Genomic DNA, 56,566 nt, shown 5'->3' with positions numbered 1-56,566 from the left:
TCAGCTAAACAGCTGCTTTTACAATCAAACGGAAGAGTGATCTTAAAAATCTAATTTTTTTTTATAATCAGAATAAATAAATTTGAATTCCTAAAATATCTTTAATTAATCAATATAATACCATATCAAACAATCATACTTAAATTAAAACTCTCTTATAAATATAAACTCAAATAAAAACTTTAATATAATTATTGATAATTTATTATATATTTTTTACAATATTTTTTTAATTCAATTTAAGTTTAAAAATATCATAACATAAATATATATAAATTATTATTTTAAAAAATAAGTTATATATCTTGTACATTTTAATAATTATAAAATTTACAGCAATTTAATTTAATATATTGCCAAACACATATTGCTAACTTTTATATTTTACAACATTTTTATTAGCATAAGTCATTGAAAACTTAATTGAATTTTTTTTTTTTTTCAATACAGCTGCAGCTGATTCTTTGTTTGACACAATTACAACTGATTTATTTAAAATCTAAATAATACCAAACTAAGTCTTTACTGGCTTTGGTTATAAGTGCTTCTGGGAGCTGGAAACTCTTCCATAAAATTATTCAGGTACTTCCAAAAGCAACTTTTGACTTTCAAAAATTACTTTTAACTTTTCAAAAGTTATGCCAAACAAGACCTAACAAATAAGTCACGTTTGTTATTTTGGCATTCATGGAGCATGGTTTTGGTACTTGAAATGTCATGTGATTCAAGAACAATAGAAATAAGTTGTTTGGGGGAAAAAAGGTACAAGAGATAAAAACTTAGTTATAACCATGGTTTGAAAAATTGAATCATCCACATTAGCAATTATACCATTATATATATTGTACCATTGGCAAGGTTTTACCAAATAATTCTTTCTAATATAAATCTCTAACAAATTCTATTTTATTGAGTTTTTATGCTATAGGTTAAAGTCTTTCTAAAATTAAAGTCTCTAGAAGAGCAAATATATGTATTTTAAATTAGATCTAAAATATCATCAAAGTGCATATATTACAAATGAATACTAATAAATATACAATTTATTATTCATGTGAAAAACATATATTTGAATATACTGACTATATCGAAATTATGCTATAAGCATATAAATTTAACAATTGGCAATTTGATGATCTGTTAAAGAAAATAGTTCATTATTTATATAGCATGCTTGAAGCATGAATAATATTTAAAAGGAAGTTGATTTTGTAAATACAAATAGGGATGCACATGTAATAATTTATGGAATATTTTGAAATGCCCCAGAAATGACGTATATAAAGAAATATTCTAAAAGATATTCTTCCAAAGAGAATGGTTGGGAATTTTAAAATTATTAAGATGGTTATTAACAATTTGTTTAAAGTAACTACATAAAATTATTATAAATAATTATGATCTCTACACTATATTATATATTTATTTTGCAAATTATTAGCAAATTGAGAAATATACAATTTAAAATGAATTATATAAATTTGTTGGAAATTTCAAGTGTTATACCAAAAGGCAAATATTAATGGTTGAATATATTTGTTGTATGTTAAACCTAATTTATGGCATAAAAGCGGAGCATGCACATCGACAAATCACATAATGTACTTTTTTTTCTTCAGCAAGATTTTGTCTAATTGGATTTTCCTAACAAGATTTTAACGAGGTAGTATGGTAGATATTTTATCATGGATAAGAATCATCAATGCCACATAGTCTACTATATGAGTAAATTGTACTTTTTTCTTTCAATGAGGTTTTTCCTACTTGGTTTTCCTAGCAAAGTTTTAACAAGGCAATATACCATCCAAACATACTAGATGTGTTATGTCAAGAGAATTCATTAATTGTACTTTTATTCATTGTCAAGGTTTTATCTTATTAGATATTTTTGATAAGATTTTAACAAGATAATTTAGTATTAACATGCACCAAAAGTGTTGCTAAGTGGACAAATATATTATCTGTACTCTTTTTCCTTCGTGAAGGTTATTGTCTTACTAGATTTTCCTAAGATTTTAACAAGGCAGATTAGCATATATATTATCATATGCATGGATATTATACTCTTTCTCCTTTACTATGGTTTTATCCCATTGGATTTTCCTAGCAAGGTTTTAATAAGATATATTCCATGTAATGTTGAACATCCAAAAGCGATGTCACCATTTATGACATTGTGTAACTCCACTTTATTATCATTAACTAATAAATTATGTAACCTTCATAACATCTCTATAGCATTAAGGATTAGTTTGGTAATGATTCTAAGAGTCCTAGAATCAGATATGAAAGAGTCTTAGATATTTGATAAAACTATAATATGGCTTATTATTTTAGAAGTTTGGTAGTTACATAATAGATTCTAGAATCAGATTCTAAGGTGATTTTGAAAATCTGATTATTTTATAATTAATATAGATAAATTTAAATTCTTCAAATACCCTTAATTAATAAATATAATACCATATGATATTTATCTATTATCCTATTAAACAATTATACTCAAATTAAAACTTTCTAAATAAAAACTCAAATAAAAATTTCAAAAAAAAGTATAAAAATTGTTGATCATTTATTATATATTATTTAATTTTAGTGTAGAAAATATCATAATATAATTACATGTAAATTATTGTATTTTTTGTTTAAAAAATAATAATGATAATGACTTATTACACCATGTTTATTTTAGTAATTACAAAATTTACAATAATTCAATCTAATAAATTGCAAATGCTTATTTGTAATTTTTACATCTTATAGGACTTTTATTAATATAAGATAACAATCATTTACCTAATTTTTTCTTCAATACATTAAAGTTTATTCTTTTTCAGCACAACTACAGTTGATTCTTTTAAAATCTAGTCATTACCAAACTAAGCCTAATTATAATATTTATGAGTCATTGTATTTTTGTAGCCTATAACCTTTTGTAAGCCTATCTATAGTGGCTTTGTAATGAGAATATTATATAGTCATAATAAGATGAAATTCTCCCTCATATTTCTCTATCTTTTGTGTTTGATAGTTTATATATTTTGCTCTTATATCGTTGTTGAGATTTAGTTAGTCTATAATACATTCAATATTTTAACAAGTTTGATAATTAATTTGATAATAAATTGATTAAATAAGTTATTCTTAAAATTTCAATAAAAGTTTTCATAATTTTTTATGAGTTTTAATCAATATTCGGTACTTTATGATATATTCGTATTTTGAATTTTCGATATTTACATTAATGCTAAAATTTTAAACTTTAGTTATAACTTGTATCAGTAATCTCATATTTGTACAATGACTACGTAACTAAACAATGTATAGTTATGTACAATATCATAATAAAACATGTAAATTATACAAAATAATTATTAATTTTTTAATTATAAATGATTCTCAAGTACTCCATCATCCATATACAATAATAATATATGTATATATAAATTTTATTTGATATTATTTCGTAGAAATGTTAAATCTGGCTTTAGAAGCAGGCTTTGAGAGAGTGCTTAATTGAAAGACTAATAATAGATCAATAATGTCGACATCTCGTTCAATATGAGTAAAATAAAATGGGATTATTTATCTGATAAGCCTCTTTCAAAGATAAAGTTGGAAAATAACTTTCATTTTCAAAATTTATAATTTTAACATTTTTTTACCTAAAATATCCATCGAAACAGAGAGTAAAATTTGAAAAAATCATTTTTTTTTTCAAAGGGATTTGAAATATGAGACAAAGAGAATAGTGTCTCAAATTTCAAAAAGTTAATTTCATCCACTTTTTCCAATATTTGACTTAAGTATAATTTTATATTTTTAATTTTTAAAAATATCATTAATCTCTTTTCAAATTTTAAAATGTCATCATTTTTCTTCCCTATTATTTAGTTCACACTTCTCAGAATAATATCATCCATACGCCCTACAAAAGCATTAGTTATAATTTTAAAATCTAAATAATTAAATTAGAATTAATACAAACCTTAATGTTTAGATCAATATACAATTAATTTGGAAAAAAAAAACCTCAAAATTGTTTTAAGCATAGCATACTCTCATATTTTTCAAAGAAGTTAAAAAAGTTTAAAGTTTTTGGAAAAATCCAAAGACCAAGGACAATTTTGAAGGAAAAACTCGGAATTTTTTTTTTTAAGAGATGTAAAAATTTCAAACCCCTTTGGAAAAATGAAGTAGAGAGTATGCTTTCATATTTTCCAAAGAAGTTCAAAAATTTTAGTTTATATTTTGATATTCTTGACTTTCAAAATTTTATAATTTATACCTTTAATTTTTTAACTATCAAATTAGATCCTTAATTTTTCAATTTGTTGAAATTTGGATCTTTTGACTTTCAACTAGCAGAATTTAACAATCTTATCACATAATTATTTTTTTTTTAAACTGTATCAAATTTTAAATTGAAAAATATTAAAGTGTAAAATTTTAATATTAATTTCAAAAATCTACATTTTTAATATCTTATAGTTTGAAATGTAATATAACTTAATATAAGTTATGTGATCTACACCAATCATTTTTGAAAAAATGAAAGAATACTAAAAATGCAAAATTTTAAAAATAGTCTTAATATTTTATACTTTAATACCTTATAATTCAAAAATTGATACAATTTAATATTAATCACAAAAAATGATCATTATATAATTTATAATTTTAATATTAAGGATTGAAATTATAAAGCTCTAAAAGTTGGATACCAAAAATCCCATGACAAAGAATATTTTTATCAAAATAGGGTTAAACCGAAAAGTTTTGAAAACCAAAGTTATTATCCAACTTTATCTTTCATCGTGGAAGAATAATATTACATCAAATTTCTCAAATAAAATAGTGCATGAATTAACTAAATATTATTATAAGTTGGAATATAAATTAAAGTAGTTGTTTTTTTTTTTTGGTGAATTAAATTAGAGTAGTTTTTGGAAAAAGGCAGGACCGTCTCAACCATTTTTGAGGCGCTAGGCAAAAAAAAAAAAAAAAAAAAATTCTTGAGCCCTAATTTTTTTTTTTAATATTAGTTTTTAAAAAATATTTTTTTTATATAAAATTTAATTTTTTATTATTTTGATATGCAAAGTTACTAATTAAATTTTTTGATTCAAAATTTGATAATAAATCTTTTTCAATTGATAAAATTTCTAAATTATTTAATTTTTTTGAGACATTATTGAGCACAAATAAAAGTAGTATTTTATAAGTTATACATGCATTAGAAAAAGAATTTAATTTTGTTATATGGTTTAGTATCTAAAGTGCCGTTTTTAATTCTGAATTTATTATTTTTTTCAAAACTTTTTATTCTGAAAATAAATGTAAACCATCAATATGACATAGCATGTCATGTTTTTAAAAGTTTTCAAGATTTAAATATTTTTCTTTTAGAAAATCATCACCAATCAATTTTGATTTTTCTACGTCGTATAAAAAATTAAAATTATTTTCATATATCGTAAACTGTTCAAACATATTTTGAAGTTAAGAAATGACACAAGCAATTATATAGTTGAAATGGCACACCATGAGTTCAAATAAAATAATATATATATATATATATACATACATATATTAGGAGAATGATTGAAAATTCATTAAAATAAATAAAAACCTATGAACTTACCTTATATTTTTGGGCCCTCAAGGTTAGAATTGCATATTATGTAAATTGAATATTAAAAATTAAACAAATATGAAATATGAGAGAATGAGAAGAGAAGAAAAGAAGTGAGCAAGAGAAAAAACTACATAAACAAGAAGAGTATTTAATATATATTATTATCTTCTTTTAAGATTACAATCTAATTAATTATAAGAATAAAATACAAAAATTTTCAATTAGACTTGAATAATATTATTTTTCAAAGATAATTAGCAATAAATGATCAATTAAAAATAATTTAAAATTTTAACAAAATCAACTTTTTATGTTTTCAAAATAAATTAATAATCATCTTTTATTTAATAAATATCTGTATATATATATTAATTTATTTTTTATTTAATAAATATAGATGTGTGTGTATATATTTATAATTTATAGGAAAAATATTTTTTGGGGACCCCAATAAAATGGGGGCCTAGGCATATGCCTTAAGCCGGGCCTGGAAAAAGGTAAGGTGACAATGTGTATAGAATATGCAAAAACATGTTGAGAGACGTTTTGAAAATCCTTATTACCTATGTTCCCCATCTACTTTGTCCTATGAGGCTGTCCTCCATAGCCCTTTTCTCTTGCTCTATTTGCCTTCTTGTCCATATAAACTGGATATACAGCTTTATTTCGTCCAACGACGCCATAATTGACGAACCTAGCTAGCTAAATCCGATTGACTTACAATATTATATATAATATATATATATATATATATATATATATATATATATATATATGTTTTCTCTTTTTTAATTAGTAAGAATGAAATCCAAATCTTCAAATTATTATTTGTTCTTTACAGGGATAGGGTCCATGTATGTACGGCGGTATGTGTTCCACGAACAAACTAGTTGCACACTTGTGGGTCCCATCTTTTTCTATTATTCTACAAAAATTTAAATTTCCATCAAAATTAATTCGGCACCAGAGTTTCACGGTTCCTTCTAATTCCTTTGTATACAGCTATTGCTAGGTCATGGTTCATGAAAGTTTCAAAGTGAAATAATGGAATACAAATATATATATTAATGTTTCTTTGTTTTTTGTGAACAAGTATATATATTATTGTTAGGGTTTTTTTTTTTTTTCCTTAATATATAATAATATCATATAATATAAACCAAATTAATTATAGCATTTCAGTTATCCTGAAGTATCCGGATTTGATATTACTTATTAGTTTGTTTAGTGTTTCCCTTTATCAGTATATAGTAGATTATATTTGTTAAAAAAATATGAACCAAAAAAATACTTAGTGTATGCATTTTTCAATAGATCATTAGTAATTAAGGAACATTTTTACTTAAATTATTAAGGTTCAGTGGAGAGTTTGATCATGCTTATATTTAAATGTAAAAAAAATAAAATACTACATTTTCTAAAGAACACAGATTTATATTTTTTAAAATAAAAAACTGATAAATCTTCTTATAAATAAAGACCAAACGAAAAGAAAATCGATGTTCCAATTAATAGAGCTTGCTATTTTTATATTATTATTATTTTTTTTTTGTTGGAATACTTTTATAGATTACAAAAGGCTTTTTGTATATATATATATATATATATATATATATATATTCATGAATAACTGACAACTAACTCAGCATCGAACTAATTAAATTATTGGTTATAATTGTCAACAAAGTAGGGACCCAATGTGTCTGTATGGATTAGACTGAACGTACAATAAATGATTAACAGTTTAGATGGACCTCACAAGTCACAACTACAATTATTGTGAATACTATCCATATATTTAACCTTTTTAAATTTAGCCTTTTGCCACTCGTAGTAAGACTAGGAACCAAAATCCAAGATGGAAGATAACCCGTAATTCAGAAAACTGCCTTGCAATTTAATAATATGCTATATATATAGCTAGATTTTTTATTGGTTGAGCTCCACTTTTTTTTTTTTTTCTTTTTGATAAATGGTTGAGCTCCATTATACACACAATTACGGATTGCATAATCCAACCAATGTGCGTGGAGTAAACGTACATAGATAACTTTACCATATGAAAACACCTTTTTTATTTACAAAAAAAAATTACAATGATTGAGGGTAAAATGACTTTTAGAGTTTTAAAAGCACAGGATAAAAATATTTTTTATATTGTTTGTTAAAAACAAAAAATTAAATGTGTTTTTTTTAGTAATTTTGTTTTAGAAAATTCATTTTTTTCAAGAATCGCCCACTAATTAATTACTCATGAATTATTTTCTCTAATTTTTATGGAGCCATTTCCAAATAAGCCCTGTATATATTAGTTTTATACAACAATAGTTATAACTATAACATAAAATAAAACATGTGTGCCCAATAAATATTTTACTCTTCATATAAGTCGTAATTTTGAGATTGGACTTAACAAAGTATAGACGATGAGTTTTCTCTTCTTTCCTTCTCAACCTTGTTACTTACAAGAATACCCTACCAGATAATAATAAATTAATAAATAAATAAGTTTCTTATAGGAATAAGGGTTTACACACTCTTACCATGTATTTTCCAACTTGAAACATGCTTTTGACGTGGAACTTTTATTGATTGCCAACCAAAATTTTTTATCATTATTATTTTTAACTTTTCAGCCTCTTAATATTTTATCTAGCATACAACCACGCCGTATCTAGTGTTTTAAAAGGTATGCCTAGGCCTCACTTTAGCATGTTTAGCCTCCGGATTTGTTAAAAACGCCTAGTCTTGGGGTAAAGTTTGAAAGAAACTATCAACGTAATGTTGATTGCCTAATATGTTCTTGGCAATAAGGTATGAGCCTTTTTCGTAAATATATATTTTTTTAAGATTTAAGTTTTTTTATTTTAAAAAAAAAAAAGAAGAGTAAAAAATAAATTAAAAAAAAGATTTAAAAAAGAATTTATAAAAAAATAGAAAGAATAGGAAAAGAAAAAAGAAAAATAGAGTTAAAAAAATGAAAAAAAAAAGGGCAAAATACTGTTTATATTTTCAAAAGGGAAAAAATTTAATAAATTATAAACATGAACCGTTCATTTTCAAAAGAGAATGAATTGGAATATCATAAAGAATTAAACAAAAGTTAGTTGGACTATGATTAAATCTAAATTCTATATTATAGGAATTATTCAATAATTGTAGACTTGTAGTATATAAGATTTGAGATTAATTTTTTGTTGAAAATTTAAAAAGCACAAAATTTCTATAAATCTATTATTTATAAATGTTTGCTAATTATTTTTCGGAGACTTGGAATATATGAAATTTTCATAAATTTTATTATAAATAAATGTTTAATAATTTATTTTACTTGCATATATTATGGGACGGACATTAGCATGTTTTTATCGTACGGATGTTCGTAAAAACGATGATTTTTTAAGAAATTATAATTTTTGTGTATTAATATTGATGATGTTTTTTTTTTGAAAATTATCATTTTTGTGGACGTTCCCATAAAAAATGTGCAAATATCTGCACCATAGATAAACTATATATATATATATATATATGTATTCTAACTTTCAAATGCAAATTATTTTATTTATTAATGGTTTTATGTATTAAAATACTAATAAAAATAGTAAAATGCTTTACTATCCCTAAACTTTGCTTATCCATCCCAGATTCAACTTAAGACTTGACTTGTCTTCATCGCCTTGCCATGCTTTGGCTTTTAGAACCTTGCTAGCATCTCATTCACTTTCTCTATTTTCCTTATGGGAGAACCAAATACCACTATCTCTACGCATAAAACGATAGGACTTGATGGAAAGTAGGCAAAATTACCATTTCAAGAAAACCCACATGACATGCAATGTCAAAATTCCTCGATCCAATAGTGAAAATTTGCAAAAAATGTATTTCTCCCACATGTCAAAATTCAACGAAACGACAATGAAAAATTAAGCACGTGCTCGCAAACACACTAAGAACATAGCATGATCATGATGTTTAATAGCTTTCTTTCCTATGCTGTACTTAAAAATTATATCTATCCTATTGGGATTGGATAGAGCAAACGAAACCTCCTATCAAAATCAACATGTGATGATTTACATAATAATCTGTCACGTGTTGAATTTTTTTTTTTTTTTTTTGAAGTCTTTATATATAATGAACAAAGAACAAGGTGCTCTTTTCTTCCATTATTTATGCCTAACTAAAATTGACATTCAAAATGGCAAAAAATAGTTGGCATGACCTGTACTTATGTTCTAAACATTAATCACAACCCATGCTATCACTCTTTTCTTGACAAAATGAGTATTGTTTTCCCACTTTGTTCCAAATTAGGCAAAGCTAGTGACAAGTCCTTTAAAAATATTGATCGATTGAGAAATGTATTTATATATATATGTATATATAGATATCTTATCAATACTTAATTCATTTATAAAGTTTGATTGATCCTAAGCTAATATAAGCTTAATTTTATATAGACTGCCTTTGGTTTATCTGTTTGGTAAGTTTTTTTAATTCTTTAAAAAGACATTATAAACCAATCAAAATATATATTTTATGTTAACGGGATGCGTTTTTAAATGTATAATCTCTTTTTTTTTTTTTTGGTTAAAAATGTATAATCTCAATTTTATTCATTCAAAAACAACTTAAGTGAAGAAACTACTATTTTCTCATATAGTAATTTTAAAATTGAATCGCTTTGCTATAATTTTTATGGAATTAATCAATTGCCAATTTCTATATTAGAGTATCTACAGTGAAACCAGTTTTATAGTAAGACCAACAATATTGATTTGTAACGTGGTCTATAAATAGGTAATATTAAAAACCATAAATTGAGTAACATGATTGTCACCGGTCTAACCATAAGATTGATTTCACTAATGTTTTAAAAGGCTCATCCAGTGGGGGCTCAGGACACTTCTTGAGGCAAGGTATAAAAAAAAAAAAAAATTGCCTTAATGCTTAAAATTTGGATATTACTCCTGTAAAAGACATGTTTCAGAAGATAGGATATATGCGCTGTATACAAAAAATATGCTTTTTTATGCCTCGAACAATAAGACAAACGCCTCAAAAAATAATTATATCTATTCTTTTTATTTTTTATTTTATAAAATAACTTACATTACCTTATAAGTTATTATTTATAAATTAAAACGGTACCGTATATTTATTTATAATTTATTAATTTTATATTTATATAAATTTATTTGATTTATTTTTTAGTTTAAACAAATTTATATTTTTTATTTTAAAATTTATATCAATTTATATATTTTTATATATATTTAATTTTCGAAAAGTTTATGCCAGGACCGCTTTAAAATTTATGTCTCGCCTTCTAATAATAAGGAAAACGCCCTATCACACTGGCTCCACTGTATAAATTTCCTTAGAGCTGTATAGATCGTACTAATATAACGCAAAGTCAAGACCATATATCTAGTTGGGAGTTTTCAAACACGTGAGAAAATACATTTTTAGCGATCGGAGAGAAAGCTCATGTCATGTGGTCCCTACGATTTTGAGTTGAAGTGACGGGCACAGTTGAGAGAGTGAATGGGAATCTCATTTTACCCAAAAAGAACAACACCCATTTCATGCACACTTCAAATGGCACGTGGAATAATCAATTTAGAACTTTGTCACTCACACTTTCTCTTTCCTAAAAAGCTGTTCATGAGGGTATTTACTTTCTTTAAAAGCTGTTTGGGAATTTAGGTGATATCTTTGGAGGTTTTGAGAAGCCAAGAAAAAAAATAAATAAATAAATAAAAAATAAAAGCTTCCTGAACGAGAAAAATTACTATAGTCTTTTTAACTGAAGACTGAATTGGTGTTCATCTAAATTTTAATTTTTGGTTGGATGTAGCAGTTGAGACTGAATTTATTGAATTATGGACAGCTTATTTGATTGATCATCAATAATTAAGTGCCAAGCAAAATCAATTATTTTATCAATTAAGATTTTAGTCTATATTTCTGTCAAATCAATAATATTATATTATTTTATTTAAAAATATATATCAAAGAGATAGACAAAAACAAGAAGAGAATAATCTTTTCTATTATTAGTTGAACAAAAATAAATATATAAATTAAAAATGAGATAGAAAATTCTAATCAACATATGATAACATATAATATTACCGTCTAGCTAGGTGACCTTTGCTTCTATATTTAATGATATGAAAGACACTATAATAAGGCATTCTAATTATTGCAATTCTCTTTCTTTCTACAACAAAAGAAATATGTATTTATATATATATATATATATATAGATATATATATGTATATAGTTTAGATGATAGTGATCTATGTTGTTTGATCCTCAAGTATGAATTTTTTTTGGTGGAAATTCCCAAGTTTGAATTCGATCCATCATGTGATGAAACATTTTATCTCCAATTTTATATAATAAAAAAAAATAAAAAAAAAATAAAACTGAAGATGTTATGAGCTTAATTAAAACTTATATTTAAATTATTGAATAATTTGTTCCCCTGTTTTTATTGTATAGGTTTCTTCTATATGCTTTTCCTTAACTTATCCAACATTTCTTGAAAATATGTTGGAGAAATGTACGAACTTAATACAAAAGGATTATCATGCATGTGTTCATAAATAAGCGAGGATTAAGGCTTAACCCATAAATTTCAACATATGCCTTCACGTGTCTATGTAAAGATGCCGGGCAATACTTATCCATTGTGTTTATTTTACATATGCATACAAAAATATATAATTATACAATTACATAATAAGAAAAAAATATAATTTTACACGAAAAAAATAACTCTAATTTCTTTTTTCTCTCCCCAATTCTATGCTATTATATCATACAATAATATTTCAATAAGTCATACAAGATTTCTCAAAAATTTTTATAGGTAACAACTAAAAATTTGATTCATCATTTTATCTAAGAATATAAAAATTTACTTTCTCATTGTTTTCAAATATAGAAGTTTCATTAATATCCACACTATACATTGGATCCATCAGAGTTATAATGTTAAACATTCTTTTAATAAAAAATAATTATTTTGTAAATCAAATATGCTCAACAATGATAAAAAAAAAAAAAAAAAACACATAATGAACTACCACTATAACAAAATTATAAGAAAAAGCACAAAACGTGGAGATGTAGAAAAATATGTTTAGTTTGACTTGTCAAAAATTTCCAAGCTGAGACCGGGTGGCCCCAATTATCGTTAACCAAATCTAAAAACCATCGTTATTAAGAACTTTATAGTAAATAGACCGTTAAAAGCATATCATAATCATAACAATCATTTAATTATTGGAAAATAAAATAAAATATAAAAAATAAAAACCCACTTTAGTAAGTCATACGATATTTATATAAATAAAATACGCGCAAATCCAAAATATCGTGATTCGTTACATTTTTTTTAATAAAACGAGAAAATCGAAATTCTCCACTGTCCAGCTATTGAATTTATCATTTTATTTATTTGTTTTACATTGTATTTACACTTTGATCCAGCTGAGAGTACGTAACTACCTGGACCCCACGAAGACGTATCCAGAGCATACGACGTGTACGTCTCCTTTATGTTCTTCACCGTTGATGACGAATAAAAAGTTTAGTTGACTGAGATCTATAGCGTGATGGAAAAAAAAAAAAAAAAAAAAAGAAATTGAGAAAGAAACATTGAAACGCAGGACACTCCGAGAAAACCTCATATGGAAGTGACTTGGTTCCCGATTCCCGATGTCTCTGTCTAATAGGGAAAAAAAAAAGAAAAAAGGAAAAAATAGTGGGAGAGTGAGTGGGTACAGTGCGCACCAACCTCCACTGTCCAAGGAGATCACACACAAAAACACACACACAAACACGCTCTCTATCTCTATCTCTATCAATCTCTTTCACTTTCTCTCTCTTCTGTGGGCTTTCTATTTCTAAAACTAAAATGCGCTTCTTTTCTCTCTCAAGCTACTTAAAAGCTCAACTTTCTCTTTCTCAATCTTTCTCGAGGTTTCCTGTTTATATTTTTTTAACAACCATTTGAATCTAATCTAAACCCAAAAAGAAAAGAACTACAGGAAGTAGGAGTATGATTTGAGTTGAGTTTTGTTTGACTAACTAACGAATGTGAGAACTGAGGAAGGTTTTGTTTTGGAATTCTTTTTTTATTTTTTTTTTATTTATTGGATCGGATCGCAAGGCGGGGCGGGTGGAGAAGATAGATGGATCCGTCTACGTTGATCAATGAGGGTTCGCTTTCCAATGGTAATGCGGCGTCGTATAACCTGTCAGAGATCTGGCAGTTCCCGATGAACAGTGGCGGTGGTGAATCGGGAATTGTATTGGGGCTTCGGAGAGGTCAGTTTGCTCAGACTTTGGCTCAGTTTGGGGATATGAATCGTGATGTTTCGGGAAATGATCCAATGAGTTTGGACCAGAGAGAGAATCATGGCGGTGGCGGTGGCGGTGGTGCGAGGAAGCGTCGTGATGCGGAGGAAGAGTCGGCTAAAGGTGTCTCAACAAGCAATGGCAATGGCAATGGAGTGGTATTTGTTATCCAAAAATTCAATTCCAATACTTGTGATCTCAATCCTAATTTGAGCTTCGTTTTCAGCTTATTTTTGCATAATTTGATTTTCTTTTTCATATTTTGATATCTTGCCGCCAATTTTTATTGCTTGCTTTTCTATCATTCTATTTGAATTCGAAACTAGAATTCTCTAAATGATCTAGATTGGTCTGTGAGAATGCAACTATTGCAATTGCGTGATTATTTGTTGAACGAGCAATTTGAGCTTTATAAGAATTGCTTTTTTTTGTTTTGGCAGAGTAATGGTGACGGAAAGAAGCTTAAAATTTCAGGAGGTAGAGATGAAAACCGAGAATCTAAAACCGAGGGGGAAGCCAATTCAGGCAAGCCTGGGGAACAGAATAGCCGGCCACATGATCCGTCAAAACAGGACTATATTCATGTTCGAGCAAGAAGGGGTCAAGCTACTGATAGCCACAGTCTTGCTGAAAGAGTAATTTTACCAATTAAAATAATCTTTTTAAGACTTTGTTACAAATTTTTATATTTGGAAATCCATTTCATCTACTATTTATAATGGTCCCCAAAAACCCAAAAACAAGAAGAAAAAAAAAAAGGAATAGTAATATAAAACTTGTATAAATGAGAGTTGAAATGAGAGCTGCTGATTGGAATTTGGAACTATATGTTGGACAGGCTAGAAGAGAAAAGATAAGTGAGAGGATGAAAATTCTACAAGATCTAGTCCCTGGTTGTAACAAGGTATGGTTTTTTTTGGATTTCTTCCAAGTACCTTTCATTGTCAGATGACATACAATATAAGGAGCAATTGGATAGCGAAAACTGATTATTGAGGTGTGTTCTCTGGTTCAGGTTATCGGAAAAGCGTTGGTTCTTGATGAAATAATTAACTACATCCAGTCGTTACAGCGTCAGGTTGAGGTATAGTTGTATTTTTCCTATCATGGATGCTTTTCATTTTTACTACAATTTTTCTTCCCTTTGATTAAACCGGAACTGGATATTGCTGGACATTGCAGTTTCTATCGATGAAGCTCGAAGCAGTTAATTCAAGAAACCCTGGCATTGAAGTCTTTACCTCAAAAGATGTAAGTTCTAGCAATATGCATCATAGTCTTTGGAATCTTTTTGTTCCGGGAATTGCTACTTTTCATTTGCCAAATAAAATTTCTCTTATGCTTAGTTACTTGAGAATGACTTTGATGTTTATATTTGAACTCCAAACCCTTAACCCTTTTTATGAACAGCCAGTGTCATCAACCTAAACCTTTTAGAGGTCATCAATGTTATAAATCGGAAAATTGGTTATGCTATTGCTAGAAAACGTTGTAGTCCTTGTTTGCTATTTTAACCGGGAAAAACCGAATAAATATGCTTGGAAATAAGATTTGTCATATAGAACATTGGTTATTTAGAGCTCTGATGTAATTTCTGTCGTATAGCTCTTGATTTTTGTTTTTTTTCCACTGCCCCCACTTACGGAGTGAAAAGAAAGAACAGTACCTTTTAGTTGTATATAAAGTGATAGACAAATAAAGCTTTGAATGGAGATAAATGCTTCTGAATTTTCTTCTGCTTTTAAATCACTGAAATTCTATCGGTCTATTGCTCATGACATATGTGGTTCTATTTTTAACTTGATTTGGTGACATGAAAGCTTGGAATAAGTCTTAGATTAAAGAGTAATTGGAGGTGATTGTTCCTTTTTTTTTTTTTTTTTTTAAATTTTTATTTTTAACCCTCCCCCTCCATATTTCATGAGTTTGCCATTCTTTTTCATGACAGATGAATTTGGCATTACAGTTTGGTCAACAAACGTTTGATACTTCTGGAATGGCATTTGGTCCACAAAGGGAATTCAGCCGTGGTTCCTCACCAGAGTGGTTGCATATGCAAGTTGGTGGTGGTTTTGAAAGAACAACATAGTCTACTAGAAAATCCCTCTTTCAAACTGATAATAAAAAAGCATCAAAGAGGCTGTGCTTCGTCCTCCTTAAAATTGCAGGCAAAAAACGTATACCCCATATATGCTAAATCAAAAGAAGACCTTTATGTTCATTTTCTACGTCAGGCATGGAGTTGATTGTCTATAAAAGACTGTTTTAAGCTAGTAAATTTAGAACTTCTCCAGTTGTTTGTTGTCGGAAAATGAATTCGTTCACTCCGTATATTTTTGGTAGGAGGCTTTGGTTCACCTTCTGAATACCGCCAATTTGGCCTCCTTGAATAAGTATTCTTCTTGTAAAAGAATGTTTACTTGTTCTAAATTTTCTTATATGCTCATAATTTTCTGTAATCTTTGTTTTACATTGGATTTGTTAAAAAGCTGAAGCAACATTATATAAAATAAAGCCACCTTTAGTTCTAGCTGAGTGTTAAATTTTCCCTCTTTAGAACCTTGTGTTTCCTTGCAAAACTAAATATGTATCGGTTAAATAAAGAATATTTATTTTATAGGAAACTAAAGTAGCAATTCAGACCCTAGTAAAATAATTCAGGGACTAAGTTCTGTCGCAAAATGATAGGCCTATGCCTACTCATATATGCTTTGCTTTGTGGCTGTGGCATTCCATTTGGTCCTGTAACTTTTCTTAATATATTGAAGTTTGAGAAGCAATAAACCCATTGCACCGACTGCCTAGGATTTGGACCAAGCCTTGTGTTTACATTTTAGTTCCTCCAACTGGGTGTATATATATGTATATATACATAAGAACTTAGAGTGAGCATTCTCTGAGTAATTCTAAGGGAGAGAGCTTTAAGCAGGAATTAGATTATGTTATCGGTTGTGTTGTTCCAAAGGAGCTTCCGCTCTGATTAAAAATACTCCCACTTGATTGGAAATAGGAAAGGCTTGCCCAGATAACTCGAAGGAGAAGGATCACCGAGAATACAGTGCCTCCAAGGGTGCAAACCACCTGTAATAAAAATTACTACCATTAAAACCCACAATTTACTAAGACTACTATTGATGTGTAAGATTGACATACATAGTTGGGTCTGCTTCTTATAAGTTCAAGCTGACTGACAGTAAATTAAACAACCATGATATCGATCTGACAGACTGCTTCCTTAATGCAGATGTGCCCAGTAATTCAAACCAGAATGACTGATAAAGCTTGCTAGAATCATATTTGTAATAAAATGAGTGGACATCTATAAAAGTTTTAAAAAGTAATCTATAATTGATCTGATTTGACATCACATGTTTAGGAAAGAGGCAGATATATTCGCCTTTTCAAAATATTCTTTTCAATTGTAATTATGTGTTTAATCTTCAATTGCTTTAATGTCCAATAAATAATGAACCTTATTGCAAAACCAAAAAGATTAAGAAGTTTATAAAAGCTGTGATATTCTTAAAATGAGGAAAAGCTATTGTCAAGCCCATATGCACGACTAACTTTCCAAAAAGCCGAGCCAAACACTAAATTGCATCTATGACATGAAAGATTAGCATTAGAAAAGCAATACCTCAAGAAATGCTTTAATAATTGAAAGTGAAGCCAATAGTAGAATTCCATCAACAGCAAAAGACACCTGAGATCCCCATTTATAAAGGGTATAAAAGAAAAAGAAAAAAGAAAAAGAAAAGCGAAAATGAAAGAATTAGCAGTCGTTTGAGATATACGCAGACACTCACGTTTAGTCAAGACGAATTTGAGTTTCCTAGAAAAGCAAAAGTTTAGCGACATAACTAATGCAGATATACCGCATTAAGAATCCCCACAGAGGAGAACAGATTCTTTAGCATAATAAAAAAAATTATGCAAACAATAGACCAGGATAGCCACAATTCAAAACCTTTTGTAGCGATCTTAATAGAGTTTACATTGTAAACTGATAAGATAAACAAATGATTAAATCAGGCAGTGCAACAAAAAGTTCCTTTCAAGGACATTACCTTCTTTAATACACAAGGTCTATAAAGCAAAAAGGAACCTACAGGTTAGCGCGCACTCTTAGTCGTAAATTCAACACACTCAAGGCTCTGGTATGCTTAAGCTTAGAACTAAAGAAGGACATCTAAAATTTAAGTCGAAAAGACTCCATAACAACAACTTGATCAGTTGATATGTCAACCACAAGCATTATACTTCCTCTGATGGGCATTCTTACCAGGTGCACACTCATGTAAAAACGCTATCCATCATTCCATTACTTAGGGGCCTTCCTTCTACTAGCAATGATGCTCTTTTCACCAATAATATGGTCGACCACTTTTTCTTTCTCATCTAATAAACTGAAACATCTAACTTCTACAGTTTATCAAAAATCTGGTTATACCAGATTTATTTGGAAATATGACCATGCCAGGTCGTTTGTGAAGCCTTAGATTTTACTTCATATAAATCTATTCATGGACAAAGGTCTTATTCAACTATTCCAACGCAAATACCTATTTCAACTAGCCGAGTATTGACAAAGTTTATCAAGCTGCAACCAATGGGAACAGCTTTAATGCTTGGTTCAACCACCTAAGATTTTACTCGTATATTTTCTCCTTATCTAATCTCAATTTTCAACATTTCAACAGGAAGGCAATGGAATTTTACATATTAGACTAACTAAAATGGAATTTTGAACTTGAACTTTTTGACATTATTTTCATGAATTGGACCAAAAAAAAATAAATAATAATAATAAATAAATATCAGTGAGGGCATTCATATAACGATTTTGTACTTGGTACTAGAAATGCAAGAAGAACATTCATAATTCAAAAAATTACCAGCTGGGTCGGGATTGCCGCGGGTAAAACAGAGCGTGTAGCCTTCTTGGCACGCTTGGAGATCTTCTTGAACATGCTTTGCAGAAACCTTAACAACAAATCAATACTGCTTTCCGCATCATCATCTTCTTCATCGGTCTCATCGTCCTCTGCCAAACCATCACCGTCAAAGAAGAAAGCTTCGTCATCGATGATCTCCTGGGCTCCTTCACTGGTTGAATTACTCGGCTGAGAACGTTAAAACATTTTCCAATCAGTGAATGATTTTTTTGTTTGAAAAAAGCATTTGGGTATAAGATAAAGAAAAACAGACCTTGCTACGATGGCAAATGCCGATTTTGTGGGAACGGTAAGGGAATGAGAGCTTCGCAGAAAATGGGTTTGAGCATGATGTGTGGAGGAGGACGTTGAGCTTGGTGGTGGAAACAATGGCGGACTCTGTTGCTGACAGTGTCGCTGTTCCTGCCATTAATGAACCTTATCCGGTAAATGAAAATTGTTAATCTTTCTAAATACACCCTTGCAAACAATTTTCTGTCCAAGATTTGGTAGGACCTTGGGCTTATCTTCTTCTGGGTGTTTTGATTGGGCTAACTTAGTTCATCTACAAATCAAAACTTTTGCCTTTTCAGAAATGGTTTTTAAATCAAATATTTTTTATTGTTTTCGATTAGAAATGCTTTTAAAAGAACTAAAAATTGATAAAATATTTTTTAGAAATAATTTTTAAATTTTAAAAGTTATTTTTAATTTCTTGAAAGTTATATGAAACAAGGCATAAAATGCCAAACAAGATATAGAGTTCTTCAATGTTTGGAATAATTATTTTTTTAATTTTTAATTCCAACTTATTCAGAAATGCTTTACTAGAAGTGATTTTTGGTTTTAGTTTGAATTTTTTGTGAAGGTCATAAGCTTTTTCTTAAAAAAAAAAAAAACAAATTAAAATGCTTTTATAAACTGCCTATCTATTTTTTCCTCTTAAAAAAATTATATATTATTGAAAGTTAAGTTGAATAATCCATATTTTGCAAAGTCAAAAATTTCTCATTTACCCCAAAAACAAAAAGGTCAAAATTTATCTCTACATTATGGTTTTTTGTTGGAAAAATATTTTTATAGTTTTGAATAATTTAAAAATATTAAATTCAATAGTATTGAATATGTTTTATTGTAAAATGTTGAATTTATTATTTTAAGTTGTATATTACAATATATTTAGATTAAATATTAAAAAATATAAAATTGATCATGTGAGAAAATTTTCAATTGAGTTAAGATTTATAACGTGGTTAATTTCAATACATTTGATTTAAATACACTTTGATTATTATAATTTTAAAAAAATGTGAACAATCTCAATTTAGATTTTTAAAAATCATTTTCTTCTCCTTTAATTTTTTATTTATATAACATTAGATATATATATATATATATACATGTATTTTCATGGAAGTAATAAATGTAATTTTCAAAATTTTAAATATTAAATTGTAATTAGGGTAAATTTTAGAGGATCAAAAGAAACATACCATTTGTAAGCAGAAATTTTGGTCGTGTATAGAAACAAACTGAATCCAATTTAATGAGAACGCGTGATGACTTTTACTGTGTACCTCAAGAAGTGCAAATAATTGACTTATTGGGCCCAAAATTCAAAAATAATTTTTGTTAAAAAAAAAAAAAAAAAAAACTGAGGGAAGAGGCCTAAGACGCTGAAAAATACGAGAAAAAGAAATCAAACTTGAGAAATATAATAATCATTAATTATTATTTAAAAAAAAAAACAGTAGCCAAAAAAAGAAAAAAGAAAAATAGTGATAAGCGAGAAATAGGTTAAACAGAAACGTCATTAACCGCCAGCAAAAACCACCTTCAACAAACTAAGACCTGTCAGAAATTTTTTTCAAAACGCCGTTTCTTATAAAAATCCTGCGGGTTATAGTTTTAATTACAATACTGCCATTTCCCGAAGCTTAGCCAACCAGCGAGTGAGGCCATTTAGGAACAATTCCATTTTGACCTTCCCGACCTGGGTCCCACTTACAAAAAGCTAAAGCCGCCAGATTGTATTCTATTCGCAGAGATTTTGGGGATAAATTCTATTAAATTATTTAATTATTTAATTATTTATTTTTTTGGGTTTGAAATTTATTCGCAGAAATGCTCGTTATTAAAAAAGGACAAAAATTTTTAAACACCAAACAAAAATTAAAAGAACGGAAATTAAATTAGAAGCAATTACCTCGCGGTTTTCAAACAAAGGAAAGAATTCAAAAATAATTGTGTCTAAAAAAAAGCAGGAAATTTTAAGTATCTGTCTAAAAAAGAAAAAGAAACCCCCCCCCCCAAAAAAAAAAAAGGAAAAAAAATTTACAGAGGAAGTTTCATTAAAAATAAATAAAAAAAGAAAAAGAAAAAGGGGAAATGTTGGAAGAAGAAGGAAAGGAGAGGGAGGGGTGTTGAACGCGCACACTTTCCTCTCTTCTGTTTCATCGTTTCGTACCACAAAGGGAGAGGAAACAAGAAACTGGGAGGGGCATATTCGTAAATAAAAGAGAAAAAAAAGAGGAAGACGAAGAAGAATTAGAATTCGATCGGAGAATATTTGTTTCGGTTTCGGATCGGGGCCGTGTTGTGTGAAGGAGGAATAAGAAAGAAGAAGAAGAAGAAGATGGTTGGGTGGGATAGGATTAGGCCGTCTCGACCAACGAGGTTGGGTCGTGGTTCGGATTCGAACCCTCGGCACGAACGCATTCCTTCGTCTCGGACTGTTCGACTCGGCCGAGTTCAGCCTCAGGCTCCTGGTCACCGTACCATTTACTGCAATGATCGCGATGCTAATCTTCCTGTTAGATTCAAGGTTGGTTTCTCTTTTTATCTCCTTTTGTTTCTTTGATTTTGCTTTTTGTTTGCACTTTTTTTTTTTTTTTGGGGGGTTTGTTAGAGAGGTTAGGATGAAATTGAACTTCAATTTGGAAAATTCTTTATTTATTTATTTTTTTAGTGTATGACATCGAAGAATTTTAGGAGCTTCACTGAACTGAGTTTTTCCCACGTTCATTTCTTTGTATTTTGATTTTATTTTAATTTATTTTCAATATTCTGAATCATAGAAGTTGTTGCTTTTTAAGATTTATGCTTCATGGAATTTTCTTTACGTTTATGTTTTTTTTTTGGCAACCAATAAAAGTTTTATTTTTAGTAATGCTGAAATTAACTTGGAATTCATGAGAACGTTAACAGCTAAGCAATTCAGTGTGAGGAGAGTATGTTAAGCTCATTTCTTTGGATGGTTAATTTTAGTTGTCTTCCTTTTGCTGAAATTGTGCATAGAATTTGAGGAATTATAGATTCAGCCATTGGCATGATTGTGGAGAAGAAACTGAATTCTTCTTCTGGTCCATTGGTAATTTTACATTTTTCGACCATTTTGGGGCTTATTACTTTATTGGTCTTCCTCTTTGTATTAGTTTTTATTCTCTCCGCTGTAATAACCCTTTAAACCGCTGTAAGAAGAGAGGATAGATTTAAAAAGCTTTGTAGCTGAAGAAGAAGAAGAGAGCATAGATTTAAAAAGCTTTGTAGCTGAATTATCACAAGTTTATCCTAGAATGCAAAATTATTATGCCAAGTAGTTTGGAAACATTAGTAAATTGAGCTTTATTTAATATCATTTTTCTTTTGTTAATGTGCGCTAATTGTTTCAGGGGAATTCTATATCAACTACGAAGTATAACTTCTTTACTTTTTTGCCAAAAGGACTCTTTGAACAGGTAATTTGCTAAAAGGTCTACCTTCATTGCAGAGTAAATTGGCCATATATCTATGTACATCTTAAATTGTGGTAATTACTAACCAAATAATTTAATAGAACTTGAATCCACACTAACTTCCAGGCTCGATCTTTTTATGGGAATTCTTTGTCTGGGGATTTAGGGTTTGGAAAAAAAATTTCCCCTCTTTTTGTAGGGGTTGGGTAAATGGGTTTGAAGCTAGACCAGAGAGGTAAGAGACTGATAATTAAGGCTTGTACACTATCTGTTTTTTCCATGTTGTATTTAAAGGTTTTCTTTGACCAATATCAAGTTTGCATGCATCAAGTTCAAGCTTACTAATAGAGGATAGGAATTGACCTTACGATATGATTGGAGTGTGTTAGGATTTGTCTATTGCTACCTTGACCCATGATATTTGAATTGAATGTGTTCCTGATAAACGCTATGTTTACGCTGACAGTTCAGACGGGTAGCTAATCTGTACTTTCTTACCATCTCAATTTTGTCAACAACACCTATCAGGTATGCATATTTGAACTAAGTAAACCATATTCAATTAGGGAGATATTTAATATTTAATTTTCAATTAACCAGAATCGATGTCCATTTTTTTTGGCCTGACAGATTATTATTTTTAGCTGTCTGGAATTTGTATTAAGTGTTGTTTCAGTCTTGGCCTCCCACATTTCCTCATGTTCAAATTTCATTTGAAATTTGGAGTAGTATTGAATGGGATAAAAGGCACAAAGTCCTATTAAACTTATAAGATATTACAAATAACATCCTAAACGATTAGAAAGTGTATAAAAAAGGACAAATGATTCAGTTAAGAGTGATAATTATAAATAAGAAAGTTGACAAGTACCTCAAAATACTACTTAAAATTGCATGGAACCTGAGTTTTTTAATTTTTTTTAGTTATAAATATAGAATAGATAAATTTAGTTATAAGAAAACATTTGAATATTCTAGATCAATACCACTAAAGTGTTGATTCGGTCTTGGCTCCCACATTTCCTCATGTTCAAATTTCATTTGAAATCTTGGGTAGTATTAAATGGGATAAATAATTCCTCTAAAACTTATAAGATATTACAAGTAACAGCCTAAACTATTAGAAAGTGTATAAAGAAGGACAAATGATTAAGTTAAGAGTGATAATTATAAATTAGAAAATCGAAAAATACCTCAAAATACTACTTAAAATTGCATGGATACTGGTTCTTTTATTTATAAATTTAGAGTAGATAACATTTGAATATTCTAGATCGAGATGACTAAACCTTTTTTTTTTCCCCTTTATTTTGTAGTAATTTATTTAAATTTCCTTAGTTTATAAGTAATCAATCTATTTTCCTTAGTTTATAAGTAATCAATCTATTTCTTTAACTTCTTGGAAAATTCAATATCATCTAACAAATTTTTGTCAACTGTTATTCATTCCCTTATTGTTCATTTTACTAAGATGATTTTCAAGTTTAATACAACTTATGTTAAATAATTCCTTTCTATTTCATGTTTAATTGAAAACCTTCATGTAAGTTATGATAATGGGGATAGCAGACACATCTAAAGAATATTTTTCGTCATAAATAATGATTTAATATTCTATTAATCGAAAGGTTTGAGATTTCAAATTTTTTTTTTTTTTTTAATAACATTTATAAAGCATTTGGTTATTTTAATTACTTGTGTTGAAACTTGACAATACTAATGGTGGTTATTCAAATTTGTGCTAATCATGTTTGCTTTTGTTAAAATGCATGCATAATGGTGCAGTCCTGTGAGTCCAATTACGAATGTGCTCCCTTTGAGTTTGGTGCTTCTTGTTTCTCTAATTAAAGAAGCATTTGAGGACTGGGTGAGTTCTCAGTTCCTTTTCATTGTATTAAACCGTTTTGAATTTGATATGATACTTTTCTTTAGTTTTTATTTTATTATTTATTTATTTATTTTTCTGGAAGCAGTTCTTGTTGATTTGTAATTTGCTTAGTATCGACGCTTGAAGTTTCATTTATTGGAGAAATTTTCTCCTTAAGTATGAGATAGTGGTACATGCTTACCTCCTTATTTTCTTTTTAACAGAAGCGGTTTCAGAATGATATGGCAATAAATAATAATCCTGTGGAGGTGTTACAAGATCAAAGGTGGGAAAGTATTCCTTGGAAGAAGTTGCAGGTTGGGGACATTGTCAGGGTGAGTATGAGACTTCGGTTTATCATACGAGATGTATTTAATGGTTAGATTGGATTTTATGTTTATGCCTAACAAGGTAACCATTTCTAGGCACACTTGGACTAAGGTGTTGATTATAACCACTATGAACAATATGTTGTATCTTCCTGCTTTTGGAGCAAAATTTAGTTGCAGTTGTAGATTATGGAAGTTTTACAATGCCTATGCAGAATAGCTGTTATGTTAATATCAGAAATATTATTACCTGGATGATGCAATTGTTTATGTGTCATGAATATTTATTTAATTGCAACTTTTGCAGTATATCCTACTTGATTTGTTTTTCCTTTTAAAACTACTTTTTTTTCTTTGGAATTTTTTGCATGATGTTAACTCTCAGAATCATGCTGCTTTATTTGTTGTTCTTATTCCCAAACATGAATGTTGTACATGGCATTGGTTGCAGATCAAGCAGGATGGGTTCTTCCCTGCGGATTTACTTTTTCTTGCCAGTACAAATCCGGATGGTGTTTGCTACATTGAGGTGTATTTTTTGTCTTTTTAAATATTTTTAAGAGTGAAGTCTTGTCTATGTGATGTGTACCTTGGATTAATCGACCTCATCTTCTTTGATTCTTGGCTGTAGACCGCAAATTTGGATGGGGAAACTAATTTGAAGATCAGAAAGGCATCTGAAAAGACTTGGGATTATTTGACTCCTGAGAAAGCGTCTGAATTTAAAGGTTTAAACCTTTTCTTGATCAACTTGTTTGTTTGATTTATATATGTCATTTTTAAATGCTTGGGGCTCAGTTTTGGGGCTTTGGTAAACACTTATTAACTCTTAACTGCAATTAAATAATAGAATTTGGTGGTTAATTCTAAGAATAGTAATGCATGCATAATATGCTTTTGGTTTTATTTCTGACAAGTATTCTTTTTCTCATTGCAGGTGAAGTGCAATGTGAGCAGCCAAACAATTCATTATACACTTTCACAGGCAATCTCATTATTCAAAAGCAAACAGTACCTCTTACTCCAAACCAGATCCTGCTGCGAGTAAGATGTTATCTTTTTATCTTTCTATTGTCTCTTTTATTTGTGTTGCCTTCCCCTCAATATTACACTTGTTCGGACTTGGAAGCTTAATTTAGAATGTAATTTTTGAAATCTTAGCATAGACTTCTACCTTATTGGTCACCAATAATCTTGTAGTATTTGGCCAATATCGAGTTAGAACATCTGTGGTCTCCTATAATGCTTGGTCTTTGCATTTATTTTCAGGGATGCAGTCTCAGGAACACTGAGTACGTTGTCGGGGCTGTTATTTTTACAGGGCAAGAAACGAAGGTTTGTAACTTCAAAGTGCAGTCAATTATACTGTATTTTCCTTTCTTACTTCCCATGCGTTTTAAGATGTGTTGCACATATTAATTATTAATTGTGATGAATTTGCTTTATTTGGTGGAAATTTCAGTCTTGTGAGCCCCCCAAAAAACCTTTTACTGAAAAAGTATATTAGTGTTGCAGCGGAATCTATTGCCTATTATAATTCTTCATGTGTCTCTTGGCATTTTCATTATATAGATAGATGATGTGGTATGAGAAGCTAGTCATGTTGTCATGTTGTTTTTGTGCTGTCGCCCCCTTTCTATCTCACATCAATGTATCTTTTTGAGTTGATTATTTGTTGATACATTGTTTGAATTGAAGGTTATGATGAATACCATGAATGTTCCCTCCAAAAGAAGTACATTAGAGAGGAAACTCGACAAACTCATACTCACACTTTTTGCTACTCTTTTTGCTATGTGTCTAATTGGAGCCATAGGCAGGTTTGACAATTTGCCAGAGCTTTGTATCATTTCTATTTTAATGAAAAATTTTACTTATTTACCTACTTGTGATTTGCTTAATTTCAGTGGTGTGTTCATTGATCGCAAGTATTACTACTTAGGTCTTCAGGAAGATGTGGAAAATCAGTTCGACCCTAATAAACCTTTTGTGGTAACGTATTGCTGTTAAAGTAGGAAATACTTACAGAATTATATTTTTATTATTATGTTTTTATTTTTTTATTTTTTAATTTTTCCATAATTTATGTAATTATTTCCTGCTGATTGTGATTATTGGTTATACAGGTTACCATTCTGACCATGTTTACTCTTATTACTCTATACTCAACAATCATCCCTATTTCTCTTTATGTTTCAATTGAGGTGAGCTCTGTAGCTTTTATGTCTGCTTGCTGTGTCTCTTTTCCCTTAAGAAACATAAATTTATTGAAGTAAATATTGAATGATACAAAGTTCTAGATGCTTAAAATATTTTTTTTAAGAAATCGGAAACTACAAACTTGGCTGCAACTCAGTAAGTGCTTGTTGACCCAAAAAAGGCTCTTTTAAGTCAAAATGGGGAAGCCAGGATTTTATGCTTCTCCAAGAAAGCTCTACTTTAAGCTTATTGGGAAGCTTAAAAGAGCATTAAATGAAATAGTAAATGCACTTTTTAAACTGACAACCAAACACTCATTAGCTTTTCAATAAAAGCTTTTCTTACATAAGCTCTATTGGAAGAAGCTCTACAGCCAAAGGCTCTTCTTCCATAAGATATACCAAATGGACACTTATTATGGCTTTTTTATATTTATTATTTTCTATATGCAATTTCAGATGATCAAATTTATTCAGTGTGCTCAATTTATCAACAAAGATTTGCATATGTATCATATTGAAACCAACACCCCTGCGTTGGCTAGAACTTCCAATTTGAATGAGGAACTTGGACAGGTAAATGTGCTGCCATATTTAATTCTTATTTGAGATCCTACAATTGTTTCTATTGTTATGGAATAAAAGGAAATTATAACTACAGTATTAACATTGTTATAGCATGCACGCAGTTATAACTTTGTATTCTTTATATTGCATGGGGTGGAATGTTAATATTGAAATCTGTGGCATTGACAACTAATTCAATGCTATTTCTCAAAGGAATGTGTTGCTTTTCTCATTTTGTTGCATTGCTCAGGTGGAGTACATTTTCTCTGATAAGACTGGTACTTTGACACGAAACTTGATGGAGTTCTTCAAGTGCTCTATTGGAGGAGAGGTATATGGAACTGGTGTGACTGAAATAGAAAGGGGAATAGCAGAACGGGACGGAATTAAACTTATGGAAGTATATCCCTCTTCTCATCATATGTGGAAGTTTTTTTGACAACACTCTGAACATATTGAAAAATAGAAATTTCATCAAAGTCTAACCAAAACCTCATTTACAGAGCAAAAAATCAGCCAATACAGTACAAGAGAGGGGATTTAACTTTGATGATGCAAGGCTTATGCGAGGAGCTTGGAGGAATGAACCTAATTCAGACATTTGCAAGGTAGGAAATGTTTTTAGCTGGAAGTATACCTGTTAAGTTTGTTGTGGTGAGCTGGTCATTTTTCTGTATCTTTTTTGCAATTTTTTTCTATTATGTTATTCTTTTTCTTGTTTAATTTCCTGTTTGTCCATGGTTTTAGAGGAGTTGTTATCTTGCAACAGCCTCTGGTCATAAATATGTCTTATGTTACACCATGTATCAGTACTTACCATGAAAGCTTTTGATAAATATGCAATTTTGACAATTGACTAATTGTTGTTGTGGTCTTTTAGGAATTTTTTAGGTGCCTTGCTATATGTCATACTGTGCTTCCTGAAGGTGTTGAGTCTCCAGAGAAAATTACATACCAGGCTGCATCACCAGATGAAGCTGCCTTAGTAACTGCTGCAAAAAACTTTGGCTTCTTCTTTTACAGGTTTTGAACTATCTTATTCTGTTTTTTTTTTTCACATTGATTTATGTAATCCTCTTAGTTTCTTTTTCTGTGCAGAAGTGAGAGAATTTGATTGATCGATCTGATACATTTAGTTTATACTCTCTGTGTATTTAATGAAAAATACCTGCTTAATTCTTTTCACCAAGGCACTTTGTGGGTTTGTTTCTGTCCTTGGTTGCTTGCATGGGGATGTGACATCAATCCACTGAGAATTGATGGTTTATGTTGTGATTGAGGGTTCATTTTGGTCATAGATAATAACTTTGAATTTTGATTAATTGCATTTTGGTCCATAAAATGAAATTCAATAAATTTAAATGTAGTCTCTAAGTTCTGTTTTTGCTTTTATTCGTGTTTTATCACTGATCCTAAAAGGTAAAAATTTTTAGAAGTCAATATAATTCTAAGTTATCATTCTCTTCATCAGTAGGCCCATTACATTTCAGTAGATTAATTAGGTCGTACATGTGTAGGACATTAAGTTAACAGAAATGAGTGTTAATAGGATTTGAACACAAAAGCTGTTAGATAATTGCTTCGATATCATGTTAAGTACCATTTTTTTCTAAAAGCTTAAACTGTTAGGGAGTGGGCCCAATTATATCCATAAAGTGAACATATAGTAGGTAGTTATTCCTGCATTTATTGAGGCTGATAAATTTTTCCTCTTTATTCTCAGGCGAACTCCTACAATGATATTTGTTCGTGAATCTCATGTTGACAAGATGGGGAAAATCGAAGATGTTTCATATGAAATTCTAAATGTTCTTGAGTTTAATAGGTACCATTAATTTCTTATGTATATTATTTATGATTTCATGGTTGATCCCACTGATTAATTGCGATCAACTGTTGCATAAATAGTACGAGGAAGCGCCAATCTGTTGTTTGCCGTTATCCAGATGGCAGGCTTGTATTGTACTGTAAGGTAATTCTTTGTTGAGGCTTTTATATTGGATGAACCCACGCAGTTTTTGGAAAATTAATTGACACTCTGCCAGGAAATTATTTTAACAGGGTGCTGATACTGTAATCTATGAGAGGTTGGCTGTTGGGAATGATGATATAAAGAAAGTATCTAGGGAACACTTGGAACAATTTGGAGCTTCTGGATTACGTACTCTTTGTCTGGCTTATAGAGATTTAAGTCCTGATATATATGAAAGCTGGAATGAGAAGTTCATCCAGGCTAAATCTTCTCTACGGGATCGTGAAAAGAAGTTGGATGAGGTATAATATGTTGAACCTGTTTTTATCATCTGCATGTTATTGATTGCGTTTCTCTTCTAAAAGATATACTATGGAGTATGGATGTAGTCTAATAAGAGACATAATATTAACTTGTGTTATATAGTTTATGTTCTTTATGAGAAAAAGCTTATATTTCTGATATATTTAATTCTTCTTTTACATTTTTTTTTTTCTTGTGAGACTTGTATCAAATAATTTCTTGTATGATCTCATGTTGATATTTGAAAAACATTGTGTAACTGTCAAGTGATAGATAAAGGATGGATTGCTCATGCACTAGCATGTTTCATAGAGTGGTTGCGATAAGTAGTTAGTAGTGTTTAGGTAACTTTGCCCTAGATTTTGAAATGTAAGTGTGTTGATAATTTGTAAAAGCTTTATAATTTTATTTTGAGATATTGCTAAAAATTATTATCATATTACCGTAAGTGTTAAGATTTGTTGCTCAAATTGCAGTTTAGGTTCTGAAAATAAATTATGAAATTCTTGCAGGTGGCAGAACTCATAGAACAGGATCTGATTTTGATTGGGTGTACTGCTATTGAAGACAAGCTTCAAGAAGGAGTTCCAACTTGTATAGAGACTCTTGCTAGAGCTGGTATTAAGATTTGGGTCTTAACAGGGGACAAGATGGAAACAGCAATAAATATAGCTTATGGTAAGTCGGTATGACATGGGAAGTGGTACTTCTCTTTTTACGTACAACTGTTCATTGTTTGAATTGTGCTATTGTTATCAAAATTTGTGTACCATTTCCGCACTATCTCATTTTTCTTTTCAATTGTTTTTGCTGCAGCATGCAATCTGATCAATAATGAAATGAAACAGTTTATCATCAGTTCAGAAACTGATGCCATTAGAGAGGTTGAGAGCAGGGTAAGCAACATTTATTGGTTGGCATATCCAAACATGCTCACAATTTAAGATCAATATCTTTCAAAGTATTTCATATTTATAACTGTGCTTGAATTTCTGTTGCTAGGGTGACCAAGTGGAAATTGCGCGCTTTATCAAAGAAGAAGTTAAAAAAGAGCTAAAGAGGTGCCTTGAGGAAGCACAAACTTATCTTCACACGGTTTCTGGACCAAAATTAGCACTTGTAATAGATGGGAAGTGTTTGATGTATGCATTAGATCCAAGTTTGCGAGTGATGCTACTCAATTTGAGCTTGAACTGTTGTTCAGTTGTTTGCTGCCGGGTTTCTCCTTTACAGAAAGCACAGGTGAGCTTCACTTGGCTATTCACATTTGTTTGAGCATTTTGCAGATAGTGATATTCCCGTTGTAGAAACTTTTGTTAAGTAAGCTATTTTTATGCTATATGTCACTTTGCCAAACTTGAGCTTGGTTTATGTCGAAAAACTAGGTTGTCCATTGTATTTGTTAAGACCAAAATCTGCCCTAGACTTTTAGATGCTTTATTGGTTCCGTGATTCATGGAGTTAAGTGATGATATGTTCAGTATGATAACATTAAATATGGTAGATCATTTTATTGAACCAAGGGTAAAAACTTGAGACTGAAAGCATTTTAGTCATTAGATGTTTCAGTTGAGGCTGTTACAACTATTCATCCATTGTGATAGCTTGATGTGTATGGTTGAACCCACTTCCTAAGAACTTAAGCTTTTTTTACTGTTACTTTAACATGTTAACAGAGCTCTGTTATATTTCAAGTCCTGTGTTCAAATTCTGCTACCTCCATTTGTCTACTGTTTTAGCTTGATATACATAGTTAGACCTACTTCATAGTGGTAATTTTTAATAGAGAGAATTACTTGCTATTTTTGAACTTATTCGTGTCAGGTTGCTGAGGATTTCTGGAATAGCTTAGAGTAATATAATGTATGAATGTGTGAAAAACTTGAATTGACTTTATACACAAAAGATCCTTCCATTTAGTGGAGCAAAGGATGGTGGCTTGACAAAATTTAGTCATCAATTTTATTGGGAAATGTTTAAGGTATTCAAACCATTTGCAGGTGACAAGTCTGGTCAAGAAAGGTGCACGGAAGATAACACTTAGCATTGGTGATGGTGCAAACGATGTAAGCATGATTCAAGCTGCTCATGTTGGCATTGGAATAAGTGGGCAGGAGGGGATGCAGGCAGTGATGGCTAGTGATTTTGCAATTGCCCAGTTCCGGTTTCTTACAGATTTACTTCTTGTGCATGGACGTTGGTCATATCTTAGGTTATGCAAGGTTAGATCTTTTTTTATTTTTAATTTTTTTATTAGCTTTTAATTTTATATATATATATATAGATATATAGTAAGTGTTAAAAATGTGGATTGTACATGTTTCACATTTCATTAATTGCAAATTGCAGGTTATTACATATTTCTTTTACAAGAATCTCACATTCACTTTGACTCAATTTTGGTTCACTTTTCAAACTGGATTTTCTGGTCAAAGGTTCTATGATGACTGGTTTCAATCGTTATATAATGTCATTTTTACAGCTCTGCCTGTGATCATGGTTGGGCTTTTTGACAAGGTACTGCCTTCTATCCAGCTATCTATAATGCAAACTTCTATGCTGCAGTTACAGAAGCATACAATCACATTACAGCTATTTCATTTTTAGTAAATAATTGTAGTTTATGTGTGGCCCATGCTGGGTGACACTTAAGCAGCTTCTTGAGGGATTCAATCCTCTCCCCTATAAATTTTTCTTGTTTAGCGACAAAGAATAAAAAATACTTATACTAGATGGTTGTATGATCATAAGTCTATAGTTTTGCTATTCTGTAGTTCTTCTTTGATTATCTATGTGTGTTCTTTTCAGGATGTTAGTGCATCCCTTTCCAAGAAATATCCTGAAATATACAGAGAAGGAATAAGAAATGTCTTTTTCAAATGGAGGGTTGTGGCAGTATGGGCTTTCTTTTCTGTCTACCAGTCTTTGATCTTCTATTACTTTGTCACCACTTCCAGTTCTGGTGCTCATAATTCATCTGGCAAAGTATTTGGTCTTTGGGATGTCAGCACAATGGCCTTCACTTGTGTTGTAGTAACTGTCAACCTGCGTCTTCTTTTGATGTGTAATTCAATTACAAGGTGGCATTACATTAGTGTTGGAGGAAGCATTTTAGCATGGTTTTGTTTCATTTTCTTATATTCTGGTATTATGACTACGTATGACCGACAGGTGCTTTCTCTTCCCCTTCATAGGGCAAAGTTTTTTTTGGTTTGTTTCCCAAATTATTTTAATTACTGACTCATTATTTATGGAATCTGCAGGAGAATGTCTACTTTGTCATATATGTGTTGATGAGTACATTCTACTTCTATGTAACAATTATTCTTGTTCCTGTTGTTGCACTTTTGTGTGACTTCATTTACCAGGGGTAAGAAATGTGACTTTTTTTACCATATGCTTTATATACAGCATTTTTGGTCTGGTAAGAGTGGAATAATTGGTCCGCTTCTTTCAACCGTCTAAAAATGGTGCCGTTGTCTTGATTATTTATTCGTTCATTTTTAACTTTTGCATGTGGATATAGGGTTCAAAGGTGGTTCTTCCCCTACGATTATCAGATTGTTCAGGAAATCCATAGGCATGAGCCTGAAGGTAGAACCAGGACAGAGCTGTTGGAGATTGGAAATGAGCTCACACCACATGAGGCAAGGAGCTATGCCATAGCTCAACTGCCACGAGAATTATCAAAGCACACTGGCTTTGCATTCGATTCACCTGGCTATGAGTCATTTTTCGCTTCTCAGCTAGGTGTATATGCCCCTCAGAAAGCATGGGATGTTGCTCGGAGAGCCAGCATGAAGTCAAGACCAAAGATAGGACAAAAGAAATAAATTGAAACAGAGATTCTTGTATAAAGTTCTCATTTGGACATTTAGCTGTAGAAATATTTGTAAATTAGCTGTGCCATATCTTAGATTTTTTGTTTTCTTTATATATTTTTCTCAATTTTGTTACACCGCCAAAATCCAATTTCTTTTACTCCTTTTTTTGGTTAATTTCTTCTTTCTGTTTTTGTTTTAAATCTCGAGGAAATACTATTTTTAGGAGGATTGGTTGTCTCACCTATGTACATCTACATGATCTATAGCTGAAAGAATTTTTTGTTGGTGCAAGTGCAAGTAGGCTTAATTTCCCACTTGAAGTAATGCCTTGATTTCTTGGTTATCATTGGATTCTATTGTAAAACTAAAGAAGTTATTCTATTGAGATGTGATCTGTGTCGTGTACACGTTTTGTGTTTCTGGATGTTCTCTGGCTGAGCAAATATCTTTGGTTTTTTGGGGCTTGTCTCAATGAATCTTTAATATTTCCTAGCAAAAAGTACAAAAAGTACCACCACTATTACGTCTTAAGCGGTAATGCACCTCACCTGAAAATCAAAACACTAAGGCCAGAGCTACTCGGCAAGATGGTTTTTAATTTTAAAAATTGAAAAATAATCAAAATGTATTTAAGTAGTTATTTTTAAAATATAGATTACCAAAAAAGTTTGAATTTTTTTCTAATATATTGATAAATTTCTAAGGCATCCAGTATGTTTTACTTATATCTGAGAAATAAGGGAATATAGATTTATAAAAGGGTATATATAATATTTGTCGTTTTATTTATTTATTTATTTATTTTTTGTGTTTCTGGATCTTTTGTGGCTGGGCAAATTTCGTTTTTTGTTTATTGTTTGCTTGTTTGTTTGTTTGTTTGTTTGTTTTTTTTTTTCCTCTTCCTCATTTTTATTTTTATTTTTCCCTCTTCCTCATATTTTATTTATTCATTATTTTTTTGGGAGCTTCTTTCAATGAATGCTTCTGTTTCCTATCAAGAAAGTACAGAAACAGTGTTTCTGCAGCAGCTTAGTCTAATTTCTTGTTTTCATAAGAGCATTGCTACCTGGCATTTCTTGAATCTTCTTAGGGCAATTAGTTTCGGTTTGTTTTTTGTTTTTTGTTTTTTATTTTTTATTTTTTTCCCTGTTTCGATATTTTCATGGAATGCACCAGTCAAACTTTTTCTTATGTGTTGTATTTTGCATTCACCAATAAATAGAATAAAGATCAATCTTGAGGAATATATTTACACATTCACAAGACAAAACATATCTGACCGAGAGTCTGTATAACTAATGAGTGTATGGTGATGAAGTTGATAAGTAAAACCAAGCGAACAAAATAAATAGAAAAATAAGAAAACATAGTATTGTACGGCGCACATAATACAATAAGATTTGACAATGTAATATAAGATCAAATTTTTATAAAATAATACCAGGTTTTAATTATATTTTTCCGAACTCATAAAATTCCTTATTTTGATTTCCACCAAAATTTTAAATCTACCAAATTTTATAGCAATATTCCTTTCCACAATAAATACATACACACACATACACACACACACACACACACACATATATATATACCTATATATTGTATGCGAATAATTTATTTTTCAAATCCAAATTTTTTCAAAATTAAATATAAAACAATATTATTTTATATAATACAACTAATAATAATTTTTCTTCAATTTAAAATGCACCACATAATTTTACAAGAATTTAAACAATACAATTTATATATATTTAATTACCCAAAAATAAATTGGGAAAATGGACTACTCACCTAAAAATGCGGATCACTCTAAAACCTCCACAAGATCGGTCTCTTTATTTACGAGGGTGCCTAAAATATCAACAAGACACAATATCCATTAAAATAATATTTTAATCGGGTAGTTTATATACAGTTTACCTAGGGAACTAACACAAATTTTAACTAAAATTGACAACCTATATACTAAAATGAAGCTTGTAACTTAAGGATCTCAGATCGGATCTTACCTACTAGAGATGTGACGACCAGTGTGGGCAGGTGCGAGGCACTGACAGGCTATTTAGTTTCGAATCTCACATTGCTTATATGTAGATCAGGAGATGATTCATGTGTAATAATACTCATTCTTATAAGTTGAGGCCTTTTCAGAGCGGATGGCTTTAGATTTTGAAAAAATTCCGAAGTTAAGCATGCTTAGGTGAGGGCAATCTTAGGATGGGTGACCCCTAGGAAGCTTTGAACGAAAAACCCCATATCGAGTGTAGTGCCTAAGTTGGGGATAATATCGGCAGAGAGTGATAGGTACGTTAATAGAAGTGGCGTGTTACAAATGGTATCAAAGCCTGTACCTGGCCGAAAGTGTGCTAGCGAGGATGTTAGGCATCAAGGGGGTGGATTGTGATGACCAGTGTGAGCAGGTGGGAGGCACTAGCATGCTACTTGGTGTAGATTAAGGGATGATTGAAATGTAATAATAGTCATTATCATAACGCCGAGGCCTTTTAAGAGTTCAAAAGAACTCCGAAATTAAGTATGCTCAAGCGTGGGCAATCGTAGAATGGGTGACTTCCTGGTAAGCTCTAACAAAAAAAATCTCATATCGAGTGCAATGGCTAAATTGAGGGAAATATCAGCAGAAAGTGATAGGTCTGCCAATGGAAGTAGAGTGTTATAGAAGATCTAGTAGATGATGGTCGGGATCTGGCTGGGAAGACTCAGGCAACTTAATGCTCCTAGATCTCATGATCTTGCTTGAATTGGACAAATGAAACCTCAGATTTGAAATCAGGAGTTCAAATTTGATGGGAAAATGTGACGGTTTTTGATACGAACCTAGATCGACACGCGCCTAAACTCATACTATATTAGCCCGGATCTTAATTAAGTTCAGATTTTAATGGATTGACCTCAACCCCTAACCAACATATGATTAGAAACTTTGGTATAATGAACATGCCACAATAGGTGATGGATATCCTATTGATAAGTCAAGACTAAAACACTCACTCTCTAATGACGTTTTAGGTGTTTAAAGAAAACAAGGAGAAATTCAATATCACAATTAATTTTATGTATAAAATTTAAGCTTCTTTTCTTATTGAAAAATAACCCTTAGTCATAAAGCAATAAACCCTAAAAACTAAAGCAAAAACCAGCCACGCATGTTGTTTCCTAAAGGTGGCCAAATTTTCTCTCTCCTTTCCTAATCTAATTTTGATTAATTGATTCTTTTATTTTGAATTAAGAATTAATTAATTTACAATGAAAATAATAAAATAATAACTTTCCTAAGTTGATTTGTTAAGCAAATGAATAAATAAAAACCAAATAAAAGACTAATTTCCTAAAATAAAAAGTAGAAATCAAATTAAGAAACTAAATAACTATATTTTTGACTAAGCTGTCTTTGACCAATTTAGCTCCAAATCAGCTTCCATATGCCTTGTAGGATTATCATGAAGACCCATACGTTGCCCTTGATTGGAACAAAGAGAAAATGTTAACTCAGCGAAATACAGTAAAACTGACCATCTTTCTTCCTTATGCGCACAGCCCCTTTTTATTGGCCTTTGAGTCAGCCTTGGCTTGATTCCATGAAGTACTAGAACCATTTCTTGCTGCCCGGAGTCTATATTTGCAAGAAAACAGCTACCCAGGAAAACGGATCTTGGATCTTCAGGTGTTGACAAGCACCTGTGAGGATTAATTACCCCTTGGATAAAAGTAGTCAGGTTGTCTTTAAATCTCTTAGCTTGAGCCCTAGTGATTGGCCCTGTCTTCAGCCGTATCGGGTCATCACCCCAGCGGGTTGTTGGTTGTGTGAGTTCGGGCAGATTCTCATCAGTTTGGTTGAAAACTCACTAGAATTGGGGGAATAGGTGAGCAGTTGTCATTGCTAGAAAATTCCTCTAGTGTTGACGTGTTCGACTACCATTGGCCTTGAAATTTTGGGAAAAGGACAACCGTGAAGTGAGTAGCTTAGCAGTAGTGGTAGTGAGGTAAGGGGGTGGCCGAAGAGAGAGAAATCGATCTGCAAAGCAAACGACGGTTGTCGGCTAAAACTGCCTAATCCTAGCTCATTGTTGGCTATCTCACAGTGATATTTGGATAGCTGGTTGGCCTCAGGATGGTCTTTGTCGTGGGCTTACATGAGTAGCCTGCTGGTGATTGGAAAACGATGAAAAATGGGTGGCCAGTTTTACTCTCTCTCCTTTTTCTCTCTCCTCCCTTTTCTCCACATGGCCAATTAAGGCCTCCCATGGCGCTACTATGCACTCATTGGGTTGGTTAAAAATGGCAACACATGGGTTGGTAGGGTGCGTGTTACATGTTTTTCACATGTGTTGAAATATACCCGATAAAATTAGTCCCAAAGAAATAAAAATCTTAAAAGTCTACAAAGGTCTATGAACATAAAAGTATGTAAAAGTGTATAAGTCATTTATAATTTTGTAAACTTTATAAAGGTCGATAAAAATTTATAAACTCTCTAAAAGCTAATCATTTAAAAAAATTAGTTTTAAATCAAATTGAATACATTTGTGCATGATAGACTAATCTCTTTTCTACAAGAGATCGGTGAAGCCCATAATATGGGGGTTTGCATGCCCACCAGAATGGAGCCGTTACTATATATTCATTTTACATGGTACATGCTCACTGCAGTTCTATATAATAATGGTTTTATTTTACTTATTTTATTTATTTTATTGATGTTTGAAGGGATAATGAAGCAGAATTCATACACAAATTTGTTTTAGAGATATCAAGTAAATACATTGTTTCGCAAACATTTCTGAGCACCTATTTGGAATGGATTCACACATAAATAAGTTTAATTCGTATGTTAATAAATCAGTTGGGGGTGTTTACATTATTGGAATATGTGGTATGGGTGGCATAGGCAAGACAATACTTGCTAGAGCCTGTTGGAGTTTGGTGTAGTTTTTGGGTTCACTTGGCCAAGAGTGTTGTACATAAGGTGTTAGTCTTATGCACAACCTTTAATCCGGTTTTTGGTTTGATGTTTAGATGTTTTTTGTGTTTGTTTTTGGTATGGTGATATTTAGTATTGGTAGGGTTTTTGTTTTGAAGGAGGAAGAAGAAGATGAAAAAGAAGAGAAGACATTAGAGTAGGCCACACAAAACTAGATAGCACACTTATTCCTTTTTCTTTTCATTCACTTGTTACATATATAGATACAAAACTTGTCTCATACATGTGAGGTGTGTGTGGGACCCAATGGAATCCGTTAAAATTCAAAATTTACACATTTTCCATTCAAAATTATGATATATAACCGTTCAACCACCAGCTCACATGTGAGTGCATAATTATGACAAGGGTTGATAAGATTTTGAATTTTAAAAAACTATCTCCATCTAATTCTGTACTACTACTTTGACCAGATGGAAGGCTGAGATATCTTCATCCAAATTGGTTGAATTTTGGCATGTGACATGTTGAAATATTAAGGATAAAATTTGGAGAAGACCAAGTCCAAAAGAATTGGGTAAGGCCTCCAACTTGCAACCAGCATATCTTGGGCTTCCCAAGGCCTTTTTGAGTCATTCTTTTTTCTATATTTTATTTTACATGTCTATTACAACATATCCAAAAATCATAAGTTTGTTCTAAAATCTTAGAGAATTCCAGTTCCAACAATTGACCTATGTTGCTGGAAACATTGTTTCCAGCACATGGCCAATTTACAAAATAAAATCAATACCCGACAAAGAGACAATTCCTAAGCTAAATACAATAAAACTTAGGCATTCAAAAGAAATTAAAAGGAACATAAAACATAGACATAAATATTGCATTAGATCATTCAACAAAATATTTCTTTTAAAGAAAGAAAGAGGGTGCAAACTTTGGTGGATTTTAGTTTGCACAAGATGGCAAGATTACCACCTTTTCAACCGAGCCTTCTATAACTTGATGTCTTCTCAATTTGAAGGTAGTAGCTTTCTTGCAAATGTTAAAGATATTTCTAAAGGCAAAAGAAGATGGTCTGAAATCCTTACAAGAATAACTTCTCTCATAGACTTTGAAGGGAAAGTGTACAGAAATAAATGATGTCCATGGCGGAATGAACATGATAAGTAGTAGGCTATGTGGTAAAAAGGTACTTGCCATTATTGATGATGTAGATCACTTGGAACAACTAAAAAAACTAGCTGGAAAACTTGATTGGTTTGGTTTAAGGAGTAGAATCATCATTACGACTAGAGATGAAAGTTTGCAGATTTCTCATGGAGTGACAGAAATATACAACCCTGAGCCACTAGATCATAATGAAGCTCTTCAACTCTGTAATTGGAATGCCTTCAAAGGTGTTTGTCCTTAACATGATTATGTAAACTTGTTTGAACAAGTGATAGCATATGCTAATGGACATCCTTTAGCTTTTGAAATTTTGGGTTCTTCTTTATGTGGGAAAAGTGTAAATGGATGGAAAAGTGAATTCGACAAGCTCAAAAGTACCCCAAAAAAGAGATTGTTGATGTACTTCAAATAAGTTTTGATCAACTTGAGGATGCAGAAAAGAACATATTCCTCGATATTGCTTACTTTTTCAATGGAAGTGACAAAGATTATGTTATGAAAGCATTGGATAGTTGCGGTTTCTATCCAGAAATAGGCATTAGAAATCTTATTGATAAATCTCTTTTGAGCATTAGAGATAATGAGTTTTGGATGCATGATTTCTTGCAAGAGATGGGTTGGAAAATTGTGCGTGACAAATCCAATAATAAGCTTGGAAGACAAAGTAAGATATGGAATTCTGCAGATTTGTTTCAAGTTTTGAATAATCATATGGTACGTATGAGATTGGCTTTTACATGAAAATTTCATCTAGATTGAAAATCATAGATTTTATTTTAGTACAGCTTGCATTAGGTTTTATTAAATTTTTTGTCTGAGTTGGATTGTCACTCATTTCAAAAGTTTAAGTTATTAGAAAGCATGTCATTTTTCTTTTACTTTCCAACAGATGTAGACAAGGTTTATAAGATTTTTAACATTGATATCAAATTAAATTATTGTTTTTTTCAAAAACCGAGTTACTTTTCTTTTGTATTTTTTCCCCTAACACTCTATTATAGTGAATATAAACTTGATGAAAATACTACTTTTTTCAAGATCAAGCTTTGACCAGGTGGACTTATAATGGTTTATATATCTGTATATTAATATATCATTTTCAGAGTTTAATCGACCAACTAGTTAGATCCAAATAGTGTTTTATTATATCCAGGAAGATTAATCCTACACTGAGAAATTTTGTTACCGATTTAGTCATAGGCTTTGTTTATATATCTAAATATTAATGTATTCTTTTTCATCGGCCAATTAGTTAGATCCAAATAGTTATTTTATTATATCCAGGAATAGTAATCATGCACTGAGAAACTTTGTTATCAATTTAGTCATAGGATTTTCTGATTTAGTAAAATCCTCAATTTCACAACCAAATAATGCTAATACCCATAATAACATCATTTTGATATTTCATTTTTATTCTTTCGATCAATTCCTGCATTAATATGGATTAATTAACTCTACATATATAGTCTAGTACGTTTTCATTGAAGTTACATTCATTCTAAGCAATTAACTTTCGTCTCTAAATAGAATTTGCTTATTCAACTAACATTAGATTGGAAATACGAAAATTAGAATTAAGCTTATTCAATTTCAAACTTAATAGGTTTTAAATTTCTAATTTATCGTAAGCTAGACCTATATATATGTGCACAGTTTTAACTTGTAATTGTATTTTGTTTTGTTTTGCTTATCTAGGCGACAAAAGAAGTTGAGGCCATTGTATGCGACATGTATGATTTACTATTTGATTTACCATTTTCAACAAAATACGATTTTGAAGACTTTCTGAAAATGAAGAAGCTAAGATTGCTCAGACTAGGTAAAAATTATTCCGGATGCACTGTAAAACATTTTCGACAAAAATCAATTATCTTTCTAATGAGTTACAGTTCATTCAATGGAGAGACTATCCGTTCAAATGTTTTCCATCAAGTTTCCAACCGACTCAACTTGTTGTACTTGATTTAAGAGGATGGTATATTAATCGACTTTGGAAGGTTAGTATCCATGTATAATTACTACCTATATATATATATGAATTAATTATGTCTATTTTCTTTAGAATATACAAATATATGCATATTAGTTACGTCTATTTACTTTAAAATACATACATGTATACACACACATAACCAGTCCTTTTTTATCCGAAAATAAAAAATAAAAAAAATGAAGAGGCTCTTTTTTTAGATTCATCTATACATAATATTACACTAAAGATCCTCTTAAGACTTGGAAAATGCTTAAGCAAATTTAATAGTTGTTATTAGATTTTAGTACAATATTTTCACATTGATATTGTATATGTTATGTTCATATACAGAGAGTAAAAGTCACTATCAAGTCGATCTGATGCCACCTTTATTAGCCACGGTGTGATTAGTGGTGTCAGGACCCGTCCAGAATTCCTTTCCCGGAACCCTAGACAGCCCTGATCCCAGGGAAACCCTACCGAACCCTCCAACGGAAAATCCGGCAGAGCCTCCCCTAAGGGATTTACTTACCACAAATTTACCTGCACTGAAAACAAACTTCTAAAAGCATCCCCTTATTCCGCCCACAAACTACAAATTTGTTCCACAAATTGCAGCACTTCAAAAGAAAACAACAGCAGCAGCCCAGTGCATAAAGAACAACTACACGTCCAATACAGTATACAGAGCATTATACAATTAACTGTAGAATTTATAAAATGACAGATAAGGAAACAATACAAGACAGAGAGGAAAAAGGGAAGAAAAACTTCTTGAACCTTCGGCAACGAACTGAGACGTTGGGCTCGCCTCGGACAATCAACACCTCCAACCTGGACCTAGGGGAATGGAATTTAAGAGTGTGAGATGCTAATCATCTCAGTGAGTGACCCTATCTACTATACACCCTTAATAATAATAATATAAAAATAAAGGTATTTAATTAAGTAATACCGAACAATTAAATAAATAAATAAATAAACAATTGAAGTAATACTTTCTCTCAAAACCCTCACTAGTCACTCTGTTGGAAAAATTCCCCTTTTAAAACATTTTCACAAAACCCGATGTACGTACTCCCCAAAAACCAAGACATCAAATAATTTAATAACAACAAACAAATAAATAAATACCCCAAATATAAATAAACTGCAATAAATTATAATAAATAATTTTAGAGCACCTTTGGGGTTTAAAACATTATTTGCAATTTACACCGACGCACCACGCCATATACCGGTGATGCCCTCCGATACCCAGCATCCTGAGCACCGACTGGCGGGGGGTTAAAGAGAGAAACCTGCAACGGTCACTTCGGCGTCCCGACAGTACCGCTGCTAAAACCATCAACCCGGCCAAGGAGGGGGGCGGCTGTGCACAACAATAACCTTGCCTGCCCACGGTCCAATGGCAACTCACGGGTGAAGTAATAACCGCACGCTAAACCACATAATAACCGCGTGCTACCACGTGTCCATACACCATACACCAGAACACCAATACTGTATGAGTGCGTCTAAAAATAAACATTAACAACCAACCGTACCGTTTTACAAAATTACCGTGGGAAGTATACCAAATTTTCACAAAACACCATCCCACATATTTTTATTCAACAACCCGGTACGAAAACATCGATAACAGATAAAACCATACCTTTTCTCGTAATACGAGATTCAACAATTGAAATACCGCGGACATAATTTATAAAATTAAACCACCAACTTAAACAAATATTTTCATAAAATATTTAACCCAATTATGCCCGAAATTTATATAAAATCCAAACACAACGAATTACTGAAAATACTTACTCATGTGTAATAAATATCATTTAATCACAATAAAATAATAATCGGGAATTTCTAAATGACCCCAAAATTTCATTTAGCACCAATGGGTAATTATATATATAAAATAATATTTTTTTCCGATTGTATTTAAAATACACCATATGAGCACAAATTACAGATATCAAATTAATACCACATAAATACAATTAGTTACCCCAAAAATATTTTTAAAGGTGGGTCACTCACCTGGAGCACGCAATTAAACCATGATCCACTACGAGATCAATTCTACAATTCACCAGTGCTCCTAGAACAAAATTCACAGACAGTCAAATAAATTAATATTTTATTCGGGTAAATAATACCCGGTACCCGGGGGTCAAAACACAAACGTTAACCAAAATAGGCGAATGATATACCGAATCGAAGCTCGTGGAACGAGGATCACCAATCCGGTCTCCATCGACCCCAATTCCGCCGGAGGTGGCCGGAATTTGGTCGGGAAGCTTCGGTCGGTTTTGATCTTGAGGGATCTTTCAAACGGTGGGGATTTTGGGCAAAATAACCCCAGAAATGGACTCAGAGGGGTCGAAAATAGTGGGATAGGGGTATGAGACGGGTTGGGTTGGTCGGAAACGGCGAGAATCGCCGGAAATATTCCACCTCGCCGCCGCGACTTTGCCGGCCCGATCTGGGCGCGTCCGGCGGCGTCTGGCCTGGAAACTTGGTGGCCGAGGTCGCGAGGTGGCAGGCTTGGACGGTGGCCGGCGCGTGTAGCATTCCGACGACTGAAATCTGGCGAAACGCCGGTCAAACAAGGAGAGGCAGAGAGTCAAAGGAAAGAGAAAGAGAGAGAAAAAAAACTGTGTTTTGTTTATCTGTCGGGCTCGGGGAAGAAGGGAAGGAAAGGGAAAGGAAAAAAAAGAAAAAAAGAAAAAAAGATAGAGTTTTCCCACGTGGGGAAAAGAAAAGAAAAAGAAAAAGAAAAAGAAAAGGAAAAAGAAATAAAATAAAAATGATTAAATAATATTAATAATAATATTATTATTTAAAATAATAATAAAACAATTTGATTTTTACACATGGTTGACATGTGGCTTCTCAACATGGTGACACATGGTCACCTTCATTAAGTCACACGTGGCACATTGTTATGCGTGTAAAAATAATATTAAAATAATACAGTATTTGAAAAACTTTACAGGTCCATAACTTTCAAACCACATGTCCAAATCGGACGTGCCGCTAGTCTACGGACTCGTATCGACGAGCACTTCATAACCATGCATGAGTCAACGCTCAACCATGCATGAATAAAAAGTCAACTCCATCACCCCTTGGACAGTTTGGACCTCAACTTGTTTTGCTCAAAACTTTCAAACCGTAGCTCCGTTTTCAACGTGCTACCAGTCTACGAACTCGTGCCAATGTGTACTTCGTAACGGTACCTCATTCAACCTAGAATTCCAACCGGATCAAAAAGTCAACTTTTAACCCCTTCGGTCAACGGTCAACAGTCAACCTCGGTCAACGTGCAAAAATTTCGACATGGTTCGGGACGGGGTGTTACAAGTGGTCTAATATATGTTTATTGAAGTGTAAAATTGTGTGATTAGTGGTCTAATATATGTTTGTTGAAATGTAAAATCTTATTTGGACAAAAATGAAATGTGGAACAAGAGGTACACCATTAATAATACATTTTTAAATTTCAATCTCATAAAATCATCTAATGCTGATAAAACAATTTCCAAATAAACCAATTATATGGACATAAATTTGGTTTCACACACACATATATAAATGTAATATTTATATTTATATATATTCAAAACTGGGCGCGTGTGTTGCTCACCAGTAGGTAATCTTGCCCATCTGATTATTATCATATATATATATATATATATAAATATATATATCCTAATAAATGTTGATTTTATATATAAAATCCGTGTATGGTGTGAACGTCTGTATATTTTTATTATACGGATCTCCGCAAAAATAATGATTTTTGAAAAAACTATCGTGAATATTATCATATAAAGATGAATATCAATGATGATTTTTTCAAAAACCGTCGTCTTTGAGGTGATCTGCACCATGTTCGTCCACACCGTAAATTTTTTTTTTCATATATATATATAGGGAAACATTCTCCTATTCTGGGCACTTAAACATTCTGCAATATATTATGGAACGCACCACTTTCGGCAGCATATTGCGAAATTTTTCGGCATCCAGGATATGCTGGACTAAATCCTCGAGGAGATTGATATACTATATATATATATATATATATTTCTAATACCGTTACATACTTGAAAAGGTACTATTTTAGCATTATATTGGGATGGTTAACATTGATAGATTTTGGTGAATGGTCAACGAATATTTTGAGTTTACTGGAAAGAATAATGATACAATTGCTAATTGGGTTTTATTGGAACTAGCGGGACGTAATGGTTATTGATATGTAAAGGAAATTTGTAGTGATGGGATGGTAATTCTAGATTTTTCTTTCACCAGTTCCAATGTATACTTGCTGCTAGATAATCCTAGAATTTAATTAATTAAATTTTTTTTTTATGTAACTTTCTCAATCTATTTTGAATATTCTAGAAATGGGTAATGCATTTATTTATCATGCCTCTTTGATGCACATTTCTATTACTCCACTCTTGCTCTCTAGTAACTTAAATTTGCCTTGAGGTAATGTCTTGGTGCTGCTTCATGTTGTGAAACTTCTTTAAATCTTTGGATTCTATTTATTGCTCTATAACATAATTCATAGATCTCTATTACTGGTTGAGTTCTCCTTGGTATTGATTCTAGCAATTAATTGTCCTACTCCAATAGATGTTGAGTTTCATGAGTTGGAGATTTTTTAAATTTAATCTATCTCCTCCTTTTGTTGTTGTATTATTGGCATGTTAATTGTCTTTCTTTTTTCTACTTTTGCTTCCCAATAGTATGAAGCACTTTGTCAAATTCTACGTCTCGATTGATAATAATCTTCTTTGTCTTCAAACTGTAAATTTGATACCCTTTTAACTGAGCATTGTATCCGAGAAAGATTTATTTCTATATTTATTTCTGTGTCTTTTCATCAAATTTGTTTTTCTTTTCTTTTGGAATGTGCATAGAGCAAATGCTTTCAAAAATTTTGAGATGTTTTGCAAATCATTTTTATCCACTCCAAGTTTCAATAGGTGTCTTATTTGGTACTACTTTTGTTGGACACCTGTTGAGTAGATAAACAATTGTGTAGATCGCCTTTGCCCAGAAGGTTTTCAGAAAGCCCTTTCCATTTAGCATAGTTCGAGCCATCTGCATGACGCTTTTGTTTTTGCTTTTGGATGCTCCATTTTTTTCCTTAGTATATCTGAAAGTAAGTTGGTGCTTTAAGCATTCATCTTTGCAAAATTTGTTGAATTCCTTCCAGGTATATTCTTTTCTATGATCGCTTCGAATAGTTTTTAATGTAGTAGTCACATTGTTTTTCGACTATATTTTTAAACTTTTTGAAAATCTCAAATACTTGTGATTTTTCTTGAAGAAATAAACCTAAGTTATTCGAGTGTAGTAATTAATGAAGAGGATGGAGTATCTATTTTGTTCCAGTGATGGAGTTCGTATCAGTCTACAAGCATTGATGCAGATTAGCTCTAGCAGCTTCTTTGCTTTCTATGTTTTACTTGTTGGAAATGGTTGTCAGTATTGTTTTCATTGTATGCATGCTTCATAGGTACTATTGATCTCCTCTATAGTTGGTAAATAACGCATCATGTTCTTCTCATGGAAGAATCTTCAGGCCATGGAAATGAAAGTGGTCAAATCTTTTATGCCAAATTCATGAGCTATCTATGTGTGTGTTCATAGCTATTGTGTTGGCATTTTCTATTCTATTTGAAAGGATTTGTTTCCTCTCAACTTTGTTTTTGCCATCTCCATCGTTTTATTTGTCTTATCATAAATTGTACAAGAATCCCCCTTAAAGTGAAGTGAATTTCCTTTTGCCATTATTTGCCCTATTCTGAGTAGGTTTTGATTTATTAAAGGGACTAATAGTACATTAGTTATGTACTGTGTACCATTTCTTATCTTTATAGCAATAGTTTCCTTTTCTGTAGCCATTATATATTCTTCATTACCTAGCTTAACCTTTATTTGAGTCTTATTTAAGCTATAGATAATATTTCATTTTTCATCATTGTCATTATTGCAACAACTATATAAATACATGTATCTTCTTGTGCTACATATAAAAGATCATTTTCAACATCCTTATTTTCATGAAGTTTACTTAATGAGTCTTTGTTAAACGATAGTCTTTTTCTAAGTGCTAATATTTACTACATACTTTACACTTTAGTTTTTCCTTTAAATCAAGAGTTTTTTTTTCAAATGACTTCTACATACTTCACACTTTGGTTTTCCTTTGAATCAACAATTTTTTTCAAATGACTTTTTTTTTGCAAATACCATAAGGAGGATATTTTCCCTTTTTATCTTGATTTTTTTTATTTCTAGAAGTTTCTTGAATTTCTTACATCCATCTTTAGATTTTTTAGACTAAAAAGGCATTTTTTGAATGATTTTTAGTTCGCCTACTCATTTCTTTTCATATGCTTCTATGGAGCCTATTAATTCTATTGCTGTTAATTTTCCTAAATCTTTAGACTCTTCAATAGTAATATTAATTGCATCATATTTTTTTGTGCAACTTATCAATTTTTTTTTCTATTACCTTTTTTCTCAGAGATATTTTCTCTATAGGCTTCCATTTGATTAACTATTTCTTTTATCCTTGAGTAGTAATATTTAGTGGTTTCATTGTCTTTCAATTTTAAATTTTCAAACTCTCTGCTTCAAGTGTAGAGTTTTAAGGCATTTAAATTGACATGCCTTTAAACTCCTACAACCAGTGGCATACCTCAAAAATTTTGTCAAGGAGGACACTGTTATATGATAGCGTTAACTTTTATTTATTTTTTAAATAATACACTGTTATCAAATTTATAGTTACGAAAGAGAAACACCTAAATTCATATTTTTCTATTCATATTCTAACTGATTAAAATATTCATTAATTTACCAAAAAAAATTGAAATCTTCACTAAACTAGGTCTAGTTAATATTCTTTCTCATTATTTTTTTTTTGAAAATTTTTGAGGGAAAAATCTAATTTCAAATGCTTTTGACAAATTTGATTTGTCTTTCACACTAAATCATTACAAAATTGTAGAAAAGAAAATAAACATTATGAAGAAAGAAAGTTGATTTTAACAGTAATTAATCAAATAAAAAAAATTAAATATTTTTATATAATAAAAAATAACGATATAAATATGTAATGAAATTTAAAAATTTGGCAACTCAATTTCTGCGTAGTGAAAAACAAAAAAAAAAACGAAAAGTACATAATAAGTATTGTAATAATCATATTTTTGTTTTAATTACATAATTATGATGACGAATAATATTTAAAACATTATATATTCAATTATTTTAAATAGTTATTATTGTAAATAACTAACTAGAAAACTAAGATTTTCACCCAAGAAAAAAAAAAAAAACTACAAAACTAAGATATAGGTGAGAAAATAATAAAATAGGAATAAAAGGACAAACAGTTTAGTTTGTAGGAGAGTGGAATGTATATATATATGTATGTATATCTTCTTAAAGTCAGTTTTACAAAATATCAATTGTTACGAGGTTAATTTGTGGTTAATTTTTCAAATTCAGAAACTTCTTTATCCAGTTTAATTTCACATGTTTTAATTTTAACCAAGTATTTCTAGATTTTTCTTTCAATAATTCCAACGCATAGTGGTTACTAGATAATACTAGACTATTCTGGGACTGTGCAGCATTAATTTTACAAAAACTGTCCACCTCTTTCTGGCTGTGAAAACTTTTCTTGTTATTCCAGGACTTCGCAGTAGTTCCAAATCTAGAGGAATTGAAACTTAGGAGGTGCTCGGGATTGTTGGAGATTGACCCATCCATTAAATGTCTTGCAAAGCTTACTTTATTGGACCTCTCTTATTGCACTAGTGTTAAGAAATCGCCAGCAAGTGTATCTGGTTTGAAATCTCTTAAAGTTCTCAACCTTTATTCTTGTTCAGAGCTTCGCAACTTACCAGAGGACATAGGATATTTAAAGAGTTTGGAAGAGCTTGATGTGAGACACACTAGAATATGGGAATTTCCACCCTCCATTGCTCTCTTGGAAAGCCTTAAAACACTGAATTGTAGTTATCTCATTACGGGGTCGTATGAAATTTGCAATAAGAGGAGGAAACGTCAAACTTGAAAATACAATCAATAATATTGCTGGCAAGGGTTTATCCTCGGTTAATCTTTGTTCTTTGAAGACATTGGAAATGACAGACTGCAATTTAGGAGAAATTCCTGAAGAAATTAGCAGTTTAGTTTCTTTGGAGGAGTTGGATTTTAAGTCATAACCATTTCATTAGCCTCGCTGCCAGTATCAGTACACTTTCCAAGCTTGAAAAATTAATATTGTGTGGTTGTGAATGGCTTAGATCATTGACAAAGCTCCCATCTAGTCTAGAATTGGTAGTGGCTAATGGTTGTACTTCATTAGAAACATTCTTAAATCCATCAAAGCAGTGCAGCTTGCGATGTTCAGCATTTTTCGTTGGATGCCTCGAATTATCAAGGAAGCAAGACAGTGAAAGGACCATATTTACTTCATTATTGAAAACATACATTCAGGTCTTTTCTAAATTCTCTGCTCTTGATTTTAATTCTTTATCATTTTAATATCTAATGCATACAAAATGATTAACATATATATATACAATCCGTCTATGATACGGACGGTCCTTATGCGGACCACAGTATTGGTGACGGTTTTTTATAGTATTGGTGACGATTTTCTAAAAAACCGTTGTTAATACTATGAAAAACCGTCACTAATACTGCGGTCCTCATGCGGACCGTCCTCACCATAGAATTTCCGTATATATATATATATATATATATATATATATATAATTTTTGTCCTTGGTTACATAATGTCGACCACACTATATCTGACAGATTGTATATCGGACTTCCTGGATGTGAAATTCCAAAGTGGTTCATCCATCGAATTTTGGGATCGTCCATAAGTATGAAGCTAGAATCTAATTGGTGTGACGGTAAATGGATGGGTTTTGCTTTGTGCGTGTGTCTTACCTCCACGAGTATGTATGGCATTGAATGCAATGTGAAAATGAACGGTCAAAATTGGGGGTTTGGAAGTTTGTACCTTCCGGTATTAGGCGAAGACGAGACGTATGAACCATATCACCTGTGGTTTGTGTATTTGCCTCGCAATTCTTGGTTTAACAGCGAGTGGCAAAATATTACTTGTGGTCAGATTGAGTTTTCATTGGACAAGACTTATGCTGAGACTTATTTAGATGTGAACATGTGTGGTGTTCGTTTGGTATACGAGCAAGACATACCAGACTTACATTTCACAGCTGCAAACACAAAACAATCTGTTATTCAGGAAATCTGATGATTCTCTATTGTCAAACTACACAAGTTGTTCTACCGAGTCTGTGATCAGTGTCATGTAATCATTTTGTGTTTTTCTGGACCTGTGCTGGTTGGGCAAGCATCTTTGTTTTTTCTTTTGAGCTTGTTTCCATGAATGTTTATGCGTCCTATAAAAAAACAACAAAAACAGCGTTTCTGCAGCTGCTTGGTGCACTTTCTTGTTTTCGTAAGAGCATTGCACCTGGCATTTCTTGAATCTTTTTAGAGCATTTTTTTCTTTGTTATGTTGTGTACTGTTTTATTTTATTTATTTATTTATTTTATTTTGTTTTAATTTTTTTTTTCATGGAATGCACCCTTCAACCTTTTTCTCATGTGTGAGGTTCTTTTTTTTTTTTTTTTTTTTTTTTAATTTTTAATTTTTTATTTAATTTTAATTATTTTAATTTTTAATTTTTAATTTTTATTTTACATTCACCAAGAAATAGAATAAAGATCAATCTTGAGGAACATATTTACACATTTATAAAATGGAAAACGTATATGACTGAGAATCTATACAACTAATGAGTCTGTGGTGATGAACTTGATAAGTAAAACCAAGCCAAAAAAAAAAATAAAAAATATATATATATATATATATATAAATAAATAAATATAAATGGAACAACAATGAAACAGAGGCCTAATATCCCCTGCCTGCTAAGGAGGCTTTTTGTTGTGTTCTCTCAATCTCTTGGGCTTTACTCTTAATTATGCCGTTGAATTCAGAAGTAAATTTATCTTCTTTTAAACTGTGGAAAAAATTTGCTAGTTTTTCTGAAATGGATTGTTGGCTTCCTTGTGATGATTCTTCATCCCCATCATAATCATTGTCACCTTTGCAAACCAAATAAATCTAAGACCTTTTCAGCTTAATTCCCTTGGTATATGGCGGATTTCTCTTTGTTACCTGTATGTTATAGCCATTTTCAATTGAGAAACCAAAGGATGATTGACAGGATTGAGAAGCACAAACAACCCCTGCCTACTAAGCAAGTTCTTTGTTTTGTTCTCTCAATATCTTGGCCTTTAATTTTAACGTCACTATTGAAACTTAATTCGATACCAGATCAACTCACAGCAGCAAAAGAAAGAAACAACACGCACAAATTTTACGAGATTTGGTCTAGAAATGACCTACGTCCTCGGTGAACTCCATCCAAGAAGTTCTTACACTATGAACAATGATCAAATACACCATTTTCTCTTGGTTTATACAAGTTTTCTACACCTAGAAACCAGCCCAGAAAACCCCTTTACAACCTCTCTCTTTCTCACTAATCACTCACCTAGAATGCTCCTAAACAATACCAAAAGAAAGAGATAAACAATGAGAAAGAGGTTACAAGAAGAAAAAAGAAAAACAAGAAGAACAAAGGCCTTTAATCGAGAACTAACAGCTTGTGTTTCTGCAGTTATGCCACCTTTTATAAGCTTCCAAAACCGAAAAACTAACTTTGTTGAATCACCTATCCAACTCTTTAAGTAGAATGACACTGTTTTAATGGCTAAAGCTTATATAACAACTGTTGACTTTAACTCCTCTCAATTGAATCAAAACTGTAGCATACTCTACCATGATTCAAATGAGAGGAAAAACTTTGTGCAAGATTTCTTGGACTTCTCAATACATGAGCTTTATCTATAAGCTAGGTTCAACTTTTAGCAAACTTTTGCAAGTTTCAAGTTTGCTAACTGGAAGAACTTTGGTTCCCATATTTAATAGGTTGTATGCTGTTGCAATCTTCTCCAAGTTAATAATTTTTTTATTCATAACACCTCTTGTGAAATGGTACTTACACATCAATATGTTTTGTTTGGTCATGATAGACCCGATTCTTACATAGGTGAATTGAGCTTTGGCTGTCTGAATAGACTATAACTTCTTCCTTTAAAAGCTTCAATTCTTGAAGCAAACCCTTTAACCATAAAGCTATTGTAGTTGCTATATTTTTGCTTCAGTTGATGATAAGGCTACTCTTAATTGCAGTCAAGACTTCTAGCTAATACAATTATTGCAAAGTGTAAATACAAAAGAACTAGTTGACCTTCTTCTATCTCTGTCACATGCATAATCAGAATCTGCATAACCTTTGAGAACAACACCTTCTTTATAGTGATTAAACATCAAACCAACTTCAGAAGTTCCCTTAAGATATTTCAGAAGCCATTGAAGAGATTCCCAATGCTTTCTTGAGATTCTCCATATACCTACTAAGAACACTGATTGCATGAGCTAAATCTGGTCTTGTACAGATCATAATATACATGATAGACCTTATTGCACTTGCATATGACACATTACTCATGTCTTTTTTTTCTTCTTCAGTCTGAGGACACAAACTAGTAGATAACTTGTAGTGATTCCCAAGTGGTACATTTGTTGGATTTGCAGTACTCGTTGAAAATTTAGATAATTTGAACATAACCTTTCTGATTTAAGAAAAGCCGATTCTTTTCCTTTCAATGTTTATGCCTAAAATCTTCTTTGCTGGTCCAAGCTCCTTCATATCAAATTTTTCCTTCAATACATCCTTTATGACCTTGATATTCTTCATGTTTTGACCAGTCAATAACATATCGTCTACATATAAAAGTAAGTAGACCGACTCATGATAGTTTTCACCCTTGTAATATAAACAACTATCATAGTTGCTTCTCTTAAATTTCACTTTTAACACATAAGTGCCAAATCTATTATACCATTGCCACAAAGATTGCTTCAAACCATATAATGATCTTTCCAACAAACAAACCACCTTTTAATTTGAGTTTGAGACCTCAAAATCTTCAGGTTGCTTCATATATATAAAATATCTTTAGTTCATCATGCAAAAACACTGTTTTCACATCAAGTTATTCTAACTCCCAGTTGAAATGGGAAACTAATGAAAGAATTGTTCTAATAGTTGTGTACTTTACCACAGGAGAGAAAATCTCAGTATAATCTATCCTTTCAACTTGTGTAAATTCCTTGGCAACTAATCTTGCCTTAAATCTGAATAGATCTTTGCTAGACATTCCTTCTTTCACTCTAAATATCCACCTGCAGTCAATTACCTTTTGAGTTGCAAGTTTAGGAATTAATACCTGGGTTTTATTTTTGTGTGAAGACTTTGATTCTTCTAACATATTATTATACCACAACTTTGAATGTTTACTCTTCATTGCTTCAAAATAGGTCTTTGGCTCTTTGTCTGCAAGTTCCTAAAACATACTAAAGCAAACATAGTGGAGTCAAAAGAACTAAATTTAATTAGGGGTTTTACCACTCTCCATTGTCTATCCTTTGCCAACTGATAATCCTAGAGTGGATTAATATCTTCAGCAGTTGCCTTCTTTTCATTTTCTTGATCTGGTTGTTCCTTTAGAGATTCTGGAAATTTCATTTCAGCTTCAGTTTCTACTTGAGTTGTTTGGTCATCATTTGGTTTCATATATGACTCCACTCAAACTGAATTGACTTGTCTTTGGTGGTAATTTTTGTCCTTGCAACTTTATCACTCAAGCAAGGTATAATATTTTCATTAAAGATAACATCCCTACTTATTATGATTTTAAAACCTTTCATGTCAGGACCCGCCCAGAATTCCTTCCCCGGAACCTTAGACAAGCTCTGATCCTAGGGAAATACCACCGAACCTTCCAACGAAAAATCCGACAGTACCTCCCCTAAGGGTAGGACTACCAAAAATTACCTGCACTGAAAACACACTTCTATACTCATCCCCTTATTCCTCCCGCAAAACTACAAATTGATTCCATAAATTTACAGCACTTCACAACAATAACGGTAAACCAGTGCATAAATAAAACATAAGTGTCCAAATAGTATACAGTGCTTTATGAAGTGCTATTCAACAGAAATATAACAAGGATGAAAGAAATAATACAACTGAAAGGAATGAGTACAAAAGTACTTCTCGAAACACGATAGCGGCGGAGAACTGGTTCGCCCCGGAAGAACGTCTATCACCCCTTGCACCTAAGGGAATGGAACTTAAAAACGTGAGATGCTAATCATCTCAATGAGTGACCCTAGCTACTGAACACTTTTAATAATAATAATATAACAAATAAGGGAATTGAATTAGTACCAACAATTAATAGGTAAATAAATAATAGCAGTTGGAAATAATAATTTCCCTCAAAACTCTCACTAATCACTTCTTTGGAAATGTTCCCTTTTTAAAATATTTTCACAAAACCCGATATTCGTATTTCCCGAAAACCAAGGGATCAAACAATTTAATAAACAATAATAAATAAATACCCCAAATATGATTAAAACGTACTAAATTATAATAAATAATTTCTGAACATTTTTGGTGTTTGAAATTTTGTCTGAAAATTTACACATGATGCACCACACCATATATCGGTGATGCCCTCCGATACCCAGCTTCCTGAGCACCGACTGGCGAGGAGATTAAAGAGAGAAACTTGCAAACGGCACTTCGGCGTCCCGACAGTACCGCTGCTGAAACCGTCATCCCGGCCAAGGAGGGGGGCAGCTGTGGCCAATATCAAACTTGCCTGCCCACGGTCCAATGGCAACTCACGGGAGACATAATACTTGCGCGCTAAATCACATATACATATACCAGAACACCAATACTGTATGAATGCATCTAAAATAATTATTTAATCAACCGTACCATTCTTTCCAAAATTACCATGGGAAATATACCAAAATTTCACACTTACCATCCCACATATTTTTATTTAACAACCCGGTACGAAAACATCGATAACAAATAAAACCATAATTTTTCTCCTAATACGAGGTTCAACAAATAAAATATCGTGGGCATAATTATAAAATTAAACCACCAATTTAACAAATATTTTCATAAAATATTTAAACCAATTATGCCCAAGTTAATTTTTAAAACCACATACGATTATTACCGAAATATACTTTGCTCATGCATAATAAATAAATTAAATCACAATAAAATCATAATTAAATTGTACCACATGAGCATAATTTAAATACCAATTAAACACCAATTAAACATAATTAATTGCCCAACATATTTTTAAAGGTGAGTCACTCACCTTAAGCGCGTATATTAGCTAAGATCCTCCGCAGGATCAACTCCACTACTCGTACACGCACCTAAAACATCCACAGTATACCGACCAAATATATTAATATTTTAATCGGGTAACTCCCAAATAGGTACCCGGGGAGCGAACACAAACGTCATCTAAAAGTTATGAGTTATATACCGAATCGAAGCTTGAGTGATGAGGATCACGGATTCGGTCTTACTTTCCGGTGATCGGACCCGAGGTGGCCGGAATCTCGCCGGAAAGATTTTGGGATTCGACTCCTCAACTCTCCTAAACCGTCATGAATTGGCAGAAAAG

The 56,566-nt window shown here is 31.3% G+C and overlaps 3 protein-coding genes across 4 annotated transcripts; 2 read left to right on the top strand and 1 right to left on the bottom strand.

Annotated features, from left to right (window-relative positions):
* Positions 1–13,422: 13,422 nt before the first annotated feature.
* On the top strand, positions 13,423–16,545 carry LOC107409916 (transcription factor BHLH089). Its single transcript, XM_048463121.2, has 6 exons — positions 13,423–14,173; positions 14,456–14,650; positions 14,854–14,919; positions 15,031–15,099; positions 15,198–15,266; positions 15,964–16,545. Exons 1-6 carry the CDS (start codon positions 13,850–13,852, stop codon positions 16,102–16,104), a joined length of 864 nt encoding a protein of 287 aa, XP_048319078.1. The 5' UTR covers positions 13,423–13,849; the 3' UTR covers positions 16,105–16,545.
* A 58-nt stretch (positions 16,546–16,603) lies between these two features.
* Positions 16,604–19,505, bottom strand: LOC125418747 (protein SHORT HYPOCOTYL IN WHITE LIGHT 1). Of its 2 annotated transcripts, XM_048463122.2 has the most exons (4): positions 19,224–19,499; positions 18,911–19,138; positions 17,653–17,718; positions 16,604–17,096 (listed from the first exon to the last, which is right to left on the bottom strand). In XM_048463122.2, exons 1-4 carry the CDS (start codon positions 19,377–19,379, stop codon positions 16,953–16,955), a joined length of 594 nt encoding a protein of 197 aa, XP_048319079.1. In that variant the 5' UTR covers positions 19,380–19,499; the 3' UTR covers positions 16,604–16,952. The 2 variants fall into 2 exon arrangements, with proteins under 2 accessions (XP_048319079.1, XP_048319080.1); XM_048463123.2 differs by lacking the exon at positions 17,653–17,718 and having other exon boundaries at positions 19,224–19,505.
* Positions 19,506–21,261: 1,756 nt separating this feature from the next.
* LOC107434097 (phospholipid-transporting ATPase 3) lies at positions 21,262–33,877 on the top strand. The gene is made up of 27 exons (XM_016045512.4): positions 21,262–21,773; positions 22,621–22,686; positions 23,150–23,211; positions 24,469–24,550; positions 24,775–24,885; positions 25,331–25,408; positions 25,511–25,607; positions 25,817–25,923; positions 26,149–26,214; positions 26,578–26,699; positions 26,787–26,871; positions 27,006–27,083; positions 27,537–27,653; positions 27,895–28,044; positions 28,148–28,252; positions 28,525–28,667; positions 29,368–29,469; positions 29,553–29,616; positions 29,706–29,918; positions 30,432–30,597; positions 30,736–30,815; positions 30,922–31,161; positions 31,920–32,141; positions 32,269–32,436; positions 32,728–33,090; positions 33,183–33,289; positions 33,446–33,877. Exons 1-27 carry the CDS (start codon positions 21,585–21,587, stop codon positions 33,750–33,752), a joined length of 3,690 nt encoding a protein of 1,229 aa, XP_015900998.3. The 5' UTR covers positions 21,262–21,584; the 3' UTR covers positions 33,753–33,877.
* Positions 33,878–56,566: the final 22,689 nt, after the last annotated feature.

The sequence above is a fragment of the Ziziphus jujuba genome, chromosome 12 (assembly GCF_031755915.1).
Source record: "Ziziphus jujuba cultivar Dongzao chromosome 12, ASM3175591v1".
Lineage (NCBI taxonomy): Eukaryota > Viridiplantae > Streptophyta > Magnoliopsida > Rosales > Rhamnaceae > Ziziphus > Ziziphus jujuba.
Note: the sequence above shows the minus strand (reverse complement) of the source record. Positions and strands in the feature narration are given on the sequence as shown.

Coding starts and splice junctions, on each gene's coding strand:
- LOC107409916 (XM_048463121.2), top strand. CDS start 13,850: ATGGATCCGTCTACGTTGATCAATGAGGGTTCGCTTTCCAATGGTAAT. Junction 14,920..15,030: donor TAGTCCCTGGTTGTAACAAG/GTATGGTTTTTT, acceptor TCTCTGGTTCAG/GTTATCGGAAAAGCGTTGGT. Junction 15,100..15,197: donor CGTTACAGCGTCAGGTTGAG/GTATAGTTGTAT, acceptor TGGACATTGCAG/TTTCTATCGATGAAGCTCGA.
- LOC125418747 (XM_048463122.2), bottom strand. CDS start 19,379: ATGGCAGGAACAGCGACACTGTCAGCAACAGAGTCCGCCATTGTTTCC. Junction 19,139..19,223: donor GCATTTGCCATCGTAGCAAG/GTCTGTTTTTCT, acceptor TAACGTTCTCAG/CCGAGTAATTCAACCAGTGA. Junction 17,719..18,910: donor CGGCAATCCCGACCCAGCTG/GTAATTTTTTGA, acceptor TGGGGATCTCAG/GTGTCTTTTGCTGTTGATGG.
- LOC107434097 (XM_016045512.4), top strand. CDS start 21,585: ATGGTTGGGTGGGATAGGATTAGGCCGTCTCGACCAACGAGGTTGGGT. Junction 21,774..22,620: donor ATCTTCCTGTTAGATTCAAG/GTTGGTTTCTCT, acceptor TAATTGTTTCAG/GGGAATTCTATATCAACTAC. Junction 26,215..26,577: donor TTACAGGGCAAGAAACGAAG/GTTTGTAACTTC, acceptor TTTGAATTGAAG/GTTATGATGAATACCATGAA.